Genomic DNA, 72,089 nt, shown 5'->3' with positions numbered 1-72,089 from the left:
AGACTGTCTATAGGGTGTAGCCGCCCTGGTTCAGCAAGAGGCCTTAATGGCTAGACATTCTCATCTTCTGTTGGAGATGCTGACTTCCATTAAGCAAATATCTGATAGTCTTAGCAACAGTTCCCGTCCCAGTACCTCAGATTCACGTACCCATGGCAGTTAACCCCCTGGCTGAACCTCGTCTTCCACCTCCCCAACGGTTCTCAGGTGATCCAAGTGCTTGTAAAGGGTTTCTCACCCAATGTTCTCTCTCCTTTGAGCTACAACCCTCGTAGTTTCCCACCGACCGGTCTAAGATCGCTTATATCATCACCCTGCTGTCGGAAAAAGCCCTGGCCTGGGCTACTGCTGTGTGGGATGCCCATAGTTCCTGCTGTGCCAGCTACTCTGCCTTTGCTGAGGAATTCAAACGAGTGTTTCAAGGCCCAAGCAGTGGTTCTGACTCAGCCAAACAGCTCCTGACTCTCCACCAAGGTTGGCGCAGCGTGACGGACTATGCCATCCAGTTCCGCACGGTGGCAGCAGCAAGTGGCTGGAACAACGAGGCGCTCACGGTGTGCTTTCTGAAAGGCCTTTCCGACACTATCCAAGATGAACTGGCCACTCGGGAACCACCGGACAATCTCGAGTCCCTGATCAAGTTGGCCTCACGCATTGACCAGGTCTGAGAGAGAGAGAACTCAGGGTGTAGATCTAGCCCCTATCAGTCCTAGCTCCGAGTCCCCACCTTTATCCTCGCTGGCTCCATCGGAACCCATGCAGATTGGACGCATCTCCCAGGCTGAGAGACCGCCGGATGAGGAGCGACGCTGTCTATATCGCGGCAAACCGGGCCATTTCCGTTCCACGTGTCCCGGGCTCCAGGGAAACGCTCTGTCCCGTACAGACCGGGGGAACTGTAACGGGAAACATAACCTCCTCCCATCCGTCCAACTCCCGTCTGCTCATTCCAGTCACCCTCTCCTGGGACAACCACAAGCTTCACCTTCAAGCCTTGGTAGACTCTGGAGCCGCAGGTAACTTCATGGATGGTGTCTGGGCGAAGGAGAATGGTGTTCCCTCTGAACCTCTAAGTGAACCCATGAGGGTCACTACATTGGATGGAAGCCCTTTGGGATCTGGACTTGTCACTCATGTCACTACCTCCTTGCGACTTTCAGTTTCACAACACCAGGAATTGATGAACTTTCATTTGATCTCCTGTTCCGAGTTCCCTCTCGTCCTTGGATAGCCCTGGCTTCACAGCCATAACCCTCACATCGACTGGTCTGTGGGCACTATCAAGCAGTGGGGTCCTACGTGCCAAGCTACTTTTTCCAGAATTCCCCGAGTTCTACTCCCGAGTCTTTAGAATCCATCGACCTGACCCGAGTTCCCGAGTGTTACCATGACCTCAAACTGGTGTTTAGCAAACAGAGGGCTACCATGCTACCACCCCATAGACCTTACGATTGCCCCATCGACCTGTTTCCGGGCACTTGCCCCCAGGGGTCGGATCTTTTCCCTATCTCCACCCGAACGAGCTGCTATGGATACCTACATCAAGGAAGCTCTGGAAGCAGGCCTCATGCGTCCATCCACCTCCCCGGCGGGAGCAGGGTTTTTTTTGTGGCCAAGAAAGACGGTGGATTACGTATTGCATCGACTACCGGGGACTCAATGCCATAACCGTCCGTAACCGTTACCCGCTACCCCTTATGGCCACAGCCTTCGAGCTGCTCCAGGTTGCAGTTGTTTTCACTAAGCTTGACCTGCGGAACGCATACCATCTTGTGCGGATCAGACCTGGTGACGAGTGGAAGACCGCTTTCAACACGCCTACTGGTCACTATGAATACTTGGTGATGCCCTTCGGCCTGACCAACGCCCCAGCGGTGTTCCAAGCGCTCATAAACGATGTGCTTAGGGATATGCTTAACATATTTGTGTTCGTTTACTTGGATGACATCCTCATCTTTTCGAATCCCTTCAAGAACACTTCCTAAGCATGTCAGACAAGTACTCAAACGCCTCCTGGACAGCCATCTCTACGTTAAGCCGGAAAAATGTGAATTCCATTAATCCCGAGTACAATTCCTGGGATTTGTAGTGGAACCCAGTCGAGTCCAAATGGACCCCAGGAAGGTAGGGGCGGTGAAAGCGGATTGGCCCACCCCCAAATCCGTTAAGGAAGTTCAGCGTTTCCTGGGCTTCACAAACTTTTACCGCAAGTTCATCAAGAACTTCAGCTTGGTGGCAGCCCTCTCTCAGCTTTAACCAAGGGTGGCAATGCAAGGTTTTTGTGGGGAAGAGAAGCTGAGACGGCCTTCCAAGGACTCAAGCAGCGCGTTCTCTCTGCTCCCATCCTGATACTACCGATACGGATGAACCATTTGTGGTGGAGGTAGACGCATCAGAGGTTGGTGTTGGAGCTGTCCTGTCTCAGAGGGGTGAAGACAAGAAGCTTCATCCGTGCGCTTTCTTCTCACACCGGCTTACCCCGACTGAGAGGAACTACGATGTGGGGGATCGTGAACTCCTAGCGGTTAAGATGGCATTGAAGGAATGGAGACACTGGCTCGAGGGGGCTTCTCACCCGTTTCAAGTGCTTACGGACCACAAAAATCTGGAGTATATCCAGCAGGCGAAGCGGTTGAATTTGTAGACAAGCTAGATGGTCTCTTTTCTTCAATCGATTCCAGTTTATCCTCACCTAAAGCCCGGGTCGAAGAATCTCAAACCGGATGCCCTGTCCCGAGTCTACGCTCCTGCCATTCGAGATGACACGGACATGCCTGTCCTTCCTGCTGCTAAGATTGTGGCTCCGATAGTATTAGATCTATCGTGGCAAGTTGAGGATACCGTGAGACGTGCTCAAGCTAGCGAACCGGACCCTAAAGGAGGTGCCAATGGTTGTTTGTCCCCAAGGCAGTGAGGACTCAGGTCCTTCTGTGGGGGCACTCCTCTCACCTCACCTGTCATCCGGGCGTAGGTTGCACCTTGGAGTTCATCCAGCGTAAGTTCTGGTGGCCTACCATAAGAGAAGACGTTGCCACTTAGGGTGTCAATGCCTGTATTAGTGTGCTGCCAGGGCAAATCTATCAGTCACCTCCGCCCTCAAGGACTCCTTCACCCTTTACCTGTTCTCCACAGACCCTGGTCCCATATCTCATTGGACTTTATTACTGGACTTCCTCCATCCCATGGCAATACTACTATCCTAGTCATAATCGACAGGTTTTCAAAGGCGGCCAGGTTCGTATTCCCTCTGACTAAGTTACCTTCTGCCAAGGAAACGGCTGAGTTGGTAATTAATCATGTGTTCCGAGTCTTCGGCATTCCTCAAGATATGGTTTCTGACAGAGGTCCCCAGTTCGCCTCAAGGTTTTGGAAGGCCTTCTGCCAACTCATGGGGGCTTCTGCCAGTCTATCTTCAGGGTACCATCCGGAGTCCAACGGCCAAACAGAGAGGATGGATCAAGAGCTGGAAACCACCCTCCGATGTATGACTCGTGACAACCCGTCCACATGGTCATCCTTTATTGTTTTGGCCGAATTACGCGCACAACACCTTGCGTTCCTCCTCCACTGGTATGTCCCCGCTACGAGTGTCAGTTTGGCTATGCTCCTCCATTGTTCCCGGACCAGGAGGCAGAAGTCAGAGTGTATTCAGCCTTGAAGTTGGTCAGACGTATTAGCTTAGGTGGAGGAAGACCCGTATTAATCTTATGGTCCTCACAGAGGTATAAGTACAAGCCAACAGACGTGTCCCGGGTATTGCGCCCCGGCCAGAGAGTCTGGCTTCCACAAGAGACTTACCTCTACGGGTGGAGTCTCACAAGCTGTCCCAAAAATACATCGGTCCCTTCAAGGTTGCCAGGAGAGTTAACCCAGTTTCTTATAATAGGTACACTTACCCAGATCCCTTAAGATTAATCCCACATTTCACATTTCATTGTTAAAACCTGTTGTTTTTTCTGCCCCTTGTCCCGGCAGACAGACCTCCCCCTCCGCCTCGTGTCATTGGAGGCCAGCCTTTAAGAACCGTCCATCGGATACTGGATTAACTGGGTGCAGCGGTCCTGGCAGTATCTGGTGGACTGGGAAGGCTACGGTCCCGAGGAGCGCTCCTGGGTTCCTGCCAAAGACATCCTGGACCCTGACCTCATTCATCAGTTCAGGGCCCTCCACCCTGAGAGAGCTGGTAGGAACGACAGGAGCCGTTCCTGGGGGGATTCTGTCAGGATTTGGCCAGGGTTGTTCCGGGTATTTGGTCACTAGATGCCCCCATTGTGCTTTTTGACCTCATGTTTTTTCCCTTGTTCCCCATTATTATTTGCACCTGTGCCTCGTTTTCCCTGATTGTATTTAAACCCATAGTTTCCCTCAGTTCTGTGCTCTGTGTTTGTATGTTAGCACCCAGCCCTAGTGTTCTGTGTATTCTTGTCGCTTTCCGGTGGATGCTCTTTGGAATTCTGTTTTTGTTTTTGAGTATCTCTTGAGGCTTTTTGTATTATTCCTACCACCTTTTGGATTTGCCATTTTTTGTATTGAAGGACTTTTTTTTTACTTTATTAAATACACCGTCTTAAGTACTGCTGTGTCTGCCTCATCTGCTGGGTTCTGCTGACTATTCGGGTCAGTTGGTTAAGTGACTTTTCTCACTCCGGAGACCCAGGTTCGTAACCGGGTCCTGATAGCTATAGGGTGTAGGGTATTAGTATTAGCTATAGTGTGTAGGGTATTAGTATTAGCTATAGTGTGTAGGGTATTAGTATTAGCTATAGGGTGTAGGGTATTAGTATTATTAGCTGTAGGGTGTGGGGTATTAGTATTATCTCTAGGGTATTAGGTAATAGTATTGGCTATTAGCTATTGCTATAGGGTGTAGGGTATTAGTATTAGTATTAGCTATAGGGTGTATGGTATTAGTATTAGTATTAGCTATAGGGGATATTAGTATTAGTAGGGTCAATTAGTATTCAGCTATAGGGTATTAGTATTAGCTTTTGGGTGTGTAGGGTTATTAGTATTAGCTATATGGTGTATGGTATTAGAATTAGCTATAGGGTGTAGGGTGTAGGGTAGCTATAGTAGGGTATTAGTATTAGCTATAGTGTGTAGGGTATTAGTATTAGCTATAGGGTTATAGGGTATTAGTATTAGCTGTATGGTATTAGTATTAGTTGTAGGGTATTAGTATTAGCTATAGGGTGTATGGTATTAGTATTAGTATTAGCTATAGTGTGTAGGGTATTAGCATTAGCTATTGTAGGTGTAGGGTATTAGTATTAGCTATAGGGTATATGGTATTAGTATTAGCTATAGGGTGAAGGGTATTAGTATTAGCTATAGGGTGTAGGGTATAAGTATTAGCTATGGTGTAGGTTATTAGTATTAGTATATGCTATTAGTTAAGGTGTAGGTTATTATATTATATCAGTATTAGCCATAGGGTGTATGGTATAATGTTTTAATTATGTATACATTTCAGTGGATAGAACAAGTATTTGATACTATTATGTTATTTTGAATTTTCCTATGCATTTTACTAATTTTTACAATAGGTACTTCCAACTATAAAGACGGAATTTAATCAAAAATTAGAAAATCACATTTCATGTTTTTAAGAAATTAATGAATTTTTTTGCATGACATAAGTATTTGATCATCTGCCAACAGGAAGAACCTTCACAGACCTGTTAGTTTTTCATAAAATATCTAAGTCTTCTCCACTCATTACCAGTATTAACTGCCCCGGTTTGAACCCGTTACCTGTATAAAAACACCTGCCTACGCACTCAATCAAACAGTTTATAACCCCTCCACAATGGCCAACACCAGATCAGGGTTCAGGACATCAAGGATAAAACAGACCTGCGTTGATATTTGAGATGGGCTCAGGTCCATTTTATACAAATAATACTAATCCTTAGGAAATCCTTAGGAATTGACAGAGTGTTTTAATTGGGTATTATTTTAATTGGTATTAAAACATAGAGGAATATAATTCCTGTAACAATTGGTCCTTCAAATGCCGGAACTAAATACCCGTCTCTGCCATCTGAAGGTCGTACACCGAAAATCGTGCACGAGCGGGTCTGGTCCCGTTATTTAAGACCTGGCCTCTGAATTGAGGGAAAAGACCAGGCCTGTGTACACCCCAGACCGACAGGGACGGTGACTAGATCCAACGAACAGTGCTTTTCCCAGTCGGCGGCAAGGTCAGTAGCCTTTATCCTCGAATTTGGGAGGAATTATTTAAGATATTTTTGATTGAATGTTCTAAAGGAGTTTGGATTTAATCAATGATAGGTGCTTGAATATTCTGAACAAATACAATGGGTTTCTACTTTGTGTTTTAACCAAAATCGATAGGAAGGAAACAGGTCTGAAATTACCCGTGGTAAAGTGCACTACCATAAATAAACCATAACTTAATAGATCCTGGTTTTGCAAGCCGAAGGATTATTAAGGGTGGGATATAATAAGTGTTGTTAGATAGGACGGTCGTTCTGTACAAATAGGATAGCCATTCATTCAAAAGACATACCTCAATAAAGTTTTAACCTAAGTAGTCTATCTGTATATGGGAAGTAGTCTGACTATGAAAAGTAGCAGATAGATATATTAAAACAGGTGAGGATAAATTAGGCTTGGTGAGAAGGCAGGGTAATTCTAGGCGAACAGAAAAATTGAACCTGTTCAATACTGAAAAAAATGAATATCCAAAGAGGAGGAGAGGGAAACCTAGTCTAGAGTAGTGAGATATGAGATATTAACGTTGAAAGTCCCAAGGAGAATATTATATGGGTGAAATGTTATGTCCGATCAAAAGTCAAATCTATTTACGAAGTTTCCAGAAAGGAGAAATAAATATAGAAACCCATACACATTGATTATCATTAAAGAGACACACACATTGTCAGACAGAAGAGCAACTAAAATAACTGTAACGATAAATACACATACATAGGTCATAGAAATATATACACATAGATAGTGATAAATACCATAGCTACTAGGAGCGGCAAGGATTTATTAAACATGTTAGCAAATCCTCCAAGGAGGTCCCGGAATGGACGGGAGATTACCGTTATATGGCGCAGAAACAGAAGGAATATTGATTTCTGCTTAAAATGGAAAAAAGGTATGGTTTTGATGGGCATCTAGATGTTGAAAAGTTAGAATTTCTTATAAAACAGATACATAAGGAATGTGGCAAGGACATGCAGAAGCAGAATAAACAAGGCTTATGTACAGCCAGGGTCTGGCTTTTGGAAGCCAGAAAAAGAGTAGAAGGGAATAGAAAAAAGAGACTTAAAGAGCCAAGATACTCTGCCCTCCGCTCCCACAGCTGGAAAAAGTGGCCAATGGGGTGGGGATCAAAACCTATATCCTTCTCTAGTAGACCAGGCTTGCAGAGATAATCCTGACGATGAGGTGGTGATGGCTCAGAGGAGAGTGCAATTGCCACTCCGTGCTGAGCTTGCCCCAGCTTATGATCTGGGAGCGGATGGTGTGAGTCCGGAGGGACAGAAAGGCACTGAGAGAGAGCAGGAACTGATTAGGCCAGTATTGAGGAAGGTGCAGATGGAAAGGGCATTGGTAGAGACTCAGACAGTGAAGGAGGAAGATAGGTCGGAGAGGGAAAAATATCAGACACCTTCACAGAATCAGAACCAATCAGGACTACTCAGAAAAACCTCCGATATAGGAGAGAAAAATAGACCAAGGCATAGGAGAGATTTCCAGTATTATAGCAGGGAAGAAGACAGTGCAGAGAGAGAAGAGCAGTTTCCCCTGATAGAGCTACCCAACCCCCAAGCTGGGATGGGGGGCAACAGACCTACTGTTAGAGTCTATCGACCTTGGACACAGAGGGACGTAGAAAAGGCAGTAGAAGGAATTCCACACCCTAAAACAGGAATGGCAGGTTTTGAGAGAGATCTAAACGGACTAGCGTCCAGTTTTAGGCTAAACACAGGGGAGGTGGAAAGAGCAGTTAGAACCATAGTGGGAAAGGATTGGTTTCCTGTGCGCGGACCCTGGGTGCCAACGGGGAATGATGGGGACATTATACAGTGGAGCGTGGGACTTGGGGAGCCATTCAGAGCAAAAATTACAGAACTATGCGATAACCTAACTGAACATTACCATCAACACGCCAGTCAGTAGCTAGACAGTCAGTCAGTACCTAGAACGTTTAAAAGATGTATTTAATGCCAACAGTGGTACGCCAGAACCAGCCCCCGGGGGGTATCAAAATACTCCTTATCATCAGCAACTAAAAATAGCCTTATTAACTGGAATGCACGTTGAAATCAGTAAGGGGGTGAAAAATAACTTAGTGGGGTGGGGGTTGGCAACTCTCGCAGAGGTTAAAAGATATGCATCCACCACAAACATCACGGACAGACAGAAAAAAAGGAAAACAGAGAATAGGAAAGATTAGTTTTTAATGGCAGTACTAGACGATAAAGCAATTGGAGGTAAGAACAGAGAGAGCAGGACGGGGGCAGATAGAAAGGGAACGTCAGGTAAAGGGGGTAAAGGGGAGCTAAAATGTTATATTTGTAATCAAAACGGACATTTCGCCAGGGAATACGAGGCTCCATGTGGATATTGTAAAAAAAAAGGACACCAGAGCCGCTATTGTAAACAAACCACAGGGACAGGGGGGCAAAAAGGAAAAGGGAGAGAGGCGCCCAAAATCTGACTCAGACAGCGACTAAGACAAATCCTGACTAGACTGATACTGCTAAAATAGCCAGTGTGCTGCCATCCTGTCAGAAGGTAACAGATTATTTTATTACAATGGTTAAATTGGATTTTCATTGTGTTCAATTGTGTTATTTGCCCCCTAGTGGAGCTTTCTGGTACTTAGAAAGACTACGCAAACAGGAAGTAGAGAATTTGTTCTGCACGCATAGAAGCAGCTACAAATGAAGTTATTTCTTGTCACGCTTCAGCCTTTGAAAATATTTGTTTAAATTCGATTCAAGCGTTTAGCTAATGATGATAATGTTGTTATTGATAGAGTTGCTTACATATCAATGTTGGTTGGTTGCATTTACTCGCAAATTGCAATGCCTTTAATGTATGTCGTTAGCTGTATTACTTTGCTCGTGCGTCATGCAAACGGATTGTAAAATATACAATACTGTAGTTTTGTTACTGTTTCTAGTGTAATATGCTTTGTTATTCTACATAGATGGTTGTACATTATTAGAGTAATGAAAGGAGCCAATTACCATATGAGTAACAATTAGCTATATGGTTTGGCATCATGCCAGATGCATGGTACTGTAGCGCGTGCTTTGTATTTATGCAATTTGAAATGTTTAATGTACAGCTACAGTATGTCGGTGTGAATTGAATACTAAAGTATATTCTTTTCTGTATTTTGCAGTTTCACAACAAACGTTTTCAATAGATTAATTCAAGAAAAGTCACGCCTTGGAAGATTTATTGAAGACTTAAGTTGTTAGCTATCCGTCTGGTTTTGCATGGGAACGCAACTCAAGGGCAGAATAGTCAGGAAAGAAGTAGTGGACTGGTACGAAGGAAAGGACAGCGACTGTAGTAATAGCACTTCAGACCTTAACAATTTAGATAAGATTGACGCAGAGACTGAGGTATTTGAATTAGCAACAGTAGACCTTGCTCTTGCTCAGGAAGAGAAACCTTTTTTGACACTTACAGTTATGGGAAAGATAATTACATTTCTGTGTGATATGGGGGGCATGCAGGACAGCCATGTGCAGTGAGGATGCACCACAAGGGATTCATCCCTCAGGGGATAAGATAATTGTTCGTTCTGCGTCTGGCCATCACTGTGTAGAGAGACTCTCCACTCCCATAACTCTCAGACATGAAATGACTCAAGGGGAGGCGACGGTCCCAGTACTCACATCAAAATTGTGTCCTGTGAATCTATTGGGGAGAGATGACATGAACATTTTTAATATTGCCCTAACACCTACATACAAAGTTATGAAAGCCCAGGTTGTTAAAAATAACATGGTGATCTGTGGGGAATGATATCCGCATTATTGGTATAGTAAAGATTTATTGAGGGGAGGTTTAACAGACATACCCAAAGCATTGATGGAACTAACAGATGATGTAATATCAGGACCCACTAAAATGTCTCCAGATGACTTGCTCTGTGTACACTGTGGTATAACAGACACCCCGGCCCCGACCTGGTATATGAGGAGGCAATTCTGAAAACCACTGAGCGAACCATTGGTCTGAAATGGCTATACTATGATTCAACTCATGCAGCTGTGGAGGTTGAACTGCCTACTCATATCCAGGCCCTGTACAGAGAAAAATGGAGCCCCCATGTTGCCCGAGCTTAAGAACCCTCTGGGCAGTGGAAGGATATGGGATATTGGGTGACAAAGGGGTTAAAAAGGGGTTAGTTAATTCACAACCCTTCATTTATACCTGTTAATTCACAACCCTTCATTTATACCTGTTAATTCATAACCCATCATTTATACCTGTTAATTCATAACCCATCATTTATACCCGTTAATTCATAACCCATTATTAATTCCTGGTAATTCACAACCCATTATTTATACCAGTTATTTCGCAACCCATCATTTGTACCTGTTAATTCACAACCCTTCATTTGTACCTGTTAATTCATAACCCATCATTTTTACCTGTTAATTCATAACCCATCATTTATACCCGTTAATTCATAACCCATCATTTATACCCGTTAATTCATAACCCATTATTAATTCCTGGTAATTCACAACCCATTATTTATACCAGTTATTTCGCAACCCATCATTTGTACCTGTTAATTCATAACCCTTCATTTATACCTGTTAATTCATAACCCTGCATTTATACCTGTTAGGTCACAACCCATAATTGATACCTGTTAATTCCTGACCCATAATTTAAACCCCATCATTTGTACTTGTTAATTCAGAACCCATAATGTATAATCCATCATTTATACATGTTAGTTCATAACCCATCATTTGTACCTGTTAATTCACAACCCATGATTTATACATGTTAGTTCCTCCAAACAAAAAGGTAAATCATTTGTACATGTTAGTTAAACAAGAACAAAAAAACAGAATTCCACCGTCATTTGTACATGTTAGTTCGCAACCCGTCATTTGTACATGTTAGTTCGCAACCCGTCATTTGTACCTGTTAGTTCGCAACCCGTCATTTGTACCTGTTAGTTCGCAACCCGTCATTTGTACCTGTTAGTTCGCAACCCGTCATTTGTACCTTTTGCTTGAAAGGGGCGGTTCAGGCAGGCTGGCACGCTCCCTGACCTTACTCAGCAGGAACTAATGGGGATCCTTAATAAACCCCAGGAAGAGTAGCTGCTGCCTTGGCAGGAACACAGTCATGTGATACCTGGTATAGAAAAGTCCAATCTTAGGAGAGTACATGGGAGTGGTACTAGATCTGCAGGTGTCTATCTGGTCAAAACGACTGATACCACCCTCTGGTGGAAGGATCATGTCTACAGAAACCTAGATTCAATACTTAGATTTGTGTGTTGTGAAATTGTTAGATATTAATTGTTAGATATTACTGCCCTGTCGTAGCTAGAAACACAAGCATTTCACAACACCCACAATAATATCTGCTAAACACATGTACGTGACCAATAAAATGTGATTTTGAATTGAAATAAACATCCTATTTATCAAAGGTGCTTTTGGCTGGAGTCAAAATGATAACAAATGATTTGGATTTGTTAAAAGTCCATATCGACACATAAACACTAAACCATGATTTAGATTTATTAAGAACAAGTTGATTGACAAAGTCATGAAAAATTTGGAAGAATTGAATAAACCTGTCACGTTCTGACCTTAGTTCCTTTGGGGTCCACGTCCCGCTCCAGAGCCACCACTGCGGACAGACGCCCACCCAAACCCTCGCCTACAGATTCAGGTTTTGCGGCCGGAGTCCGCACCTTTGGTGAGGGGGTACTGTCACGTTCTGACCTTAGTTCCTTTGTTTTGTCTTTGTTTTAGTATGGTCAGGGCGTGAGTTGGGGTGGGCAGTCTATGTTTCTTTTTCTATGTTGGTTTTTGTGTTCTGCCTAGTATGGTTCTCAATCAGAGGCAGGTGTCGTTAGTTGTCTCTGATTGAGAATCATACTTAGGTAGCCTTTTTCCACCTGGGTTTCCTGGGTGTTTATTTCCTGTTTAGTGTTTTGTAATTCACCTCACGGGACTGTTCGTTTATTGTTTTTGTTCAGTGTAGGAATGGCTGAAGCTACACAGTAACGTGTAGAACAGCAAGAGTGGACCATCAACAAAACGGTAACAATTGATCAAATGCATCCAATGACAATGCCTGTAATACCGTAGTCCTCTATCTCCTATTAGATTAGCCCAATATGTTCTCTTAAAGGGGAAATCAGCAGTAGTTACATCCATTTTGGGACTTATACATTAATGATCTGTACCCATCTGTTTCTTGAAGAATTCACTTATAAATGCCTCATGAGCTTAGTTCAACTGTATTTGTCAATATTTGTCAGTAAATATAAACAAACACTGTATAAAAGGAGCAAGCGGGTTGATTTTCTCTTTCGTTTTGAGCCCACGTCAAGAAGGCACCAGAGCCTACCGTGGTAACGGTTTCCCACTAGATAACACAACCACACAGTGCATGAGGAGTGGCTAACGTTTGTAAGCTTGAGCTTGATATCGAGCTAGCGTACAAACTCAGTATCACAGAGTCGATCCTCCATATGATGTTGAGAAATTGTGGGTAGAGCATTGTGGGTAGTGTAGAAGACCCCTCTTTTACACTGCTGCTACTCTCTGTTTATTATCTATGAGTCACTTTAACTACCTACATGTACATATTACCTCAATTACCTCGACTAACCGGTGCCCACGCACATTGACTATCGACAGGTACTCCCTGTATATAGCCTTGCTATTGTTATTTTACTGCTGCTGCTTAATTATTTGTTACTTTTATTTTGAAATGTTTACCTATTTTATTAACTTCTTAAAGCATTGATGGTTAAGGGCTTCTAAGTAAGCAGTTCACTGTAAGGTCTACACCTGTTGTATTTGATTTGATATCCTGAAATAAGTTAAGGAAATATGTAATAACGCAAAAACATAACTGGTTGTACTTATAGGTCACCAGATCGTGACTACATCTAGCTTACTAAGTCTTTAACCACACTGTGTTGTTACACTGGTGAGTAAAAACTCATGCTTCCTACACTTTAACTTTTGTCTGAAATGCTGTTGGTGTGACGTATAATCTAGTAGACGGGACACTTCTTTCAACAGCAGCAACAGTTACAGGCAGACATTGCAAAATATATTTTGAAATCTATGTTATTCAATTTTTTGCACCCATACTGCTCGCGTCAACAAGCGTCTGCGTTGCCAAGGTCTAAAGAAGTCAATTATTTTTGTGAAGCAGATTGCGCTGCAAGTCCTGCCTCTCCCATCTCCTCATTGGTTATACCCAAGCGGGTGACTGAAAGACAAACGAGGTCAGCGGTGGTAATACACCTAATTTATGAAAGTTGCCTATCACAATATAAAGTCAAGAAAAGAAAAGGCCTGGAAGGAAGAGGGATGACTAGAAACGATTTGGTTGATCGTTTTATGTGCGGATTAATTGGCGGAGTTGAGGACTCCATTGCATTTCAGGTAAAATAACAACTCAATGTTCATATCCCAGGACAAATTAGCTAGCTAAATATGGCAAATTAGCTAGCAAGTGCAAGCGTTTAACAAAATTTAAATAATTATAAAATAAATTTATGCACGATGGCGCAGCCGGTTTGGGTAGTCAGCCACCTCCGTAGCTTGCTAGCCAAAATTGCCAAAGCAATAAAGCTTTTTTTCCACTCCTTTTTTCTCCCCAATTTCGTGGTATCCAATTGGTCCAACACCTAATTGCACATATAGAAGTAAGACTAGTCTACCCATCAAGAGTGGTCTTGTCTCATCGCTGCAACTCCCATACGGTCTCGGGAGAAGCTAAGGTCGAGAGCCATGCTTCCTCCGAAACACAATCCGCACTGCTTCTTGACACAATCCCCATCCAACCCAGAAGCCAGCTGCACCAATGTGTCGGAGGAAACACCGTACACCTGGCAACCGTGTCAGCGTGCACTGCGCATGGCCCACCACAGGAGTCGCTAATGAGGGATGAGACAAGGATATCCCTGCCGGGCAAATCCTCCCTAACCCAGACGACTTGTACGGGTCAAATATATGTATGTACGTAACTTGTCTGATGCTTTAAGCACGCTGTTTGATTAAATAATTAAGATACACAAATGACTAGGCCGGTCACCAACATAACCTGACCAGAGGGAGCCGGTCACCAACATAACCTGACCAGAGGGAGCCGGTCATCCCCTGCTGGACTTTGTAAATTCTGCCGTTCTGCTTCTTCAGTAATAGACTACAGATAGACCACATCAGCAGTCGGCAACCTTTTCCATTTGGAGTGCCAATTTATCTGAGCATTTCTACCAATCTGTGTGCCAATAATGATTTTCATATGCACATTTTGGTGGAACAGTTTCATTTATTTTATCATAGTATTTCAAAAGTATTGTCTGTGATTAATCTACATTCTATCTAAATGAAAATTATACAAATCTAAAAGTAACTTTTATTGCCATTGCCAACTATGTAAAACTAGCCTACATAAAGCCAACCAATAAAAACATTGCAGTCTGCAGGTAGAAAATATCCTATAAATCACATTTGTTGCACATGGCCTGTCTACAACGATCTTTAAACATTGTATCAACTATCAACTGGGTCCTCCGAAACTTGCAGCATGGTATAAAAAATGCTGGGCCCTCAGTTTCCCGGCACCAGTGAGTTTGGGACAGACACAGCTGTCGACTATTTGTGCAAAGGATAAAAAGTAATCAGGTATTTTATCACATTTCCACTGGATCAGAGCATTACATTTTTCCCTTTTATGCCGAGTGGTTATCGAAAGGGAGAGAGCTAGAGGTATTTTACAAAAATACTTTGAGGAACTATTGTCATACGCAAATTATTTTGATTAGACTTTGTTTACTTGCTGTTTGAGGTGAAGAGAAATTTATTTGAGAAGCTCCACAAATCATTAGTGGTGGTGTGTTAACAAACCTCCAAACAAGCTTCAATGCCGTACAACAGTCCTTCTGTGGCCTCCAACTGCTCTTAAACGCTAGTAAAGCTAAATGCATGCTCTTCAACCGATCGCTGCCCCCACCCCCCCGTCCAGCATCACTACTCTGGACAGTTCTGACTTAGAATATGTGGCAACTATAAATACCTAGGTGTCTGGTTAGACTGTAAACTCTACTTCCAGACTAATATTAAGCATTTCCAATCCAAAATTAAATCTAGAATCGGCTTCCTATTTCACAACAAAGCCTCCTTCACTCACGTTGCCAAACATACCCTCGTAAAACTGACTATCCTACCGATCCTTGACTTCGGCGATGTCATTTACAAAATAGCCTCCAACACTCCACTCAGCAAACTGGATGCAGTCTATCACAGTGCAATCAGTTTTGTCACCAAATCCCCATATACCACCCACCACTGCGACCTGTATGTTCTTTTCGGCTGTCCTTGCTACATATTTGTCGCCAGGTCATCTATAAGTCTTTGCCTGGCCGCCTTAACTCAGCTCACTGGTCACCAAAGCAACACCCACCCATAGCACACGCTCCAGGAGGTATATATCACCGGTCATCCCCAAAGCCAACACCTTCTTTGGCCGCCTTTCCTTTCAGTTCTCTGCTGCCAATGACTGGAACGAATTGCAAAAATCTCTGAAGTTGGTGTCTTATCTCCCTCACTAACTTTAAGCATCAGCTACCTGAGCGGCTTACCGATCGCTGAGCTGTACACAGCACATCTGTAAATAGCCCATCCTACTGCCTACCTCATCCCCATGTTTTTATTAACTTCTTTTGCACTTTTGCACACCAGTATTTCTACTTGCACATCCTCATCTGCACATCTCTCACTCCAGTGTTAATTTGTTCATTTATAATTACATCACTACTCTGGCCTATTTATTGCCTTACTTCCTTTCTCCATTTGCAAACACTGTATGTAGATTTTTCTATTGTGTTATTGACTGTACTTTTGTTTATCCCACGTGTGACTCTGTTTATTTGTCGCACTGCTTTGCTTTGTCTTGGCCAGGTCGCAGTTGTAAATGAGAACTTGTTCTCAACTGGCCTACCTGGTTAAATAAAGGTGAAATAAATAATATATATATATATAATCTTAACTTTATTGACAACACCCAAATGGATACTGTCATTAATGCGGTTCTTCAATAATTACACATAATTCTTAATACTATAGCAAACATTATATTAAACAGGACATTCAAACGAGCCTTACATTTATAATCCAAAGTAGTGTGAAATGTACTCATAAGCAACCTGGAAATGGAGGTTACTCTCCTGAGTTCCCCCATTCACATTCAGAATACATTGTGACAAACTAAAATCTTTGCTCACCATTTTTGCTCCAGGCAGATATAGTACATCCATAACTATCGGTTTCCTCATTCGCAGGGAGGAGTTTCTGCAATCAAATTGCCCTCGTGCCGCAATTTTAGCAAACACAGAAAGGGGCCTATATTAGAGACCAAAGGTTGTCTGGCACCCTGTTTAGAGTTTCAACAACATGAATCTTATTTCTAGCCTACAATCAACAATGTTACTACTAAGTTGAAAACAAGACAAAATGACTTTTCTTGCTCATTTTAAGATAATTGTCAAATAATTTGAACATTCATTACAGATGTCAATTGTTGTACAACATCATGGCTATCCTGTTGGCATCACCTTTTGCAGTGGATTCCGCTGTTGTGGGCCTTTAATCATCTGTCTGACTTTGTTGTTCGCACAGGACAGATACCTAACTATCGTGGATCCTTTGAGCAGCCTCAACAACCTCATGATGCTGACGAGGCAGATAAGAGTCTCTCCAGAACAGAACGCCTCAATAAACACCTGCAGAGATCCACAGGCAAGAGCACTCACTGCTGCTCTGACTGTGGGAAGAGATTCACCTCATCCGGCATTACAATTCATCAGAGAACACACACAGGAGAGAAACCTTCTAGCTGTGCTCAATGTGGGAAGAGTTTTGCTGCATCTTGAACTCTGACTCAACACCATAGAATACACACAGGAGAGAAACCTTTTAGCTGTGATAAATGTGGGAAGAGTTTTGGTCAATCTGGCCATCTGGTATCACACCAGAGAACACACACAGGAGAGAAATCTTATAGCTGTGATCAGTGTGCCAAGAGAAACTTTGATAAAAGATCTCTGATCAAACATCAGAAAATACATGGAGGTATTTTGTGATATCAATGAAATGTCACAATGTAGAATGTTTTTAACATTGTAGTAGGAGTATTTTAAGGAATTTCACAATATAGAACCATAAACATTTGCCCCATTAATTGATTTCAGCATGATATGGATATTAGCCTGGGGAAAAATCCAGGCTCTGAATTGAAAGAGTACTATTTATGTGATTTAACAAAAAGTGACTAACACAAAAAGAGCTGTGTTACACTTACCACGTTGGTGGCCCACTTGAATCAAAATGCAACACTTCAAAATGTTATGTTTTCTACAAATTGTCCTTTAACCAGTGATGTACACATTCTCAGATTCCGTGTGGTTTTTGAGCTGTTAGTTTTAACAGGACGTGCAACCTCATCTCCCTCCTCTCGTACAAATGATTTCAACATGATATCGTTAAGTGATGACAAATAAGTGTTGCATTCCTTTGTTTAGTGACCCCTAAATGTAAATGCATCACTCCAAAATGTAGCGGTCTGTCTTCTGCAGGTTGTCCTTTAACCAGTGAGGTAAAAGATATCTCCCATTTCCATGTGTTTTTTTAGTTGTGTTAGTTTCAACAGAATGTACAACCTGATTTTTATCCCTCCTAATCGATATCAGTGATTTATTGCTACTTGTCAAAACAACAGTGTTTTTGGTACTTGTGCAGTTAAGGTGCTTGTTTAAAAAAACAAGTAATATGATTATTGTGGCAGATGCTTACTAGATGCTGTTCTTCCACTAACCTCATTGCAATCCAAGTCTCCGACCACTACCTTGTATCCTTTTCCCTTCGGTTCATCCAACACTTCCCACACTGCCCCTACGGATGGTATCGCGCCGTCCCAACCTTTCTCTCCCCGCTACTCTCTCCTCTTCCATCCTATCATCTCTTCCCTCTGCTCATACCTTCTCCAACCTATCTCCTGATTCTGCCTCCTCAACCCTCCTCTCTTCCCTTTCTGCATCCTTTGACTCTCTATGTCCCCTATCCTCCAGGCCGGCTCGGTCCTCCCTCCCGCTCCGTGGCTCGAACTCATTGCTCACAGAACAGTGCTCCGGGCAGCCGAGCGGAAATGGAGGAAAACTACCTCCCTGCGGACCTGGCATCCTTTCACTCCCTCCTCTCTACATTTTCCTCCTCTGTCTCTGCTGCTAAAGCCACTTTCTTCCACTCTAAATTCCAAGCATCTGCCTCTAACCCTAGGAAGCTCTTTGCCACCTTCTCCTCCCTCCTGAATCCTCCTCCCCCTCCCCCTCCTCCCTCTCTGCAGATGTGTCAACCATTTTGAAAAGAAGTCATGACATCCGATCCTCGTTTGGCTGGGCCCTTCCGTCTTCAACAAGAGCGAGATTGCATCCTTCTGAAAAAACCTACACTCGATCCCTCCGATGTCAACAACTACAGACCAGTATCCCTTCTTTCTTTTCTCTCCAAAACTCTTGAACGTGCCGTCCTTGGCCAGCTCTCCCGCTATCTCTCTCAGAATGACCTTCTTGATCCAAATCAGTCAGGTTTCAAGACTAGTCATTCAACTGAGACTTTCTGATCTGTATCACGGAGGCGCTCCGCACTGCTAAAGCTAACTCTCTCTTCTGCTCTCATCCTTTAGACCTATCGGTGAGTTGACACTTGAACCATCAGATCCTTTCCACCCTCTCCGAGTTGGGATCTCCGATGCGGCCCACGTTGGATTGCGTCCTACCTGACAGGTCGCTCCTACCAGGTGGTGATGAGAATCTGTCTCCTCGCCACGCGCTCACCACTGGTGTCCCCCAGGGCTCTGTTCTAGGCCCTCTCCTATTCTCGCTATACACCAAGTCACTTGGCTCTGTCATAACCTCACATGGTCTCTCCTATCATTGCTATGCAGACGACACACAATTAATCTAATCCTTTAATCTGATGACCAGGTTGTAGTTGATTCTGCATGTCTGGCAGACATATCAGTGTGGATGACGGATCACCACCTCAAGCTGAACCTCGGCAAGACGGAGCTGCTCTTCCTCCCGGGGAAGGACTGCCCGTTCCATGATCTCGCCATCACGGTTGACAACTCCATTGTCTCCTCCTCCCAGAGCGCTAAGAACCTTGGCGTGATCCTGGACAACACCCTGTCGTTGTCCAATAACATCAAGGCGGTGGGGAAGGTGTTTTACCTGACGCTGGTCACAGCGGCGCAGGTCCTAATCCAGGCACTTGTCATCTCCCGTCTGGATTACTGGTCGCTGTTGGCTGGGCTCCCCTGCCTGTGCCATTAAACCCCTACAACTCATCCAGAACGCCGCAGCCCGTCTGGTGTTCAACCTTCCCAAGTTCTCTTTAAGTTCCGGTCTCCACTGGCTTCCAGTTTAAGCTCGCATCCGCTACAAGACCATGGTGCTTGCCTCGGAGCTGTGAGGGGGGCACCGATACCTCCAGGCTCTGATCAGGCCCTACACCCAAACAAGGGCACTGCGTTCATCCACCTCTGGCCTTATGTCCCTACCACTTACAGTTCCCGCTCAGCCCAGTCAAAACTGTTTGCTCTGGCCCCCCAATGATGGAACAAACTCCCTCACGACGCCAGGACAGCGGAGTCAATCACCACCTTCCGGAGACACCTGAAACCCCACCTCTTCAAGGAATACCTAGGATAGGATAAAGCAATCACCCCCCCTTAAATGATTTAGATGCACTATTGTAAAGTGGCTGTTCCACTGATGTCAGAAGGTGAATTCGATTTGTAAGTCGCTCTGGATAGATTAAATGACTTAAATGTAAATGTAGATGTTTGTGTAATATAATTTTTTGTTTAGTTTTCAATATATCACAAACTTTCTGCAGATTTAAACAAGTTAAAACTGTGTTTTGAGTTGGCTATCCCACCGAGCAAAATGTCATTGAAAAGCCGTTGAAAATAAGACTATGCAACCAAATATTTAATATTTACATTCCATGTAACATTCTATAATGATTACTATTAATGCTCAACTGACAATTATATTGACATTGTTTCCCTGCTTTAAGAATATGGGTTCATTCTCAGATGTGTCCACCCAAATGTTACCCTAGATGCATGTAACTATTGGGGACTTACTGATCCAACAATAAGCCTATCTAGTGATCCCAATCGCAGTGAGGTGGAAAGTTACTACGGATATTGCAGGAGTTTCAGACATGCCCGTGGTAAGGACAACTTGCTTTCTGATTGTTTCAAGGGTGGGCAGTCAAAAAGTTTTGTGTTTTGTGTTTAGCCAGTGAGTTGCCATTGCCATTTTCCGTATTGGAGATGAGTTTTGTTTGGGCTTCTATTGTAACAGTATAGATTCCGTCCCTCTCCTCGCTCCAGGGACCCTCTGCACACATCAACAGTCAAACGTCGAGGCATCACTCCACAAAAGCCGCGACCCTTGCAGAGCAAGGGGAACAACTACTTCAAGGTCTCAGAGCGAGTGACGTCACCAATTGAAACGCTAACTAGCTAGCCTTTTCACATCGGTTACACTATATTAATTGAATAAAGTTAGTGAACCAAGGTGGCTGATTAGCTGTTGATGTCGAAGAAGCATCCCGTCCACTAGATTATATGTAGACGCACATCGGCATCAGCTGACTGGAGTTGGTATCGAAAATAGCCAAATAGTTCAAAAGCGACTGCCCCTAAAAACCAACAACTCCCTTTGAAAACGGGCGTGTATTATAGTGTAAAAATGTACTACAACGTGTAGCTAAATAGAATAACTTTGGTCATACCCAGTCAGCATGTGACGTCCAAGGACATCGAATTTTGGGCAATATCAAGTCTGTCTGTTGTGGCCGCCATTTCATCCCAAATGGGGCTGTGTATAAGTATGTAAATGTCTCTCGGACAAGGTTCTTCAAAATGAAACTGTGGGGGAACCTCTAAATGTTATTTGAAGAACCCCTTTTTTAAACTCCCTGTCCACCCTCCCTCGATTATAAAACAACATATTTTAATAACAATATTTATTTAAATAAGTCATTATTTTTTTAGTGGCACCACAAATGTGAATTAATATTTACAAAACAATTTACCAAACAAAACACATGACAAAATTTCAACATTTCTGCGGACATGTCAGACCATAATAAATAATACATTGACTTTGTAGTGCTTTTCATGACATTTAATAAAAATAACGATGTACAATAAAAACAAGTTTGCCATCTTTATGACCAGCCCTGGTAACTTCACCCCAACTTCTCTTATCCCTAGAACACAGTAACTTAAGAACATAAATGTTTTTCTGACATTGTTGGGGACATTTTAGGGAAAATAAAAAATCCAGGCTTAGCAGAGCCCCAAGTCCCATGGGGACGTCCTCGAGGGTGTGGATGTTCTCCCCATCAAAGGCCAGCGGGATTTCACTCTCATGGTGAAATGGATTTCCACCAATGTGCAGTAAAGGAGTGAAGAGCAGTGAAATCTGTCAACAAAAGTAAGAAAAGATGAATACACATACAAAGAACATAACAAGTGTTCTGCTGGAGTTTTATATAAGCATGCACACCTATGTTTATGAAGAAACAGATGATTTGTGCATAGGCATACCTTGTCAGGGACATAAAAGCCACTCAGGTTCTCATTGAAGAGGTATAGCAAGAGCAGGATCACTGCTTTGGTCTCGAGTCCTAGTAAAGTAAAGCAATGATCATACTACACAATACATTAGAGAAAGGGAAGAAATAAGAGCAAATGCCTCTTCTGTATTGTCCTTCAGGGACTGTCAAAATAGCAGGATAATGTCCTCACCCCTGCCTCGCTTCTCTACCTCTGATAGTCCCTTGAATTCTCTTTTTGTCTATATCCATGGACTTGATTAATTTGAGAAGATCTGAAAAGATAATTTGCATGCTAATAGATTTCAGTTTGTATTGACTGCTATGTAGGTTAAATGTACACTTCAAATGCAGCTGTCCTACAACATAACTTCTTCTTGATCCCAATTGCATTGTGTTCATGTTCTGTCCTGTAATAATTTCAAAGGAAGAGAAAATGTGTCAGAATAGTCTTACAAGCATATAAATATATATATAAAATAAATATTGAAAGATAAATGGCATCGACATACAATGTAATGTAAAATAGAAGAACATATTGGAGAAAACACTAGCCAATACAGTACTGCCACACAGTAACAGTACTGCCATACAGGCCTAATATCACATTTCAAGATATCAATTCAATTCAAGGGCTTTATTGGCATGGGAAACATGTGTTAACATTGCCAAAGCAAGTAAGGTAGATAATATATAAAGTGAAATAAACAATAAAAATTAACAGTAGACATCACACATACAGAAGTTTCAAAACAATAAAGACATTACAAATCAAATGTCATTATATATATATATATATATATATATATATAGTGTTTTAAAATGTGTATATATATATATACAGTGTTTTAAAATGTACAAATGGTAAAGGACACAAGATAAAATAAATAAGCATAGATATGGATTGTATTTACAATGGTGCGTGTTCTTCACTGGTTGCCCTTTTCTCGTGGCAACAAGTCACAAATCTTGCTGCTCTGATGGCACATTGTGGAATTTCACCCAGTAGATATGGGAGTTTTTCAAAATTGGATGTTTTCGAATTCTTTGTGGATCTGTGTAATCTGAGGGAAATATGTCTCTAATATGGTCATACATTGGGCAGGAGGTTAGGTAGTGCAGCTCAGTTTCCACCTCATTTTGTGGGCAGTGAGCACATAGCCTGTCTTCTCTTGAGAGCCATGTCTGCCTACCGCGGCCTTTCTCAATAGCAAGGCTATGCTCGCTGAGTCTGTACATAGTCAAAGCTTTCCTTAATTTTGGGTCAGTCACAGTGGTCAGGTATTCTGTCACTGTGTACTCTCTGTGTAGGGCCAAATAGCATTCTAGTTTGCTCTGTTTTTTTGTTAATTCTTTCCAATGTGTCAAGTAATTATCTTTTTGTTTTTTCATGATTTGGTTGGGTCTAATTGTGCTGCTGTCCTGGGGTTCTGTAGGGTGTGTTTGTGTTTGTGAACAGAGCCCCAGGACCAGCTTGCTTAGGGGACTCTTCTCCAGGTTCATCTCTCTGTAGGTGATGGCTTTGTTGTGGAAGGTTTGGGAATCGCTTCCTTTTAGGTGGTTATAGAATTTAACGGCTCTGTTCTGGATTTTGATAATTAGTGGGTATCGGCCTAATTCTGCTCTGCATGCATTATTTGGTGTTCTACGTTGTACACGGAGGATATTTTTGCAGAATTCTGCGTGCAGAGTCTCAATTTGGTGTTTGTCCCATTTTGTGAAGTCTTGGTTGGTGAGCGGACCCCAGACCTCACAAACATAAAGGGCAATGGGCTCTATGACTGATTCAAGTATTTTTAGCCAAATCCTAATTGGTATGTTGAAATTTATGTTCCTTTTGATGGCATAGAATGCCCTTCTTGCCTTGTCTCTCAGATCGTTCACAGCTTTGTGGAAGTTACCTGTGGCGCTGATGTTTAGGCCAAGGTATGTATAGTTTTTTTGTGTGCTCTAGGGCAACAGTGTCTAGATGGAATTTGTATTTGTGGTCCTGGTGTCTGGACCTTTTTTGGAACACCATTATTTTGGTCTTACTGAGATTTACTGTCAGGGCCCAGGTCTGACAGAATCTGTGCATAAGATCTAGGTGCTGCTGTAGGCCCTCCTTGGTTGGTGACAGAAGTACCAGATCATCAGCAAACAGCAGACATTTGACTTCAGATTCTAGTAGGGTGAGGCCGGGTGCTGCAGACTTTTCTAGTGCCCGCGCCAATTCGTTGATATATATGTTGAAGAGGGTGGGGCTTAAGCTGCATCCCTGTCTAACCCCACGACCCTGTGTGAATAAATTTGTGTGTTTTTTGCCAATTTTAACCGCACACTTGTTGTTTGTGTACATGGATTTTATGATGTCGTATGTTTTACCCCCAACACCACTTTCCATCAGTTTGTATAGAAGACCCTCATGCCAAATTGAGTTGAAGGCTTTTTTGAAATCAACAAAGCATGAGAAGACTTTGCCTTTGTTATGGTTTGTTTGGTTGTCAATTAGGATGTGCAGGGTGAATACATGGTCTGTTGTACGGTAATTTGGTAAAAAGCCAATTTGACATTTGCTCAGTACATTGTTTTCATTGAGGAAGTGTACGAGTCTGCTGTTAATGATAATGCAGAGGATTTTCCCAAGGTTACTGTTGACGCATATTCCATGGTAGTTATTGGGGTCAAATTTGTCTCCATTTTTGTGGATTGGTGTGATCAGTCCTTGGTTCCAAATTAATCGGGAGGATGCCAGAGCTAAGGATGATGTTAAAGAGTTTTAGTATAGCCAATTGGAATTTGTTGTCTGTATATTATATCATTTCATTGAGGATACCATCAACACCACAGGCCTTTTTGGGTTGGAGGGTTTTTATTTTGTCCTGTAACTCATTCAATGTAATTGGAGAATCCAGTGGGTTCTGGTAGTCTTTAATAGTTGATTCTAAGATCTGTATTTGATCATGTATATGTTTTTGCTCTTTATTCTTTGTTATAGAGCCAAAAAGATTGGAGAAGTGGTTTACCCATACATCTCCATTTTGGATAGATAATTCTTCGTGTTGTTGTTTGTTTAGGGTTTCCAATTTTCCCAGAAGTGGTTAGAGTCTATGGATTCTTCAATTACATTGAGCTGATTTCTGACATGCGGTTCCTTCTTTTTCCATAGTGGGCGGCAGGGTAGCCTAGTGGTTAGAGCGTTGGACTTGTAACCGAAAGGTTGTGAGTTCAAACCCCCGAGCTGACAAGGTACAAATCTGTCGTTCTGCCCCTGAACAGGCAGTTAACCCACTGTTCCCAGGCCGTCATTGAAAATAAGAATTTGTTCTTAACTGACTTGCCTGGTTAAATAAAGGTAAAAAGAAATTTAAAAAAAATTGTTTTAGTGATTCACCATAGTGAAGGCGTAGACTCAGGTTTTCCGGGTCTCTATGTTTTTGGTTGGACAGGTTTCTCAATTTCTTTCTTAGATTTTTGCATTCTTCATCAAACCATTTGTCATTGTTGTTAATTTTCTTCGGTTTTCTATTAGAGATTTTTAGATTTGATAGGGAAGCTGAGAGGTCAAATATACTGTTATATCTTTGTACCAAAAATGTTCAATATTTTATTAGGCTGACTTGAAAGATTATACGCAACATTTTGCTGCGTGGCAATACTGTGTTTGGATTCTGAAGGGTATTTATACTAAAGAGGTAGTCTAGACACTGTATTAATACCATTATGCATTTGAATCCCATCTACAGCTACCATCTAAGATACTAATTTCCCTCCACAAGGGGGTGTACATGTAACGTTTCCAAAATGGGATAGTATTGTACATGTAATGTTTCCAAAATGGGAGAGTATTGTCCATGTTACGTTTCCAAAATGGAATAGTAATGTACATGTAACGTTTCCAATACGGGATAGTATTGTACATGTAACGTTTCCAATACGGGATAGTATTGTACATGTAACGTTTTCAAAATGGGATAGTATTGTACATGAAACGTCTCCAAAATGGGGTATTGTACATGTAACGATTTAACCCCTTGTGAGTTTATAGTATTGCATGCTGTAGCAGGCTATATAAAGAGGAAGACCTCCATTGATGATTCAGTTCGTTGTAACATCTTGTCTGGACAGGTCACCATCCTTAGTTAGTTAGTTAGTTAACGTTAGCTAGTTCATTATCACAAAAGTGAGAACTGCTCTAGATTGGAAGCTTACGTTAACGAGTGTAAAGCCATTTTGGTTTTATGGAAACGATATACAATATATGGGAAAGAATATAGTTCAGGGAAATAATCCAAACCTAGTTGTGCCTATTTAGGACATAACGTTAGCTAGATAACGGTACTGTAGCTCATACAATGCCAACGGTCAAACCCAGTTTTCTAATATTTACCTTAATTAGCTATAGTAACGTTATGAAAGCTATTCACAGAAACCCATAATTGTCTTCGTTATTCATTATTATTATGTTATATTATTATAATAAATTATTTTGAGACATATTCAGAGCCAAACATCAACCCAACTTAACCTTTTTAATTTGTTGTCGCATCCAAACTTGTCACCATCGTTTTCAGTTGAAAGTTCCCGGAAGAAGTCCAGCAACAACGGAGGTTCCTTGATGAACCCACCTTCTATCAAGTTCTTTGAATAACCTTTTGGGGCTGTTTTTCATTGTCCAAGAACCCTACGGTTCTTAGAGGATCTGAGAACAACTCCAGTTGAACCCTTCATGTTTACAGTGTCGTCGGCTCTATTTACTCTCAGATTCAAACACGATGATTAGCATCAACGATCAAGTCAGCTGCTGCTGCTCCAATACAGTATGAGGTGAGACCGTGAACTGACGTTGAACCGGGCAGTCAGCTGCTGCTCCAATACAGTATGAGTATGAGCTGAGACGGTGAACTGATGTTGAACCAGGCAGTCAGCTGCTGCTGCTCCAATACAGTATGAAGTGATGGTGAACTGAGGTTGAACGGGGCAGTCATTCATTCTGTACTATGAGTCTAGTCTATCATTGTTGGTATTGAAAAAGCTATTGCACATTGTGGTGGAAATTCTAACAAATCTGGAGAGACTGTCATTTCTTCAAACAATCAACCTTTTTTTGATAAGAATTGCAATAATGTAGCTGGTCAGCCCTACACTCTGAGGTGGAAGGCCAAGAACTCATGACACAAGGTGGTCAGAAGCCTTACATATTCAAACTATCTTGTGCATATAGAAAACATGTGATCTTGGTATGTGTCCGTGTGTGGAGAACTAGACACAGACTAACTGTGAATTGGTCGTCTCCTTCTGTAGCAACAGATAGTTATTCTAGTTTTCCAGTGAGGTGTCAAAGCAGTGTAATATTCATATGTGTAAACATACTGATATGTAATTGGATGCATTTTACTGCCATATCGTACTGTGCTATGACCTAACCAAATGGTTAGGTCATGGTCAGTTTGAACCTGGTTGGCAATATGTGAAAATGCTAGTTATAGCTAGCAAATAAAGAGCTACGTTAAGAAATATCCTGTAGTACTGCATTTTATTATTTTGTACAAAGTGTGCAAAACAAGACAAACAGGAAATCACTATAGACACAGTTCCTCTGAAGTAGATCAACGGTTCCCTGAATTGGGCCAAGCGCCTTTGGCCTGTCTGTCCAGAGGGTGTGTGGTTGCACACCCACCCAAACATACACAAACTTCTCAACCTTAAAGAGATCCTTCAACACATTAGAAGTCTTATCAACTTAAAGAGGTTAACATAGATGTTTCCCTCACAACATTGCACAGAGATAAATCAGACCCAGCCTGAACTGTGTGATGTAGTAGAGTTGTAGTTTCCAACAGGACAATATTCGACATAGTTTAGCGCATAGAACTTTGTAATTTTGTCTTAACTGTGTTTCTTTTACACCTGTGTTAAGTTCTAAATAAAGAGTAAAAACTCAGACGGTAAGTAAAACTCAAACCAAGTTTATTCACCCACTGAGTCACAGCTGCTTAAGACCAAGACATATTCACACAAGCGCTAGTATTTAACCCTTTATGCTGAGTCTCCTCCTTACTGGTATTTAACCCTTTATGCTGAGTCTCCTTACACCTCTGTTGCTAGGCAGAACTTCAGTCACATCAGTTCTTCCTTTCTTCATCTGATCTGGCCTAAAATACCTCCCTCCTCCCTCAACAGGCTGTCCTGTTGACTTGTTCCAGACTGTGGCTCTTCTCCTCCCCACCTCACGGCTGTCCTGTTGACTTGTTCCAGACTGTGCTCCATAGGATCCCTGACGTCTAACAATAACACATTCTGACAGAATGTAAACGTTCTACATTCCCCTCCCTCAAACTGTGACATGAATAAGGATATTTAATATTTTCAAGTTCAGAAGTCAGAACCCATCACCTGCTATGTTAAACAGAGAAGAATGCACAATGGTCAATGCTATCCAGGATCTTTGGGACATCTCTACCCTAAACCCGAACCTTAAAACCTACCTTAACCATTGTAAATGTCAACTTCAAAGGACTAGGGACATCCCAAGGATGTATCTCTACCTGAAAATACATGATCTAAGTGATTGATAGTTGGTATTCAGCAGTCATAAAGCCTTATTTACTTTAATGAACCACTAAAATAGTGATTTTGTCAGACAGCAGCTCTACACTTTATTGACTGACTGATTCAGTCAACTTTCCATCCCTCCTCTGCCTTCCTCTCCTCTGAAGACCCAGTGAAGGTGGAGCTCAGTCAGTGAGCTGTTGAGGGACTGGTTAGGAAGAACACTTCTACAGCCAGAGAGGTGAGAGGTCACACATGGTTTAGATGGTAAATATGTATGTCCCCTTAGCGGTTCATCACGTAAGCAAAAGGGAGTACGTTCCATCATCCATGTTTATTTACATTAGTGCAAATTGTCCACTGGTGTAATTTCTCAACCCTTTTGGCTGTATGAACGTTAATTTGTCCTCAGACACACGCATTTGCTCTTTGATATTATGAAGGTAATTTGTGTAAAAGATACTTTTCCCCCCTCATTCACATTGAAACAATAACAAAGCTGTCATTGGGGCTGGAGAAATGTAACTACTCTCAAATTCATAGACAAACCTATGGATGCAAGGACTGACCATCCATGATATCAACATTATAGTTTTAACCATGTTGAGGCTACACAGTATTGATTTACATTGTTTCTAAACATTGGAGTAAAAACAGCTTATTGGGAGTTCTGATGGGGTACAACAGTTGAACTAAGGTCATGAGGCATGTGTTATATTCTTCAATAATCAATGGCTATAAATAAATCATTTAAAAGTCAAAAATTGGATATAGGATTTGCAGATTTCCCCTTTAACACCACACATCAGTTCAACAACTGCAGAGTTTTTCCCTCTGTTTTTAAGACAGTACTTACTAGTGTTAATCAGGGCCTGGTTTCTCAAAACCACCTTATGGCTAAGTTCATCTTTGGAACCATTGGATGCCTTAAGATGCGTTTGGGAAACCGGGCCCCTACTTTTTATTTTACTCTGATATCCTCCTGTTCTTTAGAAGGAGAGTGGCTTAGTGACCGCATGGCCGGAGATGTTAGCTAGCTAGGCTAATGCTATCTTAACCAGTCCGCTAGCTGACTAATAACAACAACACCGTAAATATGAAATTAAATCGGATAACTAACTAGACGACAGAAGTGGGTTTTAAACACAGTGGCTAAAATACACGAAAGCGTCTAAAGATCAAATCAAATGTATTTATACAGCCCTTCGTACATCAGCTGATATCTCAAAGTGCTGTACAGAAACCCAGCCTGAAACACCAAACAGCAAGCAATGCAGGTGTAGAAGTACGGTGGCTAGAAAAAACTCCCTAGAAAGGCCAAAACCTAGAAAGAAACCTAGAGAGGAACCAGGCTATGTGGGGTGGCCAGTCCTCTTCTGGCTGTGCCGGGTGGAGATTAAAACAGAACATGGCCAAGATGTTCAAATGTTCATAAATGACCAGCATGGTCAAATAATAAGGCAGAACAGTTGAAACTGGAGCAGCAGCACGGCCAGGTGGACTGGGGACAGCAAGGAGTCATCATGTCAGGTAGTCCTGAGGCTCAGGGCCTCTGAGAGAGAGAGAGAAAGAGAGAATTAGAGAGAGCACACTTAAATTCACACAGGACACCGAATAGGACAGGAGAAGTACTCCAGATATAACAAACTGACCCTAGCCCCCCGACACAAACTACTGCAGCATAAATACTGGAGGCTGAGACAGGAGGGGTCAGGAGACACTGTGGCACCATCCGAGGACACCCCCGGACAGGGCCAAACAGGAAGGATTATAACCCCACCCACTTTGCCAAAGCACAGCCCCCACGCCACTAGAGGGATATTTTCAACCACCAAGGCCGAGTATAGCCCACAAAGATCTCCGCCACGGCACAACCCAAGGGGGGGGGCGCCAACCCAGACAGGAAGATCACATCAGTGACTCAACCCACTCAGGTGAAGCACCCCTCCTAGGGACGGTATGAAAGAGCCCCAGTAAAGAGGTTTATTGGTTCATCTATTTTGTCTAGCAAGCTACCGAGGTGTCTGACGAAATGTTGCTGCTGTTGAAAGAAGTGTTCCGTCCATTAGATTATACGTCACACTAACAGCATTGCCTTAAAGTCCCACACTGCCCTCTGCTGACTGGAGTGGGTAACGCAATTTGAGTAAAATGTATATTTTATCTTCAGACAAAAAGTTAAAGTGTAGGAAGCATGAGTTTTTACTCACCAGTGTAACAACACAGTGTGGCTAGAGACTTCGTAACTTAGTTGTAGTCACAATCTGGTTTCCTATAAGGACAAACAGTTGTGTTTTTGAATTATTACATATTTCTTAACTTATTTATGGATATCTTCTAAACTACCCACAATGCACTATTTCTCAACGTCATATGGAGGATCTACTCTGTGCTACAGAGTTTGAATGCTAGCTTGGTAGCTAGCTCAAGCTTACAAATGTTAGCCACACCTCATGCTTTCCATGCACTGTGTGGTTGTGTTATCTAGTGGGAACCCGTTAGCACGGTAGGCTCTGCTGCCTTCTTGCCGTGGGCTCAAAATGAAAGGTAGAATCATACCTTGTTTTGTAATGTTTATAACCCTGGCTTACTGCTAGCACTTCATTTTTCATGTCTCTGCTCTTTTCATCAGCAGTCATGTTTTTGTTGGGTTTTCTTAGTTGGGTTCTAACTGGTCTCCGGTAGTTGGGCTCCAGCTCGACCATAGCTAGTTGGCTGGCTAAGATAACTATATAGCTAACATTCTTTGATATTTGATTCGATTGCGTTATGTATTTCCAAAACGTTGGTTTACTTTAATTACTCAAGTCATGAGTGCAAACGATTAGTTTAATTTGAAGTTATACATTTGAAGTTTTTTTTTTGTAATTTACTTTTTTTTTTATACCTTTATTTTACTAGGCAAGTCAGTTAAGAACAAATTCTTATTTTCAATGATGGCCTAGGAACAGTGGGTTAACTGCCTGTTCAGGGGCAGAAAGACAGATTTTGTACCTTGTCAGCTCGGGGATTTGAACTTGCAACCTTTCGGTTACTAGTCCAATGCTCTAATCCTCCATATTACATCACACCTGACTTTGGCATTCTTCTGAAATCTGATTGGTTTAATGTAATAACTCCAAAAAATGGAACAGTGAGGTGTTACTTTGCATTGGGAAAAATACTTCATTATTGTAACGGCCCTGGGTTTATAAGCATGGAAATCGACTCTACTGCTGTTCGTATAATTTAATTATTCCAATATTATTATTCCAATATGTTTTCATTAATTGAATTCACTTAGTCTATTTTATGAGAATTTGTAAGATTCTTATTTGCATAAAATAAAATAGACAGAGACCAGTCTTATCAAAAAGAGATAATAGTATTTATTCTTGGAGCGCGCTGCCATGTAACCACGAACAACAGTTTATATATAAAATATGACGTCATAGGTCATAAAATATTCTTTCTCCCAACAGTTCAAAAGTTCATTCAAAAGTTAATTTGAGAAAAACCTTCTGAAGTTTTCATCCATCACCATTCAGCAGACAGTCCCAGCTAATGGAAAACCTAAGAAAAGACGCACTGCCTTATCTAAACATCCCAGAGCTAAGTTGAGTCGGTTCAACCATAGGTTATCGACCCTTTCTGCTCACTTAAAAAAAACACTTCCAGTCTTCTCCAACCTGGCTGGAATGGTATTTATTTTATTTTATTACCCCCTGTTTCAGGCTCCACAATCCCTCACTTATGAATTCATATTGTTAATCAGATATAATAAAACATGGGATATATTTAAAATGGGATTATTGTTTAGTCATTATTCATAAAATTCCAACTGCTCGAGCTTTTGCGGCACAGTCGATAGCGCGTCGGACCTCGGGTTCGAAGGTCGAGGGTTCGAGACCTGCTCCCTGCTGTTTCATTACATTGGTGTCAGAAGTGAGGGGACCTTGCATCCATTAATTAATTATAATTAATAAGTAAATGGGAATTAATTTATAAAAGACTAAACTAACAAATATTTAATGTTATGTTTTATAAAAAATACAAAACATAGCAAACATATATTTCATTTGATATTTTATAAACAATACAATGCAAACATTAACTACATCGCACCTGCCCAAACACACTAGCACACACCCCCATCTCCAGCGCCTGCATCACTCTCCTCCACATGGCCTCAAACTGCACCATTTTATTTCTCTCCGTTGCCCACACACTTTCAATTTTTAGATAATAAAGCATTTCACCTTTCCATTGCGTTAGAGCTAGGGGGTCCTATTTTTATTTTTGGAAAAACAACATTCCCAAAGTAAAGCGCCTATTTCTCAGGACCAGATACTAGAATATGGATATAATTGACAGCTTAGGATAGAAAACACTCTAAAGTTTCCAAAACTGTAAAAATATTGTCTGTGAGTATAACAGAACTGATATTGCAGGCGAAAGCCTGAGGAAAATCCAATCAGGAAGTGAATCTTATTTTGAAAGCTCTGTGTTCCTATGCATCCCTATTGACCATTGAAAGGGATATCGACCAGATTCCTTTTTCTGTGGCTTCCCTAAGGTGTCTACAGCCTTTAGATGTAGTTTCAGGCCTTTATTTTGAAGAATGAGCATAAACGTCCACATTGCGTAAGTGGTCAGTTGTTGGCTCTCAGTGTGATTTTTGCGCAAAACAGAGAGGTAGCCATTTTTCCTCCCGGTCCTAGTGAAAAGCCAACTGTCCCGGTTGATATGTTATCGAATAGATATTTGAAAAACACCTTGAGGATTGATTATAAAAAACTTTGCCATGTTTATGTCGATATTATGGATATAATTTGGAATTTTTATCTGCATAGGCGTGACCGCTATTTCCGGTGGATTCCTGGGCATAACGCATCAAACTAACGGAGGTATTTGGATATAAAAAAATATCTTTATGGAACAAAATAAACATTTGCTGTCTAACTGGGAGTCTCGTGAGTGAAAACATCCGAAGATCATCAAAGGTAAACGATTAATTTGATTGCTTTTCTGATTTTCGTGACCAAGTTACCTGCCGCTACGTGTACATAATGTTTTGTTTGTATATCGATAAACTGACACTAACGCTTGTATTGTTTTCGCTGTAAAGCATAGTTTCAAAATCTGAGATGATAGGGTGATTAACAAAAGGCTAAGCTGTGTTTCGGTATATCTCACTTGTGATTTCATGAATATGAATATTTTCTAGAAAGATTTGACAGTTGCGCTATGCTATTTAGCGTAGTTGATGACAATTATCCCGGATCAAATCAAATCAAATTGTATTTGTCACATACACATGGTTAGCAGATGTTAATGCGAGTGTAGCGAAATTCTTGTGCTTCTAGTTCCGACAATGCAGTAATAACCAACAAGTAATCGAACTAACAATTCCAAAACTACTGTCTTATACACACAAGTGTAAGGGGATAAAGAATATGTACATAAAGATATATGAATGAGTGATGGTACAGAGCAGCATAGGCAAGATACAGTAGATGGTATCGAGGACAGTATATACATATGAGATGAGTATGTAAACAAAGTGGCATAGTTATTAAAGTGGCTAGTGATACATGTATTACATAAAGATGCAATAGATGATATAGAGTACAGTATATACGTATACATATCAGATGAATAATGTATGGTATGTAAACATTATATTAGGTAGCATTCTTTAAAGTGGCTAGTGATATATTTTACATAATTTCCCATCAATTCCCATTATTAAATTGGCTGGGGTTGAGTCAGTGTGTTGGCAGCAGCCACTCAATGTTAGTGGTGGTTGTTTAACAGTCTGATGGCCTTGAGATATAAGCTGTTTTTCAGTCTCTCGGTCCCAGCTTTGATGCACCTGTACTGACCTCGCCTTCTGGATGGTAGCGGGGTGAACAGGCAGTGGCTTGGGTGGTTGTTGTCCTTGATGATCTTTATGGCCTTCCTGTAACATTGGGTGGTGTAGGTGTCCTGGCGGGCAGGTAGTTTGCCCCCGGTGATGCGTTGTGCAGACCTCACTACCCTCTGGAGAGCCTTACGGTTGTGGGCGGAGCAGTTGCCGTACCAGGTGGTGATGCAGCCCGCCAGGATGCTCTCGATTGTGCATCTGTAGAAGTTTGTGAGTGCTTTTGGTGACAAGCCAAATTTCTTCAGCCTCCTGAGGTTGAAGAGGCGCTGCTACGCCTTCTTCACGATGCTGTCTGTGTGGGTGGACCAATTTAGTTTGTCTGTGATGTGTATGCAGAGGAACTTAAAACTCACTACCCTCTCCACTACTGTTCCATCGATGTGGATAGGGGGGTGTTCTCTCTGCTGTTTCCTGAAGTCCACAATCATCTCCTTAGTTTTGTTGACGTTGAGTGTGAGGTTATTTTCCTGACACCACACTCCGAGGGCCCTCACCTCCTCCCTGTAGGCCGTCTCGTCGTTGTTGGTAATCAAGCCTACCACTGTTGTGTCGTCCGCAAACTTGATGATTGAGTTGGAGGCGTGCGTGGCCACGCAGTCGTGGGTGAACAGGGAGTACAGGAGAGGGCTCAGAACACACCCTTGTGGGGCCCCAGTGTTGAGGCCCCAGTGTTGAGGATCAGCGGGGTGGAGATGTTGTTGCCTACCCTCACCACCTGGGGCGGCCCGTCAGGAAGTCCAGTACCCAGTTGCACTGGGCGGGGTTGCGACCCAGGGTCTCGTGCTTGATGACGAGCTTGGAGGGTACTATGGTGTTAAATGCCGAGCTGTAGTCGATGAACAGCATTCTCACATAGGTATTCCTATGTGAGAATGGGGCAGTGTTAGGGCAGTGTGCAGTGTGGTTGAGATTGCATCGTCTGTGGACCTATTTGGGCTGTAAGCAAATTGGAGTGGGTCTATGGTGTCAGGTAGGGTGGAGGTGATATGGTCCTTGACGAGTCTCTCAAAGCACTTCATGATGACGGAAGTGAGTGCTTCAGGGCGGTAGCCGTTTAGCTCAGGTACCTTAGCTTTCTTGGGAACAGGAACAATGGTGGCCCTCTTGAAGCATGTGGGAACAACAGACTGAGATAGGGATTGATTGAATATGTCCGTAAACACACCAGCCAGCTGGTCTGCGCATGCTCTGAGGGCGCGGCTGGGGATGCCGTCTGGGCCTGCAGCCTTGCGAGGGTTAACACGTTTAAATGTTTTACTCACCTCGGCTGCAGTGAAGGAGAGTCCGCATGTTTTTGTTGCAGGCCGTGTCAGTGGCACTGTATTGTCCTCAAAGTGGGCAAAAAAGTTATTTAGTGTGCCTGGGAGCAAGACATCCTGGTCCGTGACTGGGCTGGTGTTCTTTTTGTAATCCGTGATTGACTGTAGATCCTGCCACATACCTCTTGTGTCTGAGCCGTTGAATTGAGATTCTACTTTGTCTCTATACTGACGCTTAGCTTGTTTGATTGCCTTGCGGAGGGAATAGCTGCACTGTTTGTATTCGTTCATGTTTCCAGTCACCTTGCCCTGATTAAAAGCAGTGGTTCGCTTTCAGTTTCACGCGAATGCTGCCATCAATCCACGGTTTCTGGTTTGGGAATGTTTTAATCGTTGCTATGGGAACGACATCTTCAACGCACGTTCTAATGAACTCGCACACCGAATCAGCGTATTCGTCAATGTTGTTGTCTGACGCAATACGAAACATATCCCAGTCCACGTGATGGAAGCAGTCTTGGAGTGTGGAATCAGATTGGTTGGACGAGCATTGGACAGACCTCAGCGTGGGAGCTTCTTGTTTTAGTTTCTGTCTGTAGGCAGGGATCAACAAAATGGAGTCGTGGTCAGCTTTTCCGAAAGGATTCCAGTTTGCAAAGAATCAAATAAAGTTCGTTCAGAGCCATCGATGTGTCTGCTTGGGGGGGAATATATACGGCTGTGATTATAATCGAAGAGAATTCTCTTAGTAGATAATGAGGTCGACATTTGATTGTGAGGAATTCTAAATCAGGTGAACAGAAGGATTTGAGTTCCTGTATGTTTTTGTGATCACACCACGTCTCGTTAGCCATACGTTATACGCCCCCGCCCCTCTTCTTACCAGAAAGATGTTTGTTTCTGTCGGCGCGATGCGTGGAGAAACCAGCTGGCTGCACCGACTCCGATAGCATCTCTTCAGTGAGCCATGTTTCCGTGAAGCAAAAAACGTTACAGTCTCTGATGTCCCTCTGGAATGCTACCCTTGCTCGGATTTCATCAACCTTGTAGTCAAGAGACTGGACATTGGCGAGTAGAATGCTAGGGAGTGGTGCACGATGTGCCCGTCTCCGGAGTCTGACCAGAAGACCGCCTCGTTTCCCTCTTTTACGAAGTCGTTTTTTTTGGGTCGCCGGCTGGGATCCATTCCGTTGTCCTGGGTGAAAGGCAGAACACAGGATCCGCTTCGCAAAAGTCATATTCTTGGTCGTACTGATGGTGAGCTGACGCTGCTCTTATATTCAGTAGTTCTTCTCGACTTTATGTAATGAAACCTAAGATAACCTGGGGTACTAATGTAAGAAATAACATGTAAAAAAAAATGCATAGTTTCCTAGGAATGCGAAGCGAGGCGGCCATCTCTGTCGGAAATTAGTAGACTTCCGGCGCTGGTTTGGTGGTTCCAAGAGGTTATTAACAGCGGATTGGTTGGTTGATTTCCAGTATTTATGATGATTGATGAAAGGTTTCATCCAATCATTGGGTATCTCACTGCACCCTCAAATGCCATGTTTTGAAATATACAGACAGATGGATTGAAAGTAATTTTACGTTGATTAACTGTACTTCTGACAGCCAACTTTCTAACTAACTCCGCTCATATCTTTTGGACATTATAACATTCCCAGAATGCATTGATTATTGAGTCATTGTTAGTTTTACACTTAATAAGGATGTCTACAGATCAGTGTCCCACCCACGGGACTGTTGAGCTAATGTGTGCTAATGTGATTAGCATGAGGTTGTAAGTAACAAGAACATTTCCCAGGACATAGACATATCTGATGTTGGCATTAAGCTTAAACAGAACATTAACAATGGATCAATGCATACAATCTAGAGGCGAAAGAAACCCACAGTTGTTTAGGCGAGGTGCTGGCTAGCAGAGTAGATCACCTGTTAAGGAAAGGTGCTGGCCAGCAGAGTAGAACACCTGTTTAAGAGAGGTGCTGGCTAGTGGAGTAGAAAACCTGTTTAGGAAAGGTGCTGGCTAGCAGAGTAGAACACCTGTTTAGGAGAGGTGCTGGACATAAAAATTATTAAATAACACATATGGAATCATGTTGTAAGAGAGTGTGCAAAGCTGTCATCAAGGCAAAGGTCGGCTACTTTGAAGAATCTCAAATATAAAATATATTTTGATTTGTTTAACATGTTTTTGGTAACAACATGATTCCATATGTGTTGTTTCAGAGTTTTGATGTCTTCACTATTATTCTACTTATGTAGGAAATAGTCAAATGAAAGAAAAAACCCTTGAATGAGTAGGTGTGTCCTATCTTTTTTATTAATTTGGAGAACACATTGGGAGGGATCTTAGACAATTCTCCATACAGAATCCTACCAGGTCCTTATGGACTGCCCTCTTCAATTCAAACCACAGGTTTTCAAATGGGGTTAACGTGTGGGGCCGGAGATGGCCCTGCGTTCTCATTCTGACACCAAACCCACCACTGGTAGGTGTAGCTAAACACCTCTATTTCCCAGTAATCTGACTACAGCACCACTTTCAATCCAATTACCAATGTTTTTTAGCCTTTTATTGTCTCCAGTCATTTACATGTCTTGGATGACATGAACATAGAGCTCCATGGTAACACCAGTGGGTTTAAAGTCTAAATTAGAATGCAGAACAGAACCCCGTACCTACTGTCAAATATGGTGCTGGATCTTTGGGCTTCAACTGGTCCAGGGACACTTAAGGCCCCAGCCTATAAAAAAGATATATTATAGAGCTCTGCTCAGACTATAAACATGACAATATATATTATAGAGCTCTGTTCAGCCTATAAACATGACATATGTTATTATAGAGCTCTGTTCAGCCTAAAGACATAACATTATCTATTATTATAGAGCTCTGCTCAGCCTGTAAACATGACATTATCTATTATTATAGAGCTCTGCTCAGCCTAGAACATGACATTATCTATTATTATAGAACTCTGCTCAGCCTAAAAACATGACATAATCTATTATTATAGAGCTCTGCTCAGCCTATAAATATGGCATTATCTATTATTATAGAGCTCTGTTCAGCCTAAAGACATTATCTAATATTACTGACTAGGTATCCCCCTTTCCCTATTTTTTTTTCACCTTTATTTAACCAGGTAGGCTAGTTGAGAACAAGTTCTCATTTGCAACTGCGACCTGGCAAAGATAGCAGTGTGAACAGACAACACAGAGTTACACATGGAGTAAACAATTAACAAGTAAATAGCACAGTAGAAAAAAAGAGTCTATATACAGTGCCTTGCGAAAGTATTCGGGCCCCTTGAATTTTGCGACCTTTTGCCACATTTCAGGCTTCAAACATAAAGATATATAAAACTGTATTTTTTCGTGAAGAATCAACAACAAGTGGGACACAATCATGAAGTGGAACGACATTTATTGGATATTTCAAACTTTTTTAACAAATCAAAAACTGAAAAATTGGGCGTGCAAAATTATTCAGCCCCCTTAAGTTAATACTTTGTAGCGCCACCTTTTGCTGCAATTACAGCTGTAAGTCGCTTGGGGTATGTCTCTATCAGTTTTGCACATCGAGAGACTGAAATTTCTTCCCTTTCCTCCTTGTAAAACAGCTCGAGCTCAGTGAGGTTGGATGGAGAGCATTTGTGAACAGCAGTTTTCAGTTCTTTCCACAGATTCTCGATTGGATTCAGGTCTGGACTTTGACTTGGCCATTCTAACACTTGGATATGTTTATTTTTGAACCATTCCATTGTAGATTTTGCTTTATGTTTTGGATCATTGTCTTGTTGGAAGACAAATCTCCGTCCCAGTCTCAGGTCTTTTGCAGACTCCATCAGGTTTTCTTCCAGAATGGTCCTGTATTTGGCTCCATCCATCTTTCCATCAATTTTAACCATCTTCCCTGTCCCTGCTGAAGAAAAGCAGGCCCAAACCATGATGCTGCCACCACCATGTTTGACAGTGGGTATGATGTGTTCAGGGTGATGAGCTGTGTTGCTTTTACGCCAAACATAACGTTTTGCATTGTTGCCAAAAAGTTCAATTTTGGTTTCATCTGACCAGAGCACCTTCTTCCACATGTTTGGTGTGTCTCCCAGGTGGCTTGTGGCAAACTTTAAACAACACTTGTTATGGATTTCTTTAAGAAATGGCTTTCTTCTTGCCACTCTTCCATAAAGGCCAGATTTGTGCAATATACGACGGATTGTTGTCATATGGACAGTCTCTCCCACCTCAGCTGTAGATCTCTGCAGTTCATCCAGAGTGATCATGGGCCTCTTGGCTGCATCTCTGATCAGTCTTCTCCTTGTATGAGCTGAAAGTTTAGAGGGACGGCCAGGTCTTGGTAGATTTGCAGTGGTCTGATACTCCTCCATTTCAATATTATCGCTTGCACAGTGCTCCTTGGGATGTTTAAAGCTTGGGAAATCGTTTTGTATCCAAATCCGGCTTTAAACTTCTTCACAACAGTATCTCGGACCTGCCTGGTGTGTTCCTTGTTCTTCATGATGCTCTCTGCGCTTTTAACGGACCTCTGAGACTATCACAGTGCAGGTGCATTTATACGGAGACTTGATTACACACAGGTGGATTGTATATATCATCATTAGTCATTTAGGTCAACATTGGATCATTCAGAGATCCTCACTGAACTTCTGGAGAGAGTTTGCTGCACTGAAAGTAAAGGGGCTGAATAATTTTGCACGCCCAATTTTTCAGTTTTTGATTTGTTAAAAAAGTTTGAAATATCCAATAAATATCGTTCCACTTCATGATTGTGTCCCACTTGTTGTTGATTCTTCACAAAAAATACAGTTTTATATCTTTATGTTTGAAGCCTGAAATGTGGCAAAAGGTCGCAAAGTTCAAGGGGGCCGAATACTTTTGCAAGGCACTGTACATTGTGTGCAAAAGGCATGAGGAGGTAGGCAAATAATTACAATTTTGCAGATTAACACTGGAGTGATAAATTATCAGATGATCATGTACAGGTAGAGATATTGGTGTGCAAGAGAGCAGAAAAGTAAATAAATAAAAACAGTATGGGGATGAGGTAGGTAAAATTGGGTTGGCTATTTACCGATAGACTATGTACAGCTGCAGCGATCGGTTTCGCTGCTCAGATAGCAGATGTTTGAAGTTGGTGAGGGAGACAAAAGTCTCCAACTTCAGCGATTTTTGCAATTCGTTCCAGTCAGAGGCAGCAGAGAACTGGAACGAAAGCTGGCCAAATGAGGTGTTGGCTTTAGGGATGATCAGTGAGATTCACCTGCTGGAGCACGTGCTACGGGTGGGTGTTTCCAACGTGACCAGTGAACTGAGATAAGTCGGAGCTTTACTTAGCATGGACTTGTAGATGACCTGGAGCCAGTGGGTCTTGCCAGCGAATATGTAGCGAGGGCCAGCCGACGAGAGCATACAGGTCGCAGTGGTGGGTGGTATAAGGTGCTTTAGTAACAAAACAGATGGCACTGTGATAAACTGCATCCAGTTTGCTGAGTAGAGTGTTGGAAGCTATTTTGTAGATGACATCGCCGAAGTCGAGGATCGGTAGGATAGTCAGTTTTACTAGGGTAAGTTTGGCGGCGTGAGTGAAGGAGGCTTTGTTGCGGAATAGAAAGCCGACTCTAGATTTGATTTTAGATTGGAGATGTTTAATATGAATCTGGAAGGAGAGTTTACAGTCTAGCCAGACACCTAGGTACTTATAGATGTCCACATATTCAAGGTCGGAACCATCCAGGGTGGTGATGCTCGTCGGGCGTGCGGGTGCAGGCAGCGAACGGTTGAAAAGCATGCATTTGGTTTTACTAGCGTTTAAGAGCAGTTGGAGGCCACGGAAGGAGTGTTGTATGGCATTGAAGCTTGTTTGGAGGTTAGATAGCACAGTGTCCAAGGACGGGCTGGAAGTATACAGAATGGTGTCGTCTGCGTAGATGTGGATCAGGGAATCGCCCGCAGCAAGAGCAACATCATTGATACATACAGAGAAAAGAGTCGGCCCGAGAATTGAACCCTGTGGCACCCCCATAGAGACTGCCAGAGGACCGGACAGCATGCCCTCCGATTTGACACACTGAACTCTGTCTGCAAAGTAGTTGGTGAACCAGGCAAGGCAGTCATCAGAAAAACCGAGGCTACTGAGTCTGCCGATAAGAATATGGTGATTGACAGAGTCGAAAGCCTTGGCAAGGTCGATGAAGACGGCTGCACAGTACTGTCTTTTATCGATGGCGGTTATGATATCGTTTAGTACCTTGAGCGTGGCTGAGGTGCACCCGTGACCGGCTCGGAAACCAGATTGCACAGCGGAGAAGGTACGGTGGGATTCGAGATGGTCAGAGACCTGTTTGTTGACTTGGCTTTCGAAGACCTTCGATAGGCAGGGCAGGATGGATATAGGTCTGTAACAGTTTGGGTCCAGGGTGTCTCCCCCTTTGAAGAGGGGGATGACTGCGGCAGCTTTCCAATCCTTGGGGATCTCAGACGATATGAAAGAGAGGTTGAACAGGCTGGTAATAGGGGTTGCGACAATGGCGGTGGATAGTTTCAGAAATGGAGGGTCCAGATTGTCATAGAGCTCTGCTATAAACATGAGAGCAAGATTAGATTTTATGTTCTACATTATTATTATTATTATGTTTTTATTAAATTATGGAATGTTCTGAAAACTGACTTCAGGCTATTGAGGAATCTAGCCTTACAGGAAGACAGTTTTATTTTATAGAGGTTTAATTCAGTTGTCTGTTTAGTATTTAACTAAATACTCTGTTTGTCTTTGGTAGGAGAGGGACCAGACTCTCACTCTGACAGCGGGGAGACTCCTTCAGGGGAGTCCAGCAAGACAACACCCCTGTTCCCAGTGTGGAAAGAGTTTTAAGTGGCTGAGTGGCTGAGTTTTTCTCAGCTCAAGACATGATCACGTCGAAAATCGGATTAAAATAGTTTTAAAAATACGTTTTGATTATGAATTTAAGATTGATTGAATGCAAGTGTAATCCCCTAAATGTTGTTCACTATATAATTGGGATATTTCAAACATGTTAATTATTCAATAGATTAATATTAGTATTGCTTCATTCAGATTGTCATTGTAAATGCAAATTGGTTCTCAAATGACATATCTGATTAAATAAAGGTGAAATAAAGTAAATGCCATATTATTTCTGGGAAGTCTATTTGATTCTAAGTTCGGACATTTCAGATGCTACATAGTGATTTTCCAAACTCACTTCAAAGAGAGAGACTTGAGGATGTGACATGTTTGTGACATCACTGCTATTTACAATCCGAGTGTTCCATTCCATCCTTTCCTCTATTTAGAATCTAATAGTGTTCCGTTCCATCCTTTCCTCCATTTAGAATCTCATAGTGTTCCATTCCATCATTTCCTCTATTTAGAATCTAATAGTGTTCCATTCCATCCTTTAACCTTTTGTAATAGTGTTCCATTCCATCCTTTACTCTATTTAGAATCTAATAGTGTCCATTCTATAATTTCCTCTATTTAGAATCTAGTAGTGTTCCATTCCTTCATTTAAGCCACTGTAACAGTTGTTTAATCATTTTGACAGGCAAAAGAGACGTTACAGCATGCCTGCCAACTGGCTATAATGGCAAAAGCTTAATATGTCTAATGTGACCAGGTTTGTGCAGATTGCTTTCAGAGGTATTCTGTACCCAGAGTAATGGAGGACGCGATATGTTTTGTTGAATGCCCAGAATTATTATCGATAATCAAGGAGCAAGTGGGGATTGTAACTTTTAATCTGCTTTTATTGTACAATCTTTTCCCTAAAAGTAAATTGAATATTTTCCTTATTTCATCAAAAGTAGATCCATAAAATCGACACACTTCCAACAATTTGCATGGGTTTTTTGGCAGTGTTTTTTTACCAGGAGACTGTAGTGCCACTTTCGCAAAAGGAGCATGAAGCAAAAGGAGAATGCGTTGGTCAGACCTCGTCAGGCAGTATCGATTGCCGTACCAGGCGATACAGCCTGACAGGATGCTCTCAATTGTGCATCTGTAAAAGTTTGTGAGGGTTTTGGGTGCCAAGCCAAATTTCTTCAGCCTCCTGAGGTTGAAGAGTCGCTGTCCTTCACCACGTTTCTGTGTGGGTGGACCATTTCAGTTTGTCAGGGATGTGTACGCTGAGGAACTTTAAACTTTCAACCTTCTCCACTGCGTCCCATCGATGTGGATAGGGGGGTGCTCCCTCTGCTGTTTCCTGAAGTCCACGATCATCTCCTTTGTTTTGTTGACGTTGGGCGAGAGGTTATTTTCCTGGCTCCACACTCCCAGGGCCCTCACCTCCGCCCTGTGGGTTGTCTCATCATTGCTGGTAATCAGGCCTACTACTGTTGTGTCGTCTGCAAACTTTATGATTGAGGAGTGCGTGGCCATGCAGTCATGGGTGAACAGGAAGTACAGGAGTGGGCTGAGCACCCATCCTTGTGGGTATCAACGACGTGGAGGTGTTTTTTTCCTACCTTCACCACCTGGGGCCTGTTGCACAAAAGTAGAATTAAGACATCCGGGATAAATGACTCAGCTGAGCTCAATGAAGCCAAAACATGTGCGTCCAGGCTTAATTGGTTGCACAAACACCAAGCCAGGATGAGCAGACACGGATTCATTAAGCCAGGTGAAACCAATCCTGGATAGGTGCGCGCTCACGGCTCACTCAAATAGACCCCGCCACAGATCACAGATTAACTGATTTACCATGGCAACTAGAGCCGCGTACTTTTCCCCGTCGGAAGCACAAATCCTCATGGAGGCATACGAGGAGGTAAAAGATATAATTAAGAAGAAAGGCAACACCGCCACAGTGATAAAGCAAAGAGAAAAAGCGTGGCAAAGTATTGCAGACCGCCTGAATGCGTAAGTAGTGCACAATTACACACTCACCGCTCCGCTGAAACATCACAATTACAATTCAAATATTTAATTCACATCTCCAAAAATGCAGTTGTACTATAATTATGAAACGGTTAAATTTTTAATTGAAATGCACTGCAGATATGAGTGAAATTGTGTAAAGTAACTCCATCACACTGTATAAAGCTATGATAAATTTTGATATTTTTACTGAAAACAAGACAAAAATACCAAGTAATTTTTTGCAGTGACTCCATTAAATGTGTGTGTGTGTGTGTGTGTGTGGATTAAACATGAACGGGCCAAAACGGACATGGCAGCAGGTCAAAATCAAATACAAAAACATTCTGCAGAATGGTATGGTCCCTGACTAATATTTAACAAAGCACAAGCATATATTGTACCCAGAAGGTGCCTGCTCACACATTGTCTGTACTGTTTTAGCAGTGAAAAAGAATACCCACAGACAAGGCACGGGTGGTGGGTCACCAAAGGCTGACCTTACCCCAGCAGAGGACATGGCCTTGGAGCTAAATAAAGGCAGGCCCGTCTTAGAGGGGATCCCTGGGGGGAAAGAGACGAGCATAGGTTCCTCCCAAGATGCCACCCGCTTCATTCAAGGTATGTCCTTCCATCTCTACATTCATATTGAATCAATTTGGACTGTCTGACTTTGGTTTACCTATTGCCTTGCAGTGTCTGGCAGCACTGTGTTCCTGTTAGAGCCACCAGCACAAGCACCAGACGATGCTGATCCAGTGAGTACTCCATCAAAGGCATACTGTAGGCCTGGCATGTCTTGTCTACTAGCTTCAATATGAATCCGATTAAATGTGATAGGGTGAAGGCCCCAGTGCAGCAGCAACAGCACATGATGGAGACGATGAGGAGGAGACCATCTCTCTGGATTCCAGAAGGCATGAGGTATCATGTTAAGACTGTGAAAGTACTATTTACTCTACAATGGTGAGGAGTCCTCATCAAAATCAAAAAATCTAATTTATTTTACAGGACCCAGATGCTATACAGTGGGAAAACCAGCCTGGCAACATAGTGCGTATTAATAAAAGGACACCACATCCTGCCAAATTCCAGCTGCGCTAATTGTATTGTGTTCACAGAGCTCACAAGCTATCAGAAAGTTGTATGGCAACCACCTCCGGCGCCAAATAGAACTGGCAGACATAGACATTCAGTACAAGAAGAAAAAGATGGAAAATCTTGCACTGGAGTCCGAAATAAAAAAGAGGACAATTAGGAAACTGGACCTTGAAATAAAAAAACTTGAGAGGGAGGTGAGATATGCCTTCAATGTACACTGTATGCTAACTGTAACACAAATGTATTAATCATTATTTTTCTTTCCTCCCCCAGCTCCAAGAAGATGACACAGCTCAAAATAAAAATTAGGTATATTCTCGTAAAGTCAAGTGAGCCATGACATATGAGCTCTTATTGTGAGCACACAGGACGGTGGCATCTTTCTAAGGTTTTTTTTATTTTCCCAGCAATCAGTACAACCAAGTCATCGTTATAAGGCATCGCCCTCTTTTGCCCACCCCCCCAGCACCAGGTGTGGCCACTAGCCTATATGAAGGCCCAAAATTGTGTGTTCCTTTCTGCTCTGACAATGGCATGCCCATTCGTGCGAGATGTGGTGGATGAAGAAGCACTTGTGCTGAGGAGAGCCTTCAGGCGAGAAAGGGTCTTCAGGGACCGGTTGGACCCACTGGCCTTCCCTGATGACCATCTATATGAAAGATACAGGTTTTCTGCAGATGGCATCAGGTATCTATGCAGACTACTGGGTCCCAGGATTAAGCACCGCACTGCACGGAGCCATGCACTGAGTGTGGAGCAAATGGTTTGTGTGGCCTTGCGCTTTTTTGCTAGTGGAGCCTTCCTGTACTCAGTGGGGATGCAGAACAGCTGAACAAGGCCACAATTTGCCGCACAATAAGGAGTGTGTGTCTGGCTATCAAAGCATTAGCAGATGTCTTCATCTCCTTCCCTGGCCACAGAAGACTCTGTGACATCAAAGAGGAGTTCTATAGGATTGCAGGTAAGAGGATCTACAAATTACAGGACAACTGTTAACACATAGTAGGATACTCATTACTTTGTGTGACAGGTTTCCCCAATGTCATTGGTGCAGTGGACTGCACACACATAAGGATAAAAGCCCCCTCAGGTGCCCATGAGGCCGATTTTGTGAATAGGAAATCCTTTCACAGCATTAATGTTCAGGTGAACACAACTTTTTGATATTGTCCATTGACGAACACTCTGCATTGCCAGTGATGTGCATTGATTGGTGTAATATTCCTCATCTTATGATTTCAGATGGTCTGCAATGCTGACTGTGTGATCAGCAATGTTGTGGCAAAATGGCCTGGCTCAGTCCATGACTCCAGAATCTTTCGGGCCTCTGAAATCTATCACAAGGTAAGCCACACAACCCCTATTTATAACCATCATGGCTGTGTCAAGAATATCACTGTGTTTATGAGGTAGTAATGATGAGATTTTGTGTTGACAGGTGAATTCTCTGGTGTGTTGCTGGGAGACAGGGGGTATGGCTGCCAGCCTTTTCTCCTGACACCTTTCACAGACCCCCAGGAAGCCCAGCAGGCCTACAACCATGCCCATGCCAGGACCAGGGCCAGAGTTGAAATGACCTTTGGCCTCCTGAAGGCACGCTTTCACTGCCTTCACAAATTAAGGGTCAGCCCTGTTAGGGCATGTGATATTACTGTGGCTTGTGCTGTCCTCCACAATGTGGCCTGCCTGAGGAAGGAGAGGGCCCCCAGAGTGCCACCAGCCATGGACTGGGACAATCCGGCAATCTTCCCTGATGACGACAGTGGTCGGCTGCTGAGGGACCAATATGTGTTGAATTATTTTAGTTAGTATGTGTGCTTTCAATTTTGGTTAAATATGTCCTGCGGTGGCAGAGGAATTTGGTTTTTTTTTGGGTTCGTTTTTTGACGAATTTGGCCTCTTATGATGTTTGTGCGGTATACTGTGTGTAATACAAGGCTGCAGGGAGGCTACTGCATCCATTCATTTGTCTGTTCAGTTGATGTGTATGGATTTGTCCTGCATTTATTTTAGTGTGCAGACATGCAGGGTGTGTTATATACAGACCTTTGAATGTGTATGTATCATTTTGTATAATATGCTTGGATTCTGTGCTTTCCATCTTGTAGAGTCACTGACTTCAGTTTCGAAAGGAGCTGATGGTTTACCTGCTTTGTTTTGTCCTTATTCAATAAAGGAACATAATGTTACACATTGTGTTTTTATATTCATATGGAATGTGTATTTGTTTATATGACAGAGTACTAGGGCCACACTGAAGAAAAAGGATAAAGTCAGGCTGGTTCTTTCTGCAGAAAAGCTACATATTGTTTTTACAGTTTTGATACTTATGACAATGTGATACTTAATATTCTGGCACATCAGCATGTCTTTGTTTATGAAACCATACTGAAGTACAATTTCACGAAATGCCCCACATCTGTCATTTTAACAACTGTCCTCCTTTAAAACAACTGGTTACAATATTATGACTTGTGTTTTTTTCCCCTCTGTGGCCCTAATATTCTATCATTTTATATATAGCCTTGTAGTCTATGGGAAACTGTAAATTATCTAATGATAGCAACATCATCTAAAAATCATTTTTTTATCCAAAATCATTGAAATTAATGATCACAAACGTTTAAATAATAACAGTGGGTCTAGTTATATGTGATAACAATGTATAGTGAGCAGTGAAATAACTATTGGTTTCCATTTGTGGTGACTGCTGACTGACATTAGGGATGAGATTAAATAGATCCTGGAATTTAGCCTGGTCTGGAGCAGGCTAGCTCCACAGAATAAATCTCCATGGTAATTTATACCATAACATATCCTCCTGCCCCCTATCCATCTTTAGTGCAACCGGATTACGGATCAATTGAGCCAGGATCACCAAGATATCCTGGCTTAATCCCTTATCCTAGTTTTGTGCAACAGGCCCCTGGGCCGCCCGTCAGGAAGTCCAGGACACAGTTACACATGGCGGAGTTCAGACCCAGGGCATCAAGCTTAATGAAGAGCTTGGAGGGTAATATGGTGTTGAATGCTGAGCTATAGTCAATGAACAGCATTCTTACATAGGTATTCCTCTCTTGTCCAGGTGGGATAGGGCAGTGTGCAGTGTGATTGCGTCATCTGTGGATCTATTGAGGCAGTAAGAAAATTGAAGTGGGTCTAGGGTGACAGGTAAGGTAGAGGTGATATAATCCTTGACGAGTCTCTCAAAGCACTTCATGATGACGGAAGTGAGTGCTACGGGGCGATAGTCACTTAGTTCAGTTAACTTTGCTTTCCGGGCTCCCGAGTGGCGCAATATTTTAAGGCATCTCAGTGCAAGATTCATCACAACAGTCCCTGGTTCGAATCCAGGCTGAATCACATCTGGCCATGATTTGGAGTCCAATATGGCACTGCACAACTTGCTCTGTGTCGTCCGGGTTTGGCCAGGGTAGGCCGTCATTGTAAATAAAGAATTTGTTCTAAACTGACTTGTCTATTTAAATAAAGGTTAAATAAAATGTAATATATATATATATATATATATATATATATATATATATATATATATATATATACACATCACACACACATACAGGAAAAATGGTGGACATCTTGAATTATGTGGGGACTGGGAGACTGGGATAGGGAGAGATTGAATATGTCTGTAATATGTCTCATAGCAAAGGGTCTGAATACTTATGTGAATAAGGTATTTCTGTTTTTGCTTTGGCTTTGTCATTAAGGGGTATTGTGTGTAGATTGATGAGGAACATTCTATATTTAACCCATTTTAGAATAAGGCTGTAAGGTAACCAAATGTGGAAAAAGCCAAGGGGTCTGAACTACTGAACTAAAGTATTTTATTTATGTATTAACTACAGTTAAAACTAACTTTATCTGAAAATACAATATGATACTCAAGTGTGTTTCCCCTCCAGTCAGCAGACGCCGATGTGCGTCTTTCAGGCGACGCTGCAAGCGTGACGTATAATCTAGTGGACGGTTCTTCAGAAACAGCTCGCCAACCACCCCGGTCGTTTGCTAGCCAACATAGCCGAAAGATTCCAGCTATTTATACGCTTTCGGTGTATATTACCTACTGTGTTTTATACACACTTTTGTCGTACCTACTTGTTAAACTATTTAATATTACGTTATTTTGTATTAGTCAGCTATAGTAGTTGGCTGGTTAAGTTAGCACTAGCCTAGTCACTAATGATAGCCAGCTAGCTAACATTCCTGAACATGAGCTCCCTAAACTTCTCTCCTGTTGAAGAAGAGGAGGTCTGCTGGACGGAGAAAGAAACTCTGGGGCTGAACATTGTCGTGAAAGAGGAGAAGGAAGAAGAGGATGTCACAGTTAAACAAGAAGTAGAGGGTGAGACTGTTACTGTGAAAGAAGAAGAGGAAGACGTTTCAGTGAAAGAAGAGGAGGCAGAGAAAGACGTTTTTGGAGTGAAGAAGGAAGGGGAGATTACAGTCACATTGAAAGATGAAGATGAGGAGATGGGAGATCTGACTAACACCAGTAAGTACCGCCTTAAATGTGTTTTTAACTTTGGATATTCTGAGTTGGCTCGTCAATACGGGTGAGTATAATTTGTGGAACGTTTCAACAGGAATCCGTTCCAAAAACTTCGTAAATAACAAGGTTGCCAACAAGCAACGCATACAGAGTCGTATAACAGTAGAATGAGATACCGGGTAGGGAGCGAGCTATGTAATTACGTTTTTCACTCACCACGTTTATTCGGAAAAAAATGTCTCTTCGTTCTAGTGGCCTCCACCATTTCTCATTCGTTGTTTTAGTTATTATTTCCGGTGTTCCTGCATTTGCGGGTGAACTCTGTTGCGCCTTAGTTGGGGAATCGCTGTGGTTGAAATGTAACTAATGACTGCAAGCCCCAGTATTTTATTAGCTAGGTGGCTTGTACACAATTGTTACCGATGATACTGTATATACCTACTCGTACTACAGAAGCATGCATTGTATTTTGCCAAGTTCTCTCTGTGTTAATCCTTTTCCCCAAATATAGCAGGTAACTTGTCTGTCGATGTTGTTGAGTTCATCTTGCCTAGTTAAATAAAGATCAAATAAATTAGTGTCTATATTAGTGTATATTAGTGTCAAATAAAAAAATAGCAACGTATGTAAATCATCCCATCTGTGTTAAGGTTAAAGTGTGTGTGTATATATGTGTGTAGTGTAGGTCTTCTTGATGTCCACTAGGTGTCAGCACAGCTTCAATAATGTCACACCAGGTTCACAACATGTTTTCATGTGTAACAAATCAAATTGTATTTGTCACAGTCGCCGAATACTACATGTGTAGACCGTGAAATGCTGAAATGAAGCCCGTAACACATTTTTCTTACAACTAAATTGTTGGATAAGTAAAAAAATAAGAAATTAAAGTAACAAATAACTAAAGATCAGCAGTAAAATAAAAATAGCAAGGCTATATACATGGGGTACTGGTGTTCCTTTCAAGTCCAGTGGTGTAAATTACTTAACAAAAATGTATTTAAACTACTCCACTACATTCTGTTTATATCTGTTTTGTTTTGTATCTGTCATTTTACTTTTTCTGTTTCTTTACAACATTCAATTTTACTTCGCCACATTTTTAAAGAAATTAATATATTTTTTACTCCATACAGTTTGCCTGGCACCCAAAAGTACTTTATGCATTTGAATGCTAAGCCGGACAGGAAAATGGTCCAATTCACACACTTATCAAGAGAACATCCCTACTGCCTCTGATCTAGCGGACTCACTAAACATATGCTTCGTTTGTAAATTATGTCTGAGTGTTCCCATGGCTATTTCATAATTAAAAATACAAGAGAATTGTGCTGTCTGGTTTGCTTAATATATGGAAGGTCAAATAATTTATACTTTTACCACTGACACTTAAGTATCTTTTAGCAATGAGGTTTACTTTGTATTTTACTGGTTCACTTTAACTTTTACTTGAGACATTTTCTATTGACATATCTTTACTTTTACTCAAGAATGACAATTGGGTACTTTTTCAACCACTGTTCATGTTTAGCACCCAATACCCAACATTCACTTGGTGGCTTGAAGTAGGAGTGCTGAACTAGGATCTGTTTGGCATTTGTGAGTAGAATGAATAACATTACTTTGACAGGGGTGGGGGGGTACTGCTTCCAGTTCAGCATTCTTAGCCTGAGACATTTCATAAATGCGTACAGAGGAGCACTTTTCTACGATCAGCTTTGCCCAAATCATTCTGAATCAGTTGTCTCTGGAATAACTTTATATGGACAGCGGTGGGTTTGTTTGTAGATCAGCACTCCTTCTCAACATCAGTTGCTGTACCCTAACATTTTATAATCCAATTTCCCTTAATGTCTATGTCCTTCCGGAACCCCACCTCAACATTGTTCTGTCAAGGCAACAAAAGCAAGTTGGCATGCTCTTGAAATTAATTTAACTCACAACCTCTCCTTTGGGAATTCACCACCGTATCTACTACTACAACTATTTTTAAACTATCTTAACATGTGGCTTTCTTCAGGGGGACCAAGACTAGGAACACTTTTGAATAGTCTACAAAGAATTGCCCCAGGTAAAAGTTGGCTTTTGCAGAGTATGTTTGTATTGTTACTCCACAGCATAGTATGCTATCACAACTCTATTGAAATTACATTTGAAACAAGGTGTCACTTCTTTCTTGCTTTTTGATGGGAACTAGCCCCTTTTCCCCTATATACCTCTGGTTTGCTCTTTCAGATGCACAAAGGCAACAAGAAAGAAGTTGCTACATTAACTGTTTCTCTGGGATTTGAACTAGGGGGTACATACCTCAAGTTAGCTCTTTCATGACAACAAAAGGCAACATCAAGCATGGCCCTCTAAAAAATGCTCTCCTCAGATTTGAACTCTCAAAGTCTGGTTTGGAGAGCAAACGCCATAACCACTACTCTACCAGAGAGACCGGGACTAGAAGTTTAAGGGTACTTCAAAATGCACACATCAAAGACAACATTTCAGAGGTTAGAGAATGGTGTGGGGGCTTGTACTTCTTGGGTCCACCAACTGTTCCTCAATCTTCTTTTGATGACTACAAACAGATTATGAATCTTCAAAACCTACACTATAGGATGGATGTGTTTAGGAACGGGGGATGAAATTCGAAAGAGGCGTATTTCCAATGACCAACAAATAGACCCTAGAAATGTTATTCCAAAATCTTAATATTGGAACTTTGTACCTTCATTTGCCTACTACTGTCTATAAGCTATCATAACACGTGGTTTTTTTCTTGGGGACAAGGTATCGGAACGCTTTTGAATGGTCGACAAAGCATGCCCCCAGGTCAAAGTTGGCTTTTGCAGACAAGGATAATATGTTGTTACTCCACGACATAGTATGTTATCACAACTCTATTAAAAGGACATTCTATACAAGGTGTCACTTCAGTCCTTCTATTTGATGGGAACTACCCCCTACCCCCCAACAAACCTCAAGTTAGCCCTTTCATGCCAACAAAAGGCAGAATCAAAAATGGCTCTCTGAAAAATAATCTCTTCAGATTTGAACTCTCAAACTCTGGTTTGGGGGGCAAACGCCATAAGCACTAGTCTACCAGAGAGATTGAACCCTTGTACTATTTCACATGCAGAGTCCTTTTTCTTTTTCACATGCTATAACCTACCAACCTTATTCTAAAATCGATTGCATTAATATTTTCCCTCAATCTACACACAATACCCTATGATCACAAAGTGAATATTGGGTTTATACATTTTAGCAAATGATTTACAAATTAAAAAACAGATACCTTATTTACATAATGATTCTTCCCCTTTGCAATGAGTCTCAAATTGAGCTCAGGTGCATCGTGTTTCCATTGATCATCCTAGAGCTGTTTCTACAATTTCATTGGAGTACAGCTATGGTAAATTCAATTGATTTGACATGATTTGGAAAGGCACACACCTGTCTATATAAGGTGCCACAGTTGACAGTGCATGCCAGGGCAAAAACCAAGGCAAATCAAATTTTATTTGTCACATGCGCCGAATACAACAGCTGTGGACCTTACCGTAAAGGTCTTACTTACAAGCCCAAAAGCAACAATGCAGGTCAAGAAATAGAGTTAAGAAATTGTTTCCTAAGTAAACTAAAGTCAAAAAATGTAATAAATCCATAAGTAACACAAGACAATTACATAACAATAACGAGGCTATATAAATGGGGTACCGAGTCAATGTGCGGGGGTACAGGTTAGTTGAGGTCATTTGTAAAGTGACTTTGCATTTATAATTAACAGTGAGTAGCAGCAGTGTAGAAACACTGGGGGGGGGGGGGGGGGGGGGGCTCTTTGACTATGTTTTAGCCCTTCCTGTGACAACGGCTAATATATAGGTCCTTGATGTCAGGAAGCTTTGCCCCAGTGATGTACTGGGCCGTACGCACTACCCTCTGTAGCGCCTTATGGCCAGATGCCCAGCAGTTGCCGTACTAGGTGGTTATATAACCTCTCAGGATGCTCTCGATGGTGCAGCTGTTGAACTTTTTGAGGATCTGGGGATCCATGCTAAATATTGTCAGTCTCCTGAGGGGGAAAGGTTTTGTCGTGCCCTCTTCACAACTGTGTTGGTGTGTTTCGACCATGATAGTTTGTTGGTGATGTGGACACCCAGGAACTTGGAACTCTCGACTCACTCCACTTCAGCCCTGTCGATGTTAATGGGGGCCTGTTCGGCCCTCCTTTTCCTAAAGTCCATGATCAGCCCCTTTGTCTTGCTCACATTGAGGGAGAGGTTGTTGTCATCAGGCCAGGAATTCCTGAGGCATGGTTCCAGGGCTCAGGTCCTCTGGGAGGGGAGGGAGAGGGAGAGAGAATTGCAGGGTGCATGAGACAGGAGAAATACTCCAGATATAACAGATTAACCCTTGCCCTCTGACACAAACTTTTACAGCATAAATACTGGAGGCTGAGATACGAGGCGTAGGGAGACACTGTAGCCATGTCCTATGATTCCCCCGGACAGGGCCTATGATTCCCCCGGACAGGGCCTATGATGTAGTGGACCCTACCAGAAAACATTTAGTTACTTTTTGCATTTATTATGCTTTAAGTCTTACATATCCACAAGAACAACACATTTCTCAATTTTGGTGAAAGTTGCCCATTAGCTAACCACAACTGTCCTGTCAAATACATTCATGACCTACAACTTGACGATCTGACAGTGTGGGGTAGAGAAATTCCAACTAACGGGTGAAAAATTAACCAGGTTCTTTCTGTGTACATGCAGAACAGTATACAAATACACTAATAATACATCCAGTCTCTGCTTATTGGTGATACTTTCCATTCTGCCCTATTGTGACCTTTGATCCCTTGCAAAGGGCCTTAAATTTCCACATTCTGGATGACATCCTGCTGAACTTTCATTGTTTGATCTAGTGTGTGAAAAACAATTTCCCTCTTACTTGTCCCATGTGCGCTGACCTACGGTGCAGTTAGATGCAAAGGTGCTACTTGATGTAGACATGACATGTGATTTGGGATGAGAGGAAAAGACAATCAATGACAATTGAAATTGCTAATTTATTCTGCACATTGCTATATTTGTTCAGGTAGACATTGAATATGTTTCATATGTGGGTGATGCATTTCATTTGTAGTCTTTCTTAATTTGTCCTTTTGAAATATATTTAACATAATTTGGTGGGATGTCTGTAAGACATCACTTATGATGATCAATATTTAAATTTAGTGTAATGACATCAAACACTCCCTTCTCCTGAAGGGCGTACATAACATGATTCACTATTCGCCATAAATGTAAAAGCATTAGATTGCCGTATGCATGGCCCAAAAGGAGTTTCCACCATATTTCCTGTTTATGCAGAGAATTGAAAGGGGGCACTTTGGGAGAACTGAAATGTTTGATACAAATTACTGAGCAACTCCTTCCTCCCTCCTTGAAGTAATCATTGCTTAGACAGGAATGGGCAGGTGAAACCAAGGGCTCCACTACATGGCTTTAACCTGCCTAGTCATTTCTAATCAGTGATTACTTCTAGGGAGGACAAAAGGAGGGATATATATATATATAAAGATTGAGTGAGCCACTACTGTCAAGCTACACAATCCAATCATGTTATTTGCATATAATATACTTTTGACCTCTCACCTGTAAATTGTCTGTAACCATTCCACAGTGGAAACACTTGAGCCTCTGCCTCGTCCACATCAGCAATAACTCATTACTCCTACTCCAGGTAAATTCATTAGCATGAAGTTTGATACCCACATGACCCCACTCAACCCCAGGAGCCAAGTGTTAACATTCAATCTAACTTGGGGCCTTACGTATCAAGTGTCTCAGAGTAGGAGTGTCCCTCTCGGATCAGTTTTGCAGTTTACAACAAGAATAAGATTATAGACACATCCTAGATCAGCTATTACTGTGAGATGATTTGTGGATGAAGTCCCAGGTCCCCCTCTGTCCATGTTATGTTGTTCATTTGGATCTTAACATGGCTTTTGGGGTCCCTAACCAATATTTGGTTTGGGGGCTGCCCACCTCGCTGGCAAAGCGTTGTTGTGTCCTCCCCCCTCTTGATGGTGGAGAGAAATTGAAATTTTTGAATTATTTACATTTCAATTGTGGCCATTTTGCAGGGAAAGGTTTAGCAATTTTGAATAGACCAGCGTGCTACCATCAGGAAAATTATTATTTTCTGTGCTGGTCATTGAACTGGAAAGGTCTAACACCCTCAGCTATCATTGACAACTCTACGACGTGTGGTGGAAGGGAAGTATAGCCAATGAGCAACCCTCCTCTGTCTCCAAGATTGCCCCTACACTACCCCAGGTCCCTTGATCAAGTGCGATAGTATGCACGGAAGGAAGCACCAGAGCTCCCAAAAAAAAGGGAGTATGAGTTGCTGCATCAGCCTCATACTGTGCTAGTTCACTACTTTGGTTTCCGCTGTCCCCCACCACCCCACGGCAACAGCCAACAGCAGCGAGCAAGGGATTTCATCTGATTGGCTCCTTCAATTACAGATGAAATGTCCAGGCGAAAGACTGAAACACCTGGAAAAGTATACTGACATGACCAATAACCCACCACCACCCCCAAATACATAATTCATGCCAGAGTACCAACCTCGCAACGTGGCACAAGTGAAGAACACAAATTGTCGAGCAAGGGACATTACTGATATGGACCAGGACGAGTTGGTGGCACAACACATATGATGGGTGACATTCTCCCCGGATTTGTCACCCATATGGAGACTCGACCCGCAACCGTTCTGGTGGTGGCAGCACCAGAAATGGTTGAAGAGACCAAGGCAGTCATTAAATGCAAATACCAAGAAGCACACATTTTTCACTATGACACCACGTTTGACCTGGGCAATTTTTATTCTTCACCCCTTGTTTTCCGTCACCAGAAGGGTTGCGGGTCGCGGGCCGAGTCTCCATATGGGTGGGAGAAACAAGAATCTTATTCTTGTTGTAAACTGCAAAACTGATCCGAGAGGGACACTCCTACTCTGAGACACTTGATACGTAAGGCCCCAGGTTAGATTGAATGTTAACACTTGGCTCCTGGGGTTGAGTGGGGTCATGTGGGTATCAAACTTCATGCTAATGAATTTACCTGGAGTAGGAGTAATGAGTTATTGCTGATGTGGACGAGGCAGAGGCTCAAGTGTTTCCACTGTGGAATGGTTACAGACAATTTACAGGTGAGAGGTCAAAAGTATATTATATGCAAATAACATGATTGGATTGTGTAGCTTGACAGTAGTGGCTCACTCAATCTTTATATATATATATCCCTCCTTTTGTCCTCCCTAGAAGTAATCACTGATTAGAAATGACTAGGCAGGTTAAAGCCATGTAGTGGAGCCCTTGGTTTCACCTGCCCATTCCTGTCTAAGCAATGATTACTTCAAGGAGGGAGGAAGGAGTTGCTCAGTAATTTGTATCAAACATTTCAGTTCTCCCAAAGTGCCCCCTTTCAATTCTCTGCATAAACAGGAAATATGGTGGAAACTCCTTTTGGGCCATGCATACGGCAATCTAATGCTTTTACATTTATGGCGAATAGTGAATCATATTATGTACGCCCTTCAGGAGAAGGGAGTGTTTGATGTCATTACACTAAATTGAAATATTGATCATCATAAGTGATGTCTTACAGACATCCCACCAAATTATGTTAAATATATTTCAAAAGGACAAATTAAGAAAGACTACAAATGAAATGCATCACCCACATATGAAACATATTCAATGTCTACCTGAACAAATATAGCAATGTGCAGAATAAATTAGCAATTTCAATTATCATTGATTGTCTTTTCCTCTCATCCCAAATCACATGTCATGTCTACATCAAGTAGCACCTTTGCATCTAACTGCACCGTAGGTCAGCGCACATGGGACAAGTGAGAGGGAAATTGTTTTTCACACACTAGATCAAACAATGAAAGTTCAGCAGGATGTCATCCAGAATGTGGAAATTTAAGGCCCTTTGCAAGGGATCAAAGGTCACAATAGGGCAGAATGGAAAGTATCACCAATAAGCAGAGACTGGATGTATTATTAGTGTATTTGTATACTGTTCTGCATATACACAGAAAGAACCTGGTTCATTTTTCACCCGTTAGTTGGAATTTCTCTACCCCACACTGTCAGATCGTCAAGTTGTAGGTCATGAATGTATTTGACAGGACAGTTGTGGTTAGCTAATGGGCAACTTTCACCAAAATTGAGAAATGTGTTCTTCTTGTGCATATGTAAGACTTAAAGCATAATAAATGCAAAAAGTAACTAAATGTTTTCTGGTAGGGTCCACTACATCATAGGCCCTGTCCGGGGGAATCATAGGCCCTGTCCGGGGGAATCATAGGACATGGCTACAGTGTCTCCCTACGCCTCGTATCTCAGCCTCCAGTATTTATGCTGTAAAAGTTTGTGTCAGAGGGCTAGGGTTAATCTGTTATATCTGGAGTATTTCTCCTGTCTCATGCACCCTGCAATTCCCTCTCCCTCCCCTCCCAGAGGACCTGAGCCCTGGAACCATGCCTCAGGAATTCCTGGCCTGATGACAACAACCTCTCCCTCAATGTGAGCAAGACAAAGGGGCTGATCATGGACTTTAGGAAAAGGAGGGCCGAACAGGCCCCCATTAACATCGACAGGGCTGAAGTGGAGTGAGTCGAGAGTTCCAAGTTCCTGGGTGTCCACATCACCAACAAACTATCATGGTCGAAACACACCAACACAGTTGTGAAGAGGGCACGACAAAACCTTTCCCCCTCAGGAGACTGACAATATTTAGCATGGATCCCCAGATCCTCAAAAAGTTCAACAGCTGCACCATCGAGAGCATCCTGAGAGGTTATATAACCACCTGGTACGGCAACTGCTGGGCATCTGGCCATAAGGCGCTACAGAGGGTAGTGCGTACGGCCCAGTACATCACTGGTGCAAAGCTTCCTGACATCAAGGACCTATATATTAGCCGTTGTCACAGGAAGGGCTAAAACATAGTCAAAGAGCCCCCCCCCCCAGTGTTTCTACACTGCTGCTACTCACTGTTAATTATAAATGCAAAGTCACTTTACAAATGACCTCAACTAACCTGTACCCCCGCACATTGACTCGGTACCGGTACCCCATTTATATAGCCTCGTTATTGTTATGTAATTGTCTTGTGTTACTTATGGATTTATTACATTTTTTGACTTTAGTTTACTTAGGAAACAATTTCTTAACTCTATTTCTTGACCTGCATTATTGCTTTTGGGCTTGTAAGTAAGACCTTTACGGTAAGGTCCACAGCTGTTGTATTCGGCGCATGTGACAAATAAAATTTGATTTGCCTTGATTTTTGCCCTGGCATGCACTGTCAACTGTGGCACCTTATATAGACAGGTGTGTGCCTTTCCAAATCATGTCAAATCAATTGAATTTTCCATAGCTGTACTCCAATGAAGTTGTAGAAACAGCTCTAGGATGATCAATGGAAACAGGATGCACCTGAGCTCAATTTGAGACTCATTGCAAAGGGGAAGAATCATTATGTAAATAAGGTATTTCTGTTTTTTAATTTGTAAATCATTTGCTAAAATGTATGAACCCAATATTCACTTTGTGATCATAGGGTATTGTGTGTAGATTGAGGGAAAATATAAATGTAAGCGATTTTAGAATAAGGTTGGTAGGTTATAGCATGTGAAATAGTACAAGGGTTCGATCTCTCTGGTAGACTAGTGGTTGTGGCGTTTGCCCCCCAAACCAGAGTTTGAGAGTTCAAATCTGAAGAGATTATTTTTTAGAGAGCCATTTTTGATTCTGCCTTTTGTTGTCATGAAAGAGCTAACTTGAGGCATGTACCCCCTAGTTCAAATCCCAGAGAAACAGTTAATGTAGCAACTTCTTTCTTGTTTCCTTTGTGCGTCTGAAAGAGCAAACCAGAGGTATATAGGGGAAAAGGGGCTAGTTCCCATCAAAAAGCAAGAATGAAGTGACACCTTATTTCAAATGTAATTTCAATAGAGTTGTGATAGCATACTATGCTGTGGAGTAACAATACAAACATACTCTGCAAAAGCCAACTTTTACCTGGGGCCATTCTTTGTAGACTATTCAAAAGTGTTCCTAGTCTTGGTCCCCCTGAAGAAAGCCACATGTTAAGATAGTTTAAAAATAGTTGTAGTAGTAGATACGGTGGTGAATTCCCAAAGGAGAGGTTGTGAGTTAAATTCATTTCAAGAGCATGCCAACTTGCTTTTGTTGCCTTGACAGAACAATGTTGAGGTGGGGTTCCGGAAGGACATAGACATTAAGGGAAATTGGATTATAAAATGTTAGGGTACAGCAACTGGTGTTGAGAAGGAGTGCTGATCTACAAACAAACCCACCGCTGTCCATATAAAGTTATTCCAGAGACAACTGATTCAGAATGATTTGGGCAAAGCTGATCGTAGAAAAGTGCTCCTCTGTACGCATTTATGAAATGTCTCAGGCTAAGAATGCTGAACTGGAAGCAGTACCCCCCACCCCTGTCAAAGTAATGTTATTCATTCTACTCACAAATGCCAAACAGATCCTAGTTCAGCACTCCTACTTCAAGCCACCAAGTGAATGTTGGGTATTGGGTGCTAAACATCTTGAACAGTGGTTGAAAAAGTACCCAATTGTCATTCTTGAGTAAAAGTAAAGATATGTTAATAGAAAATGTCTCAAGTAAAAGTTAGTGAACCAGTAAAATACTAAGTAAACCTCATTGCTAAAAGATACTTAAGTGTCAGTGGTAAAAGTATAAATTATTTGACCTTCCATATATTAAGCAAACCAGACAGCACAATTTTCTTGTATTTTTAATTATGAAATAGCCATGGGAACACTCAGACATAATTTACAAACGAAGCATGTGTTTAGTGAGTCCGCTAGATCAGAGGCAGTAGGGATGTTCTCTTGATAAGTGTGTGAATTGGACCATTTTCCTGTCCGGCTTAGCATTCAAATACATAAAGTACTTTTGGGTGCCAGGCAAACTGTATGGAGTAAAAAATATATTAATTTATTTAAAAATGTGGCGAAGGAAAATTGAATGTTGTAAAGAAACAGAAAGAGTAAAATGACAGATACAAAAAAAAACAGATATAAACAGAATGTAGTGGAGTAGTTTAAATACATTTTTGTTAAGTAATTTACACCACTGGACTTGAAAGGAACACCGGTACCCCATGTATATAGCCTTGCTATTTTTATTTTTACTGCTGTTCTTTAGTTACTTTAATTTCTTATTTTTTTACTTAACACATTTTTCTTACATCTAAATTGTTGGTCAAGGGCTTCATTTCAGCATTTTACTGTAAGGTCTACACGTGTAGTATTCGGCGCATGTGACAAATACAATTTGATTTGTTACACATGAAAAACGTGTTGTGAACCTGGTGTGACATTATTGAAGCTCTGCTGACACCTAGTGGACATCAAGAAGACCTACACTACATATATATATATATATATATACACACACTTTAACCTTAACACAGATGGGATGCTTTACATAAGTTGCTATTTTTTTATTAGACACTAATATATATGTCCAATAAACAGACGTTCAAAAGTCGGAATGTAAAGCAAAAACGACTGGAAAGTTATTTAAAAGCAGGTGTAGTGAATCAAGCATCTTGGGGTTAACTGAAATAGGTCAAAGTATATATTTTAAATGTTCTAATTTATTTTATCTTTATTTAACTAGGCAAGATGAACTCAACAACATCGACAGACACAAGTTACCTGTTATATTTGGGGAAAAGGATTAACACAGAGAGAACTTGGCAAAATACAATGCATGCTTCTGTAGTACGATAAGGAATATACAGTATCAACGGTAACAATTGTGTACAAGCCACCTAGCTAATAAAATACTGGGGCTTGCGGTCATTAGTTACATTTCAACCACAGCGATTCCCCAATTAAGGCGCAACTGAGTTCACCCGCAAATGCAGGAACACCGGAAATAATAACTAAAACAACGAATGAGAAATGGTGGAGGCTACTAGAACGAAGAGACATTTTTTTCCGAATAAACGTGGTGAGTGAAAAACGTAATTACATAGCTCGCTCCCTACCCGGTATCTCATTCTACTGTTATACGACTCTGTATGCGTTGCTTGTTGGCAACCTTGTTATTTACGAAGTTTTTGGAACGTATTCCTGTTAGAACGTTCCACAAATTATACCCACCCCGTCAATACCTCTTCAACGGAGGGCCCTAGGATGATGACTGATGTGTCTAGAATCAGTCGACCCCTTGTTTTCTCCGTTCCTTTTCCAAAAAGTGACTGAATATATATATATATATATATATATTTGAGAAGGGTCTGTCTGCTGACCGCAGACTGGGGGGCACGGCATGTAGTGATTTTAATGTAGTGATGATTTACTAAATACCGTGTCCCCCAATAGTGCCATGTGAGAGTTGGGTTGGCTACACCAAGGATTATGGATATACTGACAAGATGTCTCTCCGCCCTGACAAGGGGAGTCGTTATCCACAAAGCGGCACTGCGGGTTCTCTATCTATATTTATATTCTCTATATTTCCGTTAAAATTGGCAAACCTTTTTCCATTTCCATTTGGAGTGCCAATTTATCTTACTATTTCTACCGATCTGCGTGCCAATTATGAACGAGTTACAACACCTGTTTGGCCCTGTCATTTCCTGGGTCGGTGAAGTGCGGTATTAAATTTAAGGAATAAATCCGAGTCTCACACTCATCACCTGTTGAAGGCGGGGCTTGCAGCGAGGTGTGGATTTAATAGTATGTTGTACCTATTTTCCCTCCTTCAGGGAACAGTAGTTATAGTCATAACATGTGGATATAATAGTATGTTGTGCCTCTTTTCCCTCCTCGAGCAGTAGTTATAGTCATAACGTTAAGCTTGTCATATGAAAAACTTCAACTTAAATACTGGATCTTAAAATCGGACAGTTTTTTGTATTTAGATTGTTGAAATGCTCCCTAACTACATTTAGTGTCTCCTTATGTTACGCTGGGAAAACAGTTTTCATGGGCACATAAATCCTAAATCATTTGAGAGTTTGCTAAATCCGAGAGTAACCTTAAGTTGATTCACAGCACACAAATGGATACTGTCATTAACGTGTTTCTTCAGTAATTACACACAATACTTAATACTGTAGCTGTTTAGTTAGTCACATGTTCAACTATCATCAGCTGATCCCAGAAATCATTTTCTGAATGACAGTCACATGACAAACATCACGACATGCAACAACTACCAAAGTGCATCTTCATTCATTACTCTGGTAAAGACAGTTATGCTGTGCTCCATGTTGGATCCAACATCCCTAACAAATTGATGTTTATAATGTGTTATTATATGCTTGATTTACAGTAGGGTCTCGTTAGTCTGTTTCAACACAGAGATACTTAGCTTATAATGTGTAGAGGTCGACCGATTAATCGGAATGGCCGATTACATTGCACTCCACGAGGAGACTGCGTGGCAGACTGACTACCTGTTATGCGAGTGCAGCAAGGAGCCAAGGTAAGGTGCTAGCTAGCATTAAACGTGTCTTATAAATAAATCTTAACATAATCCCCAGTTAACTACACATGGTTGATATTACTAGTTCATCTAGCGTGTCCTGCGTTGCATATCATCGATGCGGTGCGCATTTGCGAAAAAAGACTATCGTTGCTCCAACGTGTACCTAACCATAAACATCAATGCCTTTCTTAAAATCAATACACAAGTATATATTTTTAAACCTGCATATTTAGTTAATATTGCCTGCTAACATGAATTTCTTTTAACTAGGGATATTGTGTCACTTCTCTTGCATTCTGTGCAACAGAGTCAAGGTATATGCAGCAGTTTGGGCCGCATGGCCCGTTGCAAACTGTGTGAAGACTATTTCTTCCTAACAAAGACAGCCAACTTCGCCAAACGGGGGATGATTTAACAAAAGCGCATTTGCAAAAAAAGCCTAATCGTTGCACGAATGTACCTAACCATAAACATCAATGCCTTTCTTAAAATCAAGACACAGAAGTATATCTTTTTAAACTACATATTAATGTTAAAAGAAATCTAGGTTAGCAGGCAATATTACACCAGGGAAATTGTGTCACTTCTCTTGCATTCATTGCACACAGAGTCAGGGTATATGCAACTGTTTGGGCCACCTGGCTCGTTGCAAACTAATTTGCCAGAATTTTATGTAGTTATGACATACATTGCACAACCTTCAATGTTAACAGGAATATTTAGACTTATGGATGCCACCCGGAACGGTTCCGTATTTCACTGAAAGTATATATTTTTTCTTCGAAATGATAGTTTCCGGATTAGACCATATTCATGACCTAAGGTTTGTATTTCTGTGTGTTATTATGTTATAATTAAGTCTATGATTTGATAGAGCAGTCTGACTGAGCGGTGGTAGGCAGCAGCAGGCTCATAAGCATTAATTCAAACAGCACTTTAGTGCGTTTGCCAGCAGCTCTTCGCTGTGCTTCAAGCATTGAGCTGTGTATGACTACAAGCCTATCAACTCCCGAGATTAGGCTGGTGTAACCAATGTGAAATGGTTAGCTAGTTAGCTGGGTGCATGCTAATAGCATTTCAGTTGGTGACGTCACACGCTCTGAGACCTTGAAGTAGTTGCTCTGCAAGGGCCGCGGCGTTTGTGGAGCGATGGTAACGATGCGTTCCTGGTTCGAGCCCAGGTAGGTTCGAGGAGAGAGACGGAAGCTATACTGTTCCACTGGCAATACTAAAGTGCCTATAAGAACATCCAATAGTCAAAGGTATATGAAATACAAATGATATAGAGAGGAATAGTCCTATAATTCCTATAATAACTACAACCTAAAACTTCTTACCTGGGAATATTGAAGACTCATTTTAAAAGGAACCACCAGCTTTCATATGTTCTCATGTTCTGAGCAAGGAATTTAAACGTTAGCTTTTTTACATTGCACATATTGCACTTTTACTTTCTTCTCCAACACTTTGTTTTTGCATTATTTAAACCAAATTGAACATGTTTCATTATTTATTTGAGGCTAAAATGATTTGATTGATGTATTATATTAAGTTAAAATAAAAGTGTTAATTCAATATTGTTGTAATTGTCATTATTACATATAAATACATAAAAAAAATAAAAAAATCGGCCGATTAATCGGTATCGGCGTTGAAAAATCATAATCGGTCGACCTCTAGTCCACACATTACACTCGCGCACACACCAGCCTAGCCTGAAAATATTTTTGAGCTCCGCTGGCATGGAATCTCCCAGGGTAAACATCCATTCTCTCCTCCCGGAGGTTATGACAACACAACATCAAACACTGTAAATACACAACGTGATCCAACCACATGAAAAGGTTGGGAACATGTTTTCTTTTGGCCAGTGAGGTCAAGCCCTCGTCACAGCTACAACTTATTTATCAGAATTCCTGCTGTATAAATAGCTACATTGTTTCTGACACCCACAAATCAACTGCACCACGCGAGTTTGATAAGAATTTTGTTTTTGTTTGTTAAAATAGAATCTTTAGTCTTGGGTCACTGCATTTTAAAACATTTCTTTACTTTTGATATTGAATACAGCATTGCTGTTGAGGAAGAGCTTGCAGGTAAAACATGTGGATAACCATGCTAGCTTCGCTCTCGTGTGGTGCTAGTGTAACAGTATAACTTTAGACCGTCCCCTCGCTCATACCCGGGCGCCCTCTGCACACATCAACAACAGTCACCCACGAAGCATTGTTACCCATCGCTCCACAAAAGCCGTGGCCCTTGCAGAGCAAGGGGAACTACTACTTCAAGGTCTCAGAGCAAGTGACGTCACCGATTGAAACGCTATTTAGCACGAACACCGCTAACTAGCTAGCCATTTCACATCCGTTACACTAGCAAGCATTATGGGTGGTGCTAGCTATCAACAGCCTCCCGAGTGGCAGAGCACTGCGTCGCTCTACAGATCCGGGTTTGATCCAGGGCTGTGTCGCAGCCGGCCGCAACCGGGGAGACCCATGAGGCGGCACATATTTGAATTGGCCCATAGGGGAGGGTTTGGCCGGCTTGGATGTCCTTGTCCCATCGCGCTCTATCGAGTCCTTGTGTCCGGGCGCATGCACGCTGACTTCGGTCGCCAGCTGGACGGTATTTCCTCCGACACATTGGTGCGGCTGGCATCTGGGTTAAGCGAGCAGTGTGTCAAGAAGCAGTGCGGTTTGGCACGGTCGTGTTTCGGAGGACACATGGCCCTTAACCTTCGCCTCTCCTGAGTCTGTACAGGAGGGGCAGCAATGGGAGAAAAGGGGTTAAAAAAAGTACCCCCAAAAAAATCTACTTTCAGCTTTCCCCAACTTTGGTCCCGCCTTGCACATGTCACCCACTTTGCTTCTCTTCATTGAAAATGAATGGGCCTGACCAATCATCAGATCTAAATGATAGTTTTACAGTCTAAGCCCTGTCTGAGGATGTCCTTGTCCCAATGATCATCAGATCTAAATGATAGTTTTACAGTCTAAGGCTTAGACTCTAAGCCCTGTCTGAAGATGTCCTTTTCTGAGGGGGAGGTTCTTCTAAGCTATATGGAATTGTTTTAAGATTATACCAAGGATAATTTTGCTATTTGATTTTGAACTGGAAGTATCAATAGTAATAAAAATAGGTCATTTTATGTCAACTTATTTGGCCATACTGCTATATCCCATAGTAACACATTGGATAACATTCACAACATGGAACAACAGTAACCATACTAACATTGTTTCCCCCAGAACATCTAAAGTAAGTTTGTTCTGAAGTGTCTGTCCTATCTGAGAGATATTTAAAAAATGTCTTTAATCCCTTATTTATGTCACTAAACTCTTTCCACATTTTGTTACGTTAGCCTTATTCTACAATGAATTGAATAAATACTAATCCTCACCAATCTACACACAATTTCCAATAATGACATCACAATACCCCATAATGACAAAGAGAAAATAGGTTTGGAGAAAAAATGTCACATTTATTAAAAAGAAAAAACAGATACCTTATTTACATAAGTATTCAGACCGTTTGCTATGAGACTCTAAACTGTGTCCATTGATCATCCTTGAGATGTTTCTACAACTTGATTGGAGTCCACCTGTTGTAAATTCAATTGATTGGACATGATTTAGAAAGGCACACACCTGTCTGGCTACCACAGCATTCTGAAGCGATATGCCATCCCATCTGGTTTGCGCTTAGTGGGACTGTCCTTTGAAAAACAAATGATAATGACCCAACACACCTCCAGGCTGTGTAAGGGCTATTTGACCAAAAAGGAGAGTGATTGAGTGCTGCATCAGATGACCTGGCCTCCACAATCACCCAACCTCAACCCAATTGAGATGGTTTGGGATTAATTGTACCACAGAGCGAAGGAAAAGCAGCCAATAAGTGCTCAGCATATGTGGGAACTCCTTCAAGACGGTTTGAAAAGCATTCCAGGTGAAGCTATTTGAGAGAATGCAAAGCTGTCATCAAGGCAAAGGGTGGCACCTTTGAAGAATCAAAAATATATTTTGATTTGTTTGCCACTTTTGTTTTTGGTTACTACATGATCCCATATGTGTTTTCATGTCTTCACTATTACTCAACAATGTAGAAAATAGTCAAAATAAAGACAAACCCTGGAAAGAATAGGTGTCCAAACTTTTGACTGGTACTGTATATCTCATTAATGTTTTTACCACTTCTTCCACAGGCAAGCATGTAAGGAAAGCTTTATTTAAATCAAAAGGGATGGTGTCAAAAATGTATTGAATTCAAAACGATTTACCCAGCCTACAAAGCACTACAGCCACTCTGTGATGACCAGTTCTGCTCTTTTATTGAGGGATCTAGTCTAGATTAAACCTCATAGGAAGACACTTTTATCATGTGGAGGTTTCATTCAGGTCTCTGTTTAACGATATACTCTGGTTGTCTTTGGCAGGAGAGATACCAGATTCTGACAGCAGGAAGAGTCCTTCAGGGGAACCAGACCCAGAGATGCCCAAACCAGCGAGACGACACCACTGCTCCCACTGTGAAAAGAGATTTTCCAGCTCAGGGGACTTAAAAGCTCATGAAAGGACACACACGGGAGAAAAGCCTTTCCAGTGTTCCCAATGTGGAAAGAGTTTTACTGTGTTAAATAACCTGAAAAGGCATGAGAGAATACACAAAGGAGAAAAGCCTTTTCAATGTTCCCAGTGTGGAAAGAGTTTTACCCTGTTAGCTAATCTGAAAAGGCATGAGAGAATACACACAGGAGAAAGTCCTTATCACTGTTCCCACTGTGGAATGAGTTTTATTCAGTTGGCGAGCCTGAAGGCACATGAGTGGACACACACAGAAGAAAAGCCTTTCCAGTGTTCCCAGTGTAGAAAGATTTTTACCCTGTTAGCTAACTTGAAAAGGCATGAGAGAATACACACAGGAGAAAAGCCTTACCATTGCTTCCATTGTGAAAAGAGATTTTCCCGATCAGGGGACCTAAAAGCTCATGAGTGGACACACACAGGAGAAGAACCTTTCCATTGTTCCCAGTGTGGAAAGCGTTTTACCGTGTTAGCTAACCTGAAAAGGCATGAGAGAATACACACAGGAGAAAAGCCTCATCACTGTTCACACTGTGGAATGAGTTTTATTCAGTCAAGGAGCCTGAAGGAGCATGAGTGGACACACACAGGAGAAAAACCTTTCCAATGTTCCCAGTGTGGAAAGAGTTTTATCGTGTTAAGTAACCTAAAAAGGCATGAGAGAATACACACAGGAGAAAAGCCATTCCAATGTTCCCATTGTGGCAACAGTTTTACTCAGAGAGGGCACCTACAAGAGCATGAGAGAATACACACAGGAGAAAAGCCTTACCACTGCTCCCAGTGTAAAAATAGATTTTCCCGAGTAGGGGACCTAAAAGCTCATGAGAGGACACACACAGGAGAAAAGCCTTTCCAATGTTCCCAGTGTAGAAAGAGTTTTACCGTGTTAGCTACCCTGAAAAGGCATGAGAGAATACACACAGAAGAAAATCCAGGCACCGAAGACGTGGATGTCGATTAAGGCAACCCCTCGCACCTCTCTGATTCAGAGGGTTTGGGTAAAATGCGGAAGACACATTTCAGTTGAATGCATTCAGTTGTACAACTGACTAGGTATCCCCCTTTCCCTTTGCCTATAGAGCTCTGCTATAAACATGAGAGCAAGATTAGATGTTATGTTCTGCATTTTTATTAGGGCAGCCACCAAGTTAAGAAATGATGGAATGTTCTGAAAACTGACTTCAGGTTTTTGAGGAATCGAGTCTCGCAGGAAGACAGTTTTATTTTATGAAGGTTTAATTCAGTTCTCTTCTTAGTATTTAACTAAATACTCTGTCTTTGGTATGAGATGGACTAGACTTATTACTGTTCCCACTGGAATGAGTTTTCAGTTAGGGAGCCTGAAGGAGCATGAGTGGACAAACACAGGAGAGAAGCTTTACCACTGCTCCCAGCGTAAAATAGATTTTCACGAGTCGGGGACCAAAAAGCTCAGGAGAGGACACACACAGGAGAAAAGCCTTTCCAATACTCCCAGTGTGGAAAGAGTTTTGTCTGGTTAAGGAGTCTGAAGGAGCATAAGAAGACACACCAAAAAAGCCCTACCACTCCTCTCTCTCTCTGTGTGGAAAGACATTTTCCCAGTCACAGAACCTGAAATCACATGAGAGAATAAAGTCAATGTGTTCTGACTTTTTGACTGAGAATTTGTGTTTTTGTTTATGCCACATGAAATCATATTGTTTATGATTAAACCTGTCCCACAGTTGACAATGTCCATCAGAGCAAACACCAAGCAATGAGTTCAAAGAAATTGTCAATAGAGCTCCGAGACAGGATCGTGTCGAGGAACAGATCTGGGGAAGGGTACCAAAAAATGTCTGTAGCATTGAAGGTCCCCAAGAACACAGTGGTCACCATCATTCTAGAATGGAAGAAGTTTGGAACCACCAAGACTTCCTAGAGCTGGCCGCCTGCCAAACTGCGAAATGGGGGTAGAAGGGCCTTGGTCAGGGAGGTGACCAAGAACCCGATGTTCACTCTGACAGCTCCAGAGTTCCTCTGTGGAGACGGGAGAACAACCATCTCTGCAGCACTCCACCAATCAGGCCTTTGTAGTAGAGTGGCCAGACGGAAACCACTCTTCAGTAATAAGAACATGACTGCCCGCTTGTAGCCAAAAGACACCTAAGGACTGAACTCTTTGGTCTGAATGCCAAGTGTCTCACCTGGCGTAAAGCGTGGTGGTGGCAGCTTCATGCTGTGGGGATGTTTTTCAGTGGCAGGGACTGGGAGACTAATCAGAATCGAGGGAAAGATGAACGGAGCAAAGTACAGAGAGAACCTTGATGAAAACCTGCTACAGAGAACTCAGGACCTCAGACTGGGGCAACGGTTCACCTACCAACAGTACAACAGCCTTAAGCCCACAGCCAAGACAACGGCGGAGTTGCTTCAGGACAGGTCTCTGAATAACCTTGAGTGGCCCAGCCAGAGCCCGGACTTGAACCCGATCGAACATCTCTAGAGAGACCTGAAAATAGCTGTGCAGTGACGCTCCCCATCCAACCTGACAGAGCTTGAGAGGATCTGCAGAGAAGAATGGGAGAAACTCCCCAAATAAAGGTGTGCCAAGCTTGTAGCGTCATACACAAGAAGACTCAAGGCTGTAATCGCTGCCAAAGTACGTAGTAAAGAGTCTGAATACTTATGTAAATGTGATTTTTCAGTTTATTTTAATAAATTAGCAAAACAAATAAAAAAAAACATGTTATGGGGTATTGTGTGTAGATTGAGTATTTAAAAAAAAATCCATTTTAGAATAAGGCTGCCATGGTACCGTAACAAATGTAGAAAATTTGAAGGGGTTTGAATACTTTCTGAATGCACTGTAGGAGCAGTACAGACCTAGTCTGTTCATTATATACATCTACATGATGTATTGTTTAACATGTAATTCTCAAAAAGAAGGTGTCTCCCATGTTTTCAATACTCCAGCACCCTCCCCTTGAGAGGATAACGACACTGAAATGTTTTATGAGATTAGAGAACACATTGGGTGGGATCTTAGACCATTCCTCCATACAGAACCTCTCCAGGTCCTTGATTTATTTTGTCTGCGCTTGTGGACTGCCCTGTTAAATTCAACCACAGGTTTTCAATGGAGTTCAAGTCTGAAGACTGAGATGACCATTAAAGGTTGATTTTTGTGCCCAACTAACCATTTCTTCATGGATGTTGATGTGTCTTGCTGGAAGATCAATTTATGGCCAAGTTTCAGCCTCCTAGCAGAGAGGTAATCAGGTTTTGGGCCAAAATATCCTGGTATTGAGTCAAGTTTATTTATTTTATACAGTCATTTTTGCTAATCTTTATCAAGGGTATCAATAGCTAGGTGCTTATTTTGATATCTAGTTATTTGACTGAATCAGGAATACAGATATGGAGTAGAGTTTGTTTAAAATTCTCATTAAAAAAATCTGAATTTATCAAACAACACTTGTTGCTCTTTGTACGTGTTGATATAATATTCTTATTTAATAGAGAAAAATGTTTCCCTAAACTGCTTTATAATATTATAATTCAATGAAGAAATAAAGTTTTCCCTCCTCAACTGCGTTTCCTCCCTCCAGACAGTAGATGGCGATGTGTCTTTCAGGCGATGTTTCTACTGTGACGTGTAAGCTAGTGGACGGAAGGCTTCTTCAACAACTGCAGCCACCTCGTTAGCCAACAAAGTCGGAACGTTCAAGTTCTTTAGACAATTTCATGGTTTATTTGCCACTATGATTGAAACAACTAGCTACCACATTTAATTTAATATTTTACGTTGTAAGTCAACTAGCTGGCTTGTGTGAG

At 41.8% G+C, this 72,089-nt stretch overlaps 1 protein-coding gene across 1 annotated transcript; it reads left to right on the top strand.

Annotated features, from left to right (window-relative positions):
* The first annotated feature begins 49,595 nt into the window (after positions 1–49,595).
* Positions 49,596–71,447, top strand: LOC135542392 (zinc finger protein 501-like). The gene is made up of 2 exons (XM_064969320.1): positions 49,596–50,128; positions 68,141–71,447. Exons 1-2 carry the CDS (start codon positions 49,846–49,848, stop codon positions 69,250–69,252), a joined length of 1,395 nt encoding a protein of 464 aa, XP_064825392.1. The 5' UTR covers positions 49,596–49,845; the 3' UTR covers positions 69,253–71,447.
* The last annotated feature ends 642 nt before the right edge of the window (positions 71,448–72,089 follow it).

Source organism: Oncorhynchus masou, chromosome 6, assembly GCF_036934945.1.
Source record: "Oncorhynchus masou masou isolate Uvic2021 chromosome 6, UVic_Omas_1.1, whole genome shotgun sequence".
In the NCBI taxonomy this organism is placed as follows: Eukaryota; Metazoa; Chordata; class Actinopteri; order Salmoniformes; family Salmonidae; genus Oncorhynchus; species Oncorhynchus masou.
Note: the sequence above shows the minus strand (reverse complement) of the source record. Positions and strands in the feature narration are given on the sequence as shown.

Bases quoted from the DNA above. Each gene is read 5' to 3' on its own strand.
- LOC135542392 (XM_064969320.1), top strand. From the start codon at position 49,846: ATGAGCTCCCTAAACTTCTCTCCTGTTGAAGAAGAGGAGGTCTGCTGG. The intron at 50,129-68,140 runs GTAAGTACCGCC...TGTCTTTGGCAG, and splicing joins GGGAGATCTGACTAACACCA to GAGAGATACCAGATTCTGAC.